Source organism: Helianthus annuus, chromosome 8, assembly GCF_002127325.2.
Source record: "Helianthus annuus cultivar XRQ/B chromosome 8, HanXRQr2.0-SUNRISE, whole genome shotgun sequence".
In the NCBI taxonomy this organism is placed as follows: Eukaryota; Viridiplantae; Streptophyta; class Magnoliopsida; order Asterales; family Asteraceae; genus Helianthus; species Helianthus annuus.
Genome location: NC_035440.2, coordinates 105,818,763 through 105,890,851, shown reverse-complemented (window position 1 = coordinate 105,890,851; position 72,089 = coordinate 105,818,763). Strand labels below are relative to the sequence as shown.

The 72,089-nt window shown below is 39.6% G+C and overlaps 1 protein-coding gene across 3 annotated transcripts; it reads right to left on the bottom strand.

Annotated features, from left to right (window-relative positions):
* Positions 1-45,053: 45,053 nt before the first annotated feature.
* LOC110889388 (chloroplastic import inner membrane translocase subunit TIM22-2) lies at positions 45,054-50,844 on the bottom strand. 3 transcript variants are annotated; one of them, XM_022136899.2, is made up of 6 exons: positions 50,580-50,844; positions 46,616-46,680; positions 46,480-46,552; positions 46,339-46,392; positions 45,918-46,185; positions 45,054-45,152 (listed from the first exon to the last, which is right to left on the bottom strand). In XM_022136899.2, the coding sequence occupies exons 1-5, from the start codon at positions 50,797-50,799 to the stop codon at positions 45,932-45,934; spliced, it is 666 nt and encodes a 221-aa protein (XP_021992591.1). In that variant the 5' UTR covers positions 50,800-50,844; the 3' UTR covers positions 45,054-45,152; positions 45,918-45,931. The 3 variants fall into 3 exon arrangements, with proteins under 3 accessions (XP_021992591.1, XP_021992590.1, XP_021992589.1); XM_022136898.2 differs by lacking the exon at positions 45,054-45,152 and adding an exon at positions 45,545-45,831; XM_022136897.2 differs by lacking the exon at positions 45,054-45,152 and having other exon boundaries at positions 45,572-46,185.
* Between the last annotated feature and the right edge of the window lie 21,245 nt (positions 50,845-72,089).

Below are 72,089 nucleotides of genomic sequence, written 5' to 3'. Positions count from 1 at the left end.
GACAAGGATTGCAATCAAGCATTTCTAACCCTCAAGGAAATGCTAGTCAATGCACCTATCATGATAGCCCCTGATTGGAAATTTCCTTTCGAAATCATGTGTGATGCAAGTGACTTTGTTGTTGGAGCAGTCTTGGGACAAAGAAAAGAAAAAAATTTCCACCCAATTTATTATGCTAGTAAAACACTTAACGATGCACAAGAAAATTACACAACTACTGAAAAAGAGTTACTAGCCGTGGTATTTGCTTTTGATAAATTCCGTTCTTACCTTGTTCTTTCTAAAACTGTAGTCTATACAGATCATGCAGCTATCCGATACCTCTTCAAGAAACAAGACGCAAAACCACGTTTGATCAGATGGGTTCCACTCCTCCAAGAATTTGATATTGAAATCAAAGACAAAAGAGGAGCAGAAAACACTGTTGCAGATCATCTTTCACGCTTAGAAGACCCAGCTTTGGAGGCAACCAGGGACGAACAAATCAACGAAAAATTTCCAACAGAATCCTTGGAAATGGTGGAAAGCAGACAAGAACCATGGTATGCCGACTACGCTAATTACTTAGCTAGCGGTATAGTTACCAAAGGATGGCCACATCATCAAACAAAGAAGTTCTTTACTGATGTAAAGCATTACTTTTGGGAAGACCCTTATCTTTTCAAAATGTGTGCTGACCAACTCATCTGAAGGTGTGTCCATGGTGGCGAAGCACGAAGAATTCTCCGCCATTGTCATGAAGGTCCATATGGAGGACATCATGGTGCCGCTAGTACCGCACGAAAGGTATTTGATTCAGGATTTTATTGGCCAACAATTTACAAAGATGCGCAAGATCTTGTAAAGACATGTGATGCCTGCCAAAGATCAGGTAACATTTCTTCCAAAAACGAAATGCCTCAAAACGGCATTCTCGTTTGTGAAATTTTTGATGTGTGGGGACTCGATTTCATGGGACCCTTCCCACCGTCAAAAGGAAACAAATATATACTTGTGGCGGTTGATTACTTGTCCAAATGGGCCGAGGCCGAAGCTCTCCCAACAAATGATGGAAGAGTAGTGGTAAAATTTCTGAAAAAATTATTCTCTCGTTTTGGAACACCTAAAGCTTTGATAAGTGATAGGGGTACCCATTTTTGCAATCATCAACTCGAAAAAATCTTAACAAGATATGGGGTCTATCACCGGGTCTCAACAGCATATCACCCTCAAACAAATAGACAAGCTGAAGTGACTAACAGAGGTTTAAAACGAATACTTGAAAAAACCGTAGGTTTAAATAAAAAGGAATGGGCTGATAAACTAGATGATGCTTTATGGGCCTTTCGGACTGCTTATAAAACCGCTATAGGCACAACCCCATATAAGCTCATCTATGGAAAAAGTTGTCATTTGCCAGTAGAAATAGCTCACAGAGCCTACTGGGCAATAAAAAATGTAAACCTAGACTTAGAAACTGCAGGTAAAAATCGATTTTGTCAAATAAATGAATTAGACGAACTAAGGAATTTTGCATACTCTAACTCTGAAATTTATAAGCAAAGAATGAAAAATTTACACGACAAATATATTAAACCTAATGAATTTCAAGTAGGAGACCAAGTTCTGTTATTTAATTCACGACTTCGATTATTTCCGGGTAAACTAAAATCTAGGTGGTCAGGACCTTTTTCCATCACCCATATTTTTCCTCACGATGCAGTAGAAATTAAAGCTCGAAATGGGATTCCATTCAAAGTCAATGGCCAACGGCTAAAACTCTATCGAGGATCCATTGAGGATGAGGAAGAAGAGATCTCACTTCAAACGGTCGACGAATAAAAAGCATCCACATCATACCTGGTATGTTACGAACAAGTGAGTATACATCGAAAGCGGTAAGTCTTTTAACCATGCTTATTAGGAAAAACGGGCACTCACACGAGCACACAAAAAAAAAAAATCAAAACTTTGCTCGGCACGGGGCCGTGTCGACGCAACTGTCGGGATAAAACCCCCTTTTCATAACAGTTACATCATTCCACACGCCCCGTTTCCCCGAAAAAGCTCTGGTCCGAGGCGATTTTCTGCAGATTTTCGACGTTACCTCTAGATCTAACAACATCAAGGTATGATTCTATCATCATTAGTAGTTAGATTAGTTACTTGCATGTAGTTAAACATAAAAAATTTGGGGAAAAATCTAGGGTTCTTGAAGTTCATCAGGATCGAACCTCAAATTTTCGAAATAATCTGTTAGTATTAGTTTAGATTAGAGTAATGGGAAGTAAATACACTTACATTGTTGATAGATTTGCCCGATTTCTTACAAAAACCCCAAACCCTTGTTTTTGAACCGAAAAAAAGATAAAACTGAAGGGGTAAACGGGTTGTTTTGGGAAAAACGGCAATTGGGGTTTCATTTTCGGGGAAAACCGCACCTACTTGGCCAAAAATTTTCAGATTTTCGAGACCGGGTCGAAAAATGAAGTTTTTTAGTAACAGACGCCTGGACACGGGGTCGTGCCCGCTGAACACGGGGCCGTGTCCAGCTAATTGTTTGCAGTTTTTCACCAAAAAACTTATCGTTTCACGCTAACTTTTTGTGTATTCCTGCAGATGGCGAAGTTCACAAGATTCAATGCCACAGAGCTCGATGCTAGGGCTAGATATGAAATACTTCAAACAAGGCCCGAGGAATACCCGAGGCAAGCGTGCACGGACCTATTAACCTTGGTGAACCAGCTCGACCGATTCAACAACCTTGTTACCGGACCACTAAGGGTTGCCTTGACCACTCGACTTCGTTCGGTACATCAATGCACTATGGAGTTCTACAGTACTTTCACCTTCACTTCAAGGTGTGACCCGTTTGACAATGAGGGGGTTGCATTTCGATGTGGTGGGACAAGGTACTCGATCTCTATGGCACAGTTTGGGGCAATAGTGGGATTGTATACGGAAGAAGATTCGGGAAATGAGGAAAACACCGGGCGATTGCGAGATCTGGATGAAAACGAGCGTCAAGCCGCATGGGCCCAAATCGGTAAAGGGCACTACAACCCGAGCAGCACAAAGAGTACTAAGCTGAGGGATCCGCTTTATCGCTACATCCATAGGCTCCTCACTTACTCTCTTAGTCAGCAACACGACAGTAGCGGTGTTGTTGGGTTAAAAGATTTGGTAGTCCTTCACTGCATCCACAACCGGAGGGCCCTCGATGTTCCATATCTCCTTCTTCGAAACATGCATATGAACCGTCTTGCTCGTGCACCAACCCCTATCTTCTTTGGGGGATGGGTGTACCGCCTCTTCAAGCACTTCACGTACATTCCTAGGTCCTTTGAAAGGAGCCCATGGTCGGGACGAGTTGATATACACATTTGCCGCGCCATGAACCTAATTTATGAGGCGGAAGACGGGTCAGTAAGCTTTCAAAGGATGCAAGGCTATGCATGGAACCCACAGGAGGCCCTGGTCCTTCACGCTCCACCTCCCCACTACCAGTATCAACCCCGTGGTGATCCGGGGCAATCCTCCTCCCAAGGAGGCGGTTTTCCTAACCTTCAAAGTTTACATGATCTTTGCAGGAAAACCTCATGTGCACCAGGAACACCTACAACCTTGCCAACAATACATATCACCGGGTTGGGGCAATTGAGCGAAGCATCACCGATATACAAGAGGACATCGGGAATATCCGGGAGTATATGGCAGGTCATGGGGACGGAGGTGATGACAGCGATGAGGATATGGACTAGGAGGTTTGTCACACCCCGATTTCCACGTGTATCACCGGTGGGCCCGGTGGGGGATTATCGTGACGTAGTTGGCAACAATATAGTCAAACCACACAATTATATGAATGCACAGCGGAAGCAAAAGATAAATATATTATATTCCGAATAAAAGTAATATCCAAGTATTACAACGGAAAGTAAGGGATCCACATGCAGATCTATAAACATTGTTCTACAGATTTTAGACGCCTAGAACTTGCAAGATTCCTTATTAATGTCCTGAGCAGCTTCCAGCCTATTACGTACTTGTACTTGTCACTAGACTTTTGAAAATACGTCAGTTTTCACTGGTAAATACACTCAACTGACTCATTTGAAAAGAGTTTAGGAAATTGATTTAGATGCACCAGGCACAAATTATTTTGACACTTTGATTAAAATGCACAGAGGCAAAATTAATCTTTTATAACTTGAGACAATCATAATTATGATCTTGTATACAGATTTACATGTTCGTTGTACGTTCAGGGCCCGATGTAGAAACCGAGTCATGATTAATAGACACATCACAAGTATAGGCCCACTGAGCGTGAGATACCGTTTCCCTTATGCAACTGTCAGGTGTATGCCTACACCCCGTGCATAAGACGTGACCATTTTATAATACAATGATGTCAAGGATATCCGGGACATGGTCATTAACCCCTAAAGGCTTTTATTTCAAACAATACAGATCAAACCGGGTTACCTCAATAACTTAATCACAATCCGATTAAATATTCAATACCCGACCAAGCGGTATTATTATACCGTATCCCAAGCCCGTATAGGGAAATAAGTTAAGAGTATTTACCTGAGCTAGCTCCTGTCTTAAAATAGCAAGAATAATAACTCAGCCGTATTCACTCAAGTAAGCGTAGGTACAATTTACCGGAAGGCTCTAGTCTAGAACGATGGTATAAATAACCAATTAGAATGCTAACGGGTCTTTAATTAAGCCTAAGCTTAGACCGGTTAGTCTTAAAGAATTGTTACGGTTTAATCGCGTGAAAGGCGAAAACCGTGAATGGAGTGTGATTTTGACCCAACAAGTTTGAAGACTTGTTTCATATGGGTATAACAATCATACTCTGGATTTTGGGGTTAAAACAATATAGTTTGACCCGTTTCGGCTAAATTATGTAGACCGGTTACATAAGCCGAACCGTGCGCGCAATAGGCGCAACGGGTAACCGTGAGAGTCTTACGCTTATTTCCTAAGTCAATATGCCTTAAAGAGGTTGTGGTATCAGTAGGATACCTTCCGTGATGCCCGTAACGAGTTTAAGTTAATATTATGCCCCGTAGGGGTGTTTCGGTCATTTTAAAGACTTTTAAAAGGGCTTTTCGAGTTCTACAGGAAATCTGAGTTTCCCGACCAGTTTATAAAGTCTAAAATACTTTAATTATTATTTAAAATCAGTGGCAACTGGAATCGGGTCAAAAGACCTTGTAGAACTCATGTTTTGGCCGAAAAGGGCATATTCGGTATTTACCGAACCGTAGCCATAACTGCAGGTTATGAGCAAGGTAAAAATTATTAAAAATCTTTAAAATTCCCAAAATATTAATTTATAACAGTGGGTAAAAGTTTTGGTGACGAAATCTTGGTTTAGATGGGCGTTATGCTAATTGCGCCGTTTATTACAAAAGTTTATTTTAATTGCGCTAATTAGCATAACTCTCATTCTAGACCTCGGATTGACGTGAAACTTTAAGGACATGCTTATAATTTATTAAACTCATCATTCATGCAAATATTCTAAATCAACACAATTTAATCACAAGCATAACATTATTAGTTTCGAGAACATGTAAAACTAGATATTTTGGGGAGTAGCATAAATAAAATAATAAAATAAATCAACACTAAATACTAATGTTGTCTATGTGTGCATGTGCATGGTAATTATGAAAATTTCAATTATGTGTAACATATGAATTAATGTGCATGCGGACGTGTATGTTTGCCGGTATACGTGTAGACATAAGGACTTTCTACGAAACTTGGAAAGTTTCTATAAATAGGGAATTTTCTTTCAAAACATTTGCTTACTGCCTTCTCTCTAGAAATTGCTAACTTTCTTTCTCTCTCTTTAAAAATCTATATTTTTTAATAATAATAAAGCGCTGCCCCGTTTTAAGTGTTGTAACCCCTGGTCATTGCGTCAATACCTTGTCCGATTGATTTAGGACCCACCAACGCATGTCAAGGCTCTGCCCGACTAAGTACTGATGCGTGTCAGTGTGTATATATTTTAGGTATATATTTTAAGCCCTTTTACACTTTTTTAGCCAAGTTTTAAATTTATAAAACACGATACTTACTAACACTAAACACACATATGGGCAAGTGCACCCATCGTGAGCGTAGTATAGTGTTGGTAAGATACCGAGGTCGTCTAAGGACACAAGAGCTTTTAGTACCGGTTTATCCTCAACGTCTAATCAAATAAAAATGTTAGAAAAAGGGTTTTTAAACTAGAAAAAAATAAAAATATACTAAAATGCTGAAAATAAAAATAAAAGTAAAAACAGATAGACAAGATGAATCACTTGGATCTGACTCGTGTGTAGTGTAACCTTTGATTATTTCCGCACTTTTTCACTTGTTTAAGAGATTATCTTAGTTATTGTAGTAGGCCCCTCTTTTGAAGGTGACGTTACTCTCAATCCAGTAGTTTGAGTCAGCAAGGATACAATCCTAAAGGGTCGGATTATTGAAAGATAATTAATTAAGTTATTAATGCATAATGTGGTAGCCCCTCTTTTGAAGGTGACGTTACCCTCGGCTAAGTAGTCTGAGTCAGTAGGGATACAGTCCTAAGTATCCGGGTTAAAGTTTTAATAGTAGTTTAACTTATGAGAGGGTCAAAGAGTTTGGACCCCCGCCATCCAATACCGTTGGGTATTGAAGGAGGTCCTACTAAATTTGACCCAGGTCCTTTGCAGGATCTATACACTGAACAATGGCAAGACTCTTACCAAACCATTCCCTTAACCCCCGACCAGGTAGCCAACATACCTCCATATAGACCGTGGAGATATGAATGGTGAAAATCTTTTATTTTATATTGACAGTAGAATAATGTCAAGACACCACGGACAAACGATAAGGAAGAATCACCTTCAACATAAGAAACTAGTTATTAAAGTCATTAACATATAACCAATTAAAAAGTGCGAAAAGATTAAAAATAAAAAGTATTACACTAAACACTTGTCTTCACCAAGTGATGTAAGAGACTTAGGCAAACATGGCCTTTGATTGTCAAGAACTCTTACGATCAATCTTGGATCCCGAGATGCTCTAAATCGTGCGTCGTATAGTTCCGTTCGTGAACCTTGAGTTGGCGCGAAGCATAAGCAATGACCTTGTCACGCTGCATTAACACACATCCAAGACCCTGAATGGATGCATCACAATAAACCACGAAATCGTCCGTGCCCTCTGGCAATGAGAGGATAGGTGCACTGCAAAGTCTATCCTTCAAGTGCTGAAAAACAGCTTCCTGAGTATTACCCCAACGGTAGGTGACACCCTTCTATGTCAGTAGCGTAAGCGGCTGTGTGATCTTTGAAAAGTCCTTGATAAACCGTCTGTAGTATCCCGCCAAACCCAAGAATTGGCGGATTTCAGTTGGTGTACGCGGTGCAGGCCAGTTTCTGATCGAATCTACCTTGGATAGATCGACATGGATCCCATCCTTGTTTACTACGTGGCCTAGAAAGTGGACTTCACGAAGCAAGAAGTCACATTTCGAAAGCTTAGCGTACAGCTGTTCCTTTCGTAGGAGTTCCAAAATGAGTCGTAGATGCTTCTCGTGCTCCTCCTGACTCTTGGAGTAGATCAGGATGTCGTCAATAAACACTATCACAAATCTGTCTAAGTACGGCTTGCACACCCTGTTCATCAGATCCATAAATACGGCAGGCGCATTTGTTAACCCAAATGGCATAACAAGAAACTCGTAGTGACCGTAGCGAGTTCTGAATGCGGTTTTGGAGACGTCCTCATCCCGGACTCTCAGCTGATGATACCCTGACCTCAAGTCTATCTTGGAGTAGTAACTCGACCCCTGCAACTGGTCGAATAAGTCGTCTATACGCGGAAGAGGATAACGGTTCTTCACCGTCACCTTGTTGAGTTCACGGTAGTCGATGCACATCCTGAAAGTGCCATCCTTCTTTTTCACGAAAAGTACTGGAGCTCCCCAAGGTGATGAGCTTGGACGAATAAAGCCCTTTTCCAAGAGCTCTTGTAGCTGCTTCGACAGTTCTTCCAGTTCGGTTGGAGCTAAACGATACGGTGCACGGGCTATTGGTGCTGCTCGAGGAGCTAACTCAATCTGGAATTCGACTTGGCGGTGAGGCGGTAAACCGGGTAAATCTTCAGGAAACACCTGAGGAAAGTCACGTACAACTGGAATATCCTCCAGCTTCTTTTCCTTTGCTGATGCGTCAGTGACAAGTGCCAGAATTGCAGTGTGCCCCTTTCGTAAACATTTCTGCGCCTTTAAGAAGGAGATGATGCCAACCACAGCACCGCTCTTGTCGCCTTGAACTTCGAGTGGTTCCTGACTAGAGCGAGGAATACGAATGATCTTTTCCTTGCATAAAATCTCTGCGTGATGTTGGGATAACCAATCCATACCGATGACGACGTCGAAACTACCCAAAACTATGGGTATAAGATCAATCGTGAAGGTCTGACCAGCTAAGACGATGCTACAACCCTTGATTACATGTGCGGCTTCTACACTTTTACCATTCGCTAATTCTGCGACATGTTTGGTGTTTAGGGGTGTTGGTGTACGTTTTAACAATTTACTCATTTTCAAGGACATATAACTTGTATCAGCACCCGAATCAAATAAGACAGTAACATAAATATCGTCGACAAGAAACTTACCCATAACCACATTGGGATCATTCATTGCGTCGCCCCGACCTAGCACAAAAGCACGACCCCGAGCTTCGTTGCCATTGTTGTTGTTGTTTCCCCCGTTGTTGTTGTTCCCGTTGCCCAGGTTATTGTTATTGTTGCGATTCTGGTTCTGGTTCAATTGAGGGCAATCACGTTTGAAGTGGCCTTCAGCCCCACACTGGAAACATCCCCGGTTTCCACGCTGTGGCTGCTGCTGCTGGTTCTGTGGAGCTGGCGGTGGGACTTGCTGGTTCTGATTTGCTGGCCGTGAGCTTCTACAATCCTTAGCCTCATGACCCATCTTGAGGCATCTTTGACAACGTTCCCTGCGACACCTTCCACTGTGGTGTTTGTTGCACCTACTACACCATGGGTGAATTCCCCGATATCCACCCTGCCCCTGCCCGCCTGATGATTGCTGATTCGGACTCTGGTAGTCATTTGTCTTGCGCTGCTATGCTTGAGACTGAACAGAAACTGATCCCTTGCTGGAATCCCCCTCCCATTTTATCTTGTTGTCATTGGGAGTAGCAGAAATAGTGACAGCAGTAGTGGTAGCACTGATGCGTTTTGGCAGCTTGTTCTGTTCCACTGCCTGATCGGTGAGTCGATGAGCAAGACGCTGAATGTCTTGGATGTTGTTGAGGTTAGCCGACGTCACGTGGCTCTAAATCTCTGGCGCAAGCCCCTTGAGATACAACTCAATGCGCTTAACTGGAGGGTTCACCATCGTTGGACACAAGATGGCCAGTTCGTTTGACCGTTTAGTATAAGCTTCGATTTCTGACCCCGTCATTTTCAGATGATACAGCTCCACCTCCAACTTGTGGATGTCATCTTGCGTGCAATATTCTCGTTTGATCAGTTCTTTGAAATCTTCCCAGGGTGTGGCGTTAGCAGCTGCCAACCCTAAGATCTGAACTTGGGCGTTCCACCAAGTTAGCGCAATCCCTTCCAACGTGCCAGTGGCGTACTTGACCCTGCGAGCCTCAGGGCATTCGCACATCTCAAATACCGACTCGAGCTTCTCAAACCAATGGAGGAGTCCCACTGCCCCCTCGGTGCCACTGAAAGTGCTTGGACGACAGTCCATGAAGTTCTTGAATGTGCAGACAGGTTGTGGAGCGTTTTGACCTGCTGGTGCAGCTGCAAGTGCCGCAGCTACTCGTTCATTGATAAGTGCCGTCAACTGGGCTTGAGTCATGTTCACACGTCCAGACATGATCTTCATAGTAAAAGTAGTGTAAGTGAGAAAGGTTCGCGAGTAGTGCGATGACAGAAGAGTGTAACCACATAGGTGTTCTCATGTAGTGACGCATAGTAGGCAATGTAATCTAAGCATACTACGAGCAAAGTTCTATATAGTTCTAGCAAGCAGGTAATAAACATAAACCTTATTACCTAGGATGTTGAGTCTTGCACGTGGAGCGAACCGTCGTTGTGGATCGTTGAGAGCACTGTTCTGGTCATAGTCTGGTTTTAATAAAAACGTTTTTCCCATATTAAAACCAAGTTCTCTATAACCAATGGCTCTGATACCAATCTGTCCCACCCCCAAAATCCACACGCGGAGTACCACCGCTTGGAGGCGTGACATGACCAGGATCAAGCCACCAATCATATCGAACATAGCATCTAATATTAAAAGTAGTTAATGTAATTCATCACAACATGATTGATGTTCAACAAAACGTAAATTAAGTAGCGGAAGCATAATATGAAAACCCAAAGTAAAGTTATAAGTTCAATTGTTTATCATAACGTCTACGATCCGTATCCCACAACGACCTGCTCCTCCTTGTGCAAGCTCCATAAGTACCTAAGGTCCTGCAAGGCATGCAGCAGAGAGTCAACAACTAGTTGAGCGAGTTCACAGTTAATAGTTCAGAAATAGTATAGTGTGAGTAGTAGTATGTTCGTTCGTTATGTCATGTATCGTATTAGTTTCCATCGCGGCCTCCCAGGCAGGTATGCGAAGATATTAGGGGATGTTTTCCCAAGTATTCTAGACTAGGTTTATTTGTATCGCGCCCCCCAGGCAGGTGTGCGAAGATTAGTAAATTTAGTTCGCGGCCTTCTAAGGCAGGTGTGCGAAGTCAGTCATAATATCGCGGCCAACCCTTGGCAGGTGTGCGAAGATCAGTTCAATAAGTGTTACTGGTCTAGCCGTATCTTATCGTTAGGTTCTACCATCTGAGTATATACAAATAGTCATCCAATCCCGTTCCCACCCGGGAACCCCATGCCTTGGCTGTGTGAACTCACCTTGGGTTGCTCGGCAGATACACAGTAAAGTTCAATTAAGCTGTTAGCGATCAACCACGTCCTAGCATGGTTATTATACAAGTCAGGTTCTTATTCAAGTATAGCACGTATGTCCTACACGTATTGTACACAAGTATAAACATGGCATGCACAAGTATTCGTAGCAGTTCAATAGCAATCCGTTACGGTCAACTTTTAGGCGAATGACGGGAATGCGCAAAAGACTCGGATAACTCATGAACCGATCACAGAGGTTCATTCCAATATGTGACCTGGTCCTAAGAGAGTCCTAAGGCATATCTATACCTCACTAAGACGGGTCAGAACTGAAGTCAAAACAAAAGTCAAACTTTTGCGACATTCGGCTCCGAACCGGTTCAATATAGCAAATGGTCGATTCAAACGAGCGCAAACAAGTTTATATACTTATTATCATGTTTTATGATTATCAAAACAGGTTTCATATCATTTATATCATAGATTATGCAAGAATCGTTAAAATGGAATTCTGTTGACTTTTTATGCATTCGTTTGACTCGATTTTTGACATAGTTAGAGTGGTGATCGTGGGGAACCCTTTCAGAGGTTTATTACCCACATAATTACCAACACATAACCATTTTTGATTCGACATAAGACTGAGCTATTAAGGATTTATCTTGAAGTCAAACCGTAGTTACGACGGTTTGATTTTTAGCTATATTACTAAGTAAAACTAAACCACAAAGGATTTAAACGACTTACAGAAGCTTGAACACGAAATAGGATGCTAGAATACAGCTTGGAAGCTCCAGAGATGATCAAGAGAAAGTGTTTGAGGTGTGGTGAAACTTATGCACATAACATGCCTATTTATAGCAAAGTTTTCATCACAACTTTTGACACACAGGTCCCCCAACTATCCACAACCTTCCAACATGAGTTCCTAATGCTTAGGGGTTGTTTAGGGACCAATTGGCAGGGTTTAAATGCATCTCATGGCGTTTAGAAGGCTGAACAGCCAATTTGAGCATGTTTCTGCATCTGGGCGCCTGACGCGGCCCGCATGGAAGATCCATGCACTTTGTACGCGGGTCGCCTGAGTTCAACATCAAGCGCGTACAATTTAGGAGGCTCGCGGCCCGCCTCAACTTAACCCAAAATGCAACGCGGCCCGCAAGAGGGTTATTTTTCAAAGATTTTAAATCTTTTGTAATGATGACTAAATCTTTGTAATAAATAACAAAATCTTTAGTAATTATTAATGAAATCTTTAGTAATCATTAACTTGACCTTTCGGGTTTTGAAGGGGTAACAAAATCTTTAGTAATTAATAATGAAATCTTTAGTAATCATTAACTTGACCTTTCGGGTTTTGAAGGGGTAACAAAATCTTTAGTAATTAATAATGAAATCTTTAGTAATCATTAACTTGACCTTTCGGGTTTTGAAGGGGTAACTTTGCGATTTGGCCCTTGATTATTTACAACTAAGCGCCTCGTGTTATTTACTCGCTTAGTTAAGTCCCTGGTTAGTTTATTTAATTATTCTGAAAGCCTTAACTTTCATTATTGACGCTTTTAACCCTTCTCATACGAATTCGATCGTAATTTCTCGTTTTAAAGCGGAACTTCGCAGAATTTATACAATATATTCTAGTGAGTGTATAATACTGTTACAAAGCCTCGGGAGCGTTAAAGGGTCACTCAGAGGTATAATTAAACATGTTGACACGGTTAACCCCTGTAGCTTGTAATCTCTCACTTTCTTCCGCGTTTCGTTTCCGTACGATCCATGATTTATTCGTTTGAAGGTACAAGCACCATTTAGGGTTACTACACAGTATATTTACCCTTGCTTGACATTTATAACCCTCGAATTTATATATTTTCAAGGTTTGTCAAATTTAGTCCTTTATTTAATATTTAATGCCACGTGTAAACTTATGACACGTGTTAACACATTATTGGACCCAAAATTTCGAGGTGTTACATCCTCACCCCCTTAAAATAAATCTCGACCTGAGATTTACTCAAATAAATAGGGGTACTTTTCTTTCATTGTGGCTTCGACTTCCCACGTATATTCGGGACCTCTACGAGCATCCCATTTGACTTTTACAATCGGTACGTGCTTTCTTCGAAGCTTTTTCCACCTGTCGATCTTCAATTGACAAAGGCTTTACTACAAACTTCAAGCTCTCATCTACATGCACATCTGTGTGCGGGACCACCAATGAATCATCGGCGAAGCACTTCTTTAGATTGCAGATGTGGAACATATTGCGAATTCCATTGAGCTCTTCTGGTAAGTTCAACTTGTAGGCAACCGGTCCGACACGTTCGATAACCTTGAAAGGTCCTACGTATCTCGGGCTTAGCTTGTCTTTCTTACCAAAACGCATCACCCCATTCCAGGGTGATACTTTAAGCAACACTTTATCACCTATTTTGAAGTGAAAAGCTTTACGCTTTTGGGTCTACGTAATTCTTCTGCCTATTTCGGGAAACTTTGAGATGGTCACGAATCTGAACAATCTTGTTCATTGTTTCGAACACTATCTCTGGTCCGGATAATTGGACATCTCCGACTTCCGCCCAACAGACAGGCGCTCTACATTTTCTACCGTATAATGCCTCGAAAGGCGCAACCTTAATGCTGGTATGGTAGTTATTGTCGTAGGAGAATTCGATTAGTGGTAGGTTCTTATCCCAACTACCACCCAAATCGATAGCACATGTACGTAGCATGTCTTCTAACGTTGGAATAGTACGCTCTCTCTGACCGTCTGTCTGAGGATGGTAAGCCGTACTAAAATTCAAACATGAGCCTAAAGATTGTTGGAAATTCTTCCAAAATGCGATGTGTATCTTGTTATCTCTGTCAGAGATAATGGACACAAGCATGCCATGCAAGGCTACGATCTTATCAACGTATAACTGGGCTAACATGTCGGAGCTATAAGTCTCCTTGATGGGTAAGAAATGAGCCGACCTAGTCAGTCTGTCGACTATAACCCATATCGTGTCATTTCCTTTCCTCGTTTTGGGTAACTTGGTAATAAAATCCATTGTTACCCATTTCCACTTCCATTCAGGAAGTTTAGGCTATTGTAGCATGCCAGACGGCTTTTGATGCTCAGCTTTGACTTGCGTACAAGTCAAGCATTTGGCTACATAAGCGGCTACAGACTTTTTCAGGCCTATCCACCAACAATTTGCCTTTAGATCCTGGGCATCTTATGGCAATTCTTAGTTGTTGCTTAATTGGGGTTGCGGTAATTACTATATAAGCAATGTGAACCGTCTTTCTTATTTAATAATATAAAACTTTCAGAATATTGAGTGAGGCTATATGAGCCTACATCTTAAACCCTACTTAATCAAGGTTTCGATTGTTCTATAAGCAATATGGAGTTTTCGTAATACTCCAGCCCACAGCGGGATGTTAAAATTAATTCTATCTGCCTTCCAGGAGGTAAGCAGGGAAAACTTATGAGAAGATAATCTAGATACAGGGAGACTACCGAGATTTTTCATATCTCAGGCTCCAGTTCATTCATTATTGTTTGTGCCAAACAAGTGACACATATAAGTCCACGAATTTCCAATTCGGGAACATTTACTTGGGCAATTCCATTCTGGATATCTTCTTTGAATACTACTAGTCGACTTTAGTACAATATGACCATTGGGATATCTCAGGGGTTCCATGTATTAAACCTCCATACTGATCAGGCATGGAAATAATCTATGGGACACATTAGGATACGCCAATCCTCATATGGTACTTTTATCAAACATAGTTTGGCATTCGCAGGCGATAGAAAAACAATGAAAGAAGAAAATAATTAAAATAACATATGTTGTTGTACTCTATGCGAAGAAAGAGTACTTTTAGATTTTTCAGAAGGATTTCTTGCCGATACGAAAAGAATTGGTTACTAAGGTTCCCTTGGTAAATTATACCTTGCGGATAATATAAAAGTTTGCTAAGCTTATGGTTTATGAAGATTTATGATTGCCTGTATTAAATCAGGACACTTAGCGGAAATTATCATTGGAAAAAGGATGATGAACATACTTGATGACATCGTAAACTGCCTTTTGGCGTTCATTAGGTGAGTTCAGGCATTTCTTCCTTTAGCCCTTCCCAGGCTTAGCTGCACCCTCTTGGGCAGCTTTATAGTATCTATCTCTACTACGGTCTTACTTACCACAGCTGTGATAGACTGTATTCCTCAGGTCCCTACATTCCGGGGAAATGATGACTGTTCCTTAGCAGATGTCACACTGCCTGGGTTTTGGTTCTATTCGACACTGCCCCTAATGTCTTTGCTAGCAATTCTTACATACAGGCTCTTACCGAACCTTCGTTGCTTTTTATTAAGCCTGTATTCGCTCTCTTTCTTAGATTTATGGGAGTTATCTTCCTCCTTTGGTTCGTCCTTCATATACGAAGTGTGAACCAAACTCTTTTCATGAGCAATTGGACATGGTCTTGAATGAAATTCAGAGCGAGGAGCATTCGGCCCTTGGATTATTTCATGAGCTTTCCATGGTCCTTCCAACTGCTGCGTAACCACAGCCAGGAGATCAACTCCATTAATTTTGAGGTTTACGTTTGTAATCTTTCGTCGCATTAATAGTATTGCGACTGTCGTCTACCTCATCCGAGTTTTCCATACTCGAAACTTGGTACTAATCACCAAGATTTAACAATTATTAGTCATCATTCTGATGACCTGACTTAGATTAGCCACGACATTCATAAGCCGTATGGGTCATTCTGTTCTGAACATTCTTAGTGAATGCTATCTGGATGTATATCTATTACATTTAGCTTAGGTCACAAAAGGACCATCAATGGCCTTTAAGGTTTGGAGCTAGTCCAATATCTGCTTGACAGGGGACCATAATGTCACAACTGTCTTTGTCACAAGGACGTTTATAAATAGCTCAAAGGCTATCCTTACATGGCCTTGGTTATATATATGTATATACATAAATGGCACAGAAGCCTGTCGCGAGGGACGTAGAAAGATATGGCGATAAGCCTAGTCTTGAAGGATATAAGTAATCATATGGCACGAAGGCCTTGTCGTAATGACATTTAGATGTGGCACAAATGGCCTTGTCTCCAGGACGTCATAGGACCTGGCACTAAGGTCTGTCACCAGTGATGTTAACATTTAATATGTTAACTTGTCACGAACGACGTATTAAAGCACGGAGGCTAGTTATAGGTGACTTGTAAAATAAATTGTGGGTTTGTCACAAGGACATCAATTCATAGGTTGTAATCTTATTAGATCAGGAGTCTTAAGGCTTGAACATAGTCCTTCACCTTTGGACAGGGAGTCATAGACTACAACTGTCATCGTCTTGACAGGCGATTTTATTGACAGGAAGGTAAACCAATTAACATCACTCGTGGATGTCTATCTATAATTATCGTATCTACCGATATTAGTCATGATCACATCGATCGCAGGGACTATTAGGTTTAGGTATAATCACCATTTTGAACATGGGATCATAAAGATCACTACTATCTTTGTCTTACCGACACTACAATAAAGTATAGCCCGTAGGCATTTCATCTCGAGGGATGTTAATATTATGATCATCATATCGATGCTACTAGTCAGGATTGCAATGATAGTATAGACTATAGGGTTTGAGTATAGCTCACCCCCTTGGGCAAAGAATCACAAAAGATTACGACTGCCTTGTCTCAATTGGATAATATAATATGGCCCTTTAGGCAAAACATCATTAAGGATGCTTATAATGGATTCATCATTTTAGATGATATAAGTCAGGATTGCATTAATCATATTGACTATTTGGCTTGAGCATAGCTCACCACCTTTAGACAAGGAATCATAAAGACCACAATGTCAATGTCTCATATGGGCAATTTATTATAGCCCGCAGGCATATCCCTTTTAAGGGATATTTATGGTATGATCATCTTTTCAGATGGTATTAGTTGAGATCGTATGGTCTCTACCAACTATTATGCTTGGACGTACTCCAATTTCTTTAGACAGGGTCAAGGACCACCACTGTCGTTGTCTTATCGGACGACAAATTTAGCTCGTAAGCGCTTCATCACTAGCGGATGTTTATAACATGATCATCTTATAGGATGATATAAGCCGTGATTTCTAAATCATTAGGCTAGATAAGGAATTGGGAAGAATCCAATATAAGGATGACTGTTGTGATTTTCTCTAATCACATTTGTTAAGAGTGCTAACATGTTCTTAAGTGTTAACAAGGATCTGAATCCCTTGAGTAGGTTTTACCATCTTGGCCGCATAGGCTAGGTTTTACCTTTAAGATTCTTTTTAAACTGCATACTGGCAGAGAAGGAAGGATATTTATTTTACTCAGGATTTTTATCATAAATCCTAATTTAAAAGTTAATACTAGCACAAATGGCCTAGTCGCGTAGACAAGTTTAATTTATAAGCCATGATTTCGGAGAATCGAGGCATTAAGGTTTGAATCAAAGTTCATTACCTTTTCTTGACAGGGAGTTGTAGGCTACCACTGTCTTTAGTCTCAGAGGACATTAACTATAGCCCGTAGGTACTTCCCTTACAGGGGATGTTTGTTACGGAATTGCCCCATAGGGACATTTACTAACCATGGTAAGCAGAGACCATATTTGGTTAATTTATTAATCATATTTATTTAGGATTTCTATTATAATTTATCCTAATTATAAAACATTAGCAGTTCTATTAGTGGCACCCATTGGCCTGGTCACAAGGACAATTTTAATTTATAAGCTAGGAATCCAGAGAATCAAAGCCTTGAGGTTTGAACCTAGTTCATTACCTTTTTCTGACAGGGAGTCATAGACTACCACTGCCTTTTGTCTTATATGACAATTAGTATGGCCCGTAGGCACTATATCACTATTGGATGTCTAATAAGTTTGGCCCGTAGGCACTACATCACTAATGGATGTTTAATAAGTTTGGCCCGTAGGCACTACATCACTAATGGATGTTTAATAAGTTTGGCCCGTAGGCACTACATCACTAATGGATGTTTAATAAGTTTGGCCCGTAGGCACTACATCACTAATGGATGTTTAATAAGTTTGGCCCGTAGGCACTACATCACTAATGGATGTTTAATAAGTTTGGCCCGTAGGCACTACATCACTAATGGATGTTTAATAAGTTTGGCCCGTAGGCACTACATCACTAATGGATGTTTAATAAGTTTGGCCCGTAGGCACTACATCACTAATGGATGTTTAATAAGTTTGGCCCGTAGGCACTACATCACTAATGGATGTTTAATAAGTTTGGCCCGTAGGCACTACATCGCTAATGGATGTTTTAAAAATGATCATCTTTATTGACGATTTAACCCATGATTTATAAATCACTAATTTGGGTTTTGGAATCCATAGAAGGATTCTCTTATAGGAATGACGCGTGCGATTTTTAACGAATCACATCTGCCATGGATGTTTACATGATCACAGAGGTTATCTGGAATTCTGAATCTTTTAATCAGGTCTTACCATCTTGGCCGGGTCTAAAAAGACACCTGGCTAGGTCTTGCCCTTTTTAGATTTTGCCATTTTATTATAATGGTAGATTTTGCAATAGGAAATATTATTTTTTCCATTTATTTAATATTCTTGTTTAGAATGAAAGTTTAAATTTAATCATTCCACTATATAAAAATATAAGGTTGCCCTAAGCGGGACTTGAAAATAATAATGTTGTCCTCGAAGGGACTGAAAGGTAAATATGTTCTTATAAAGACTTATTAAGGAAACGATCTTCAGCAAGAGGAGTTTCTTCTTCATTCATTTCCTGAATGCTTTCTCCTTGGTTGCATGTTTCATCCTGGTCGTGGTACGAAGCTCAGCAGTTCAAGACTCCGGATGTGGAGACTTCCTATTACAGCTCCTTCACTTGGCGACGTATAAAAATTTGGAAGCAGAATTTCCAGATCAGAATTTAGAATATTCCTATGTTAAGTCTAGACTCGAACATGTGCAATTGTGTCATTGAGATTAAACACATAAGGATAGTGTTTAATTCACTCAATGTTGGCTCTGATACCAACCTGTCACACCCCGATTTCCACGTGTATCACCGGTGGGCCCGGTGGGGGATTATCGTGACGTAGTTGGCAACAATATAGTCAAACCACACAATTATATGAATGCACAGCGGAAGCAAAAGATAAATATATTATATTCCGAATAAAAGTAATATCCAAGTATTACAAAGGAAAGTAAGGGATCCACAGGCAGATCTATAAACATTGTTCTACAGACTTTAGACGCCTAGAACTTGCAAGATTCCTTATTAATGTCCTGAGCAGCTTCCAGCCTATTACGTACTTGTACCTGTCACTAGACTTTTGAAAATACGTCAGTTTTCACTGGTAAATACACTCAACTGACTCATTTGAAAAGAGTTTAGGAAATTGATTTAGATGCACCAGGCACAAAATATTTTGACACTTTGATTAAAATGCACAGAGGCAAAATTAATCTTTTATAACTTGAGACAATCATAATTATGATCTTGTATACAGATTTACATGTTCGTTGTACGTTCAGGGCCCGATGTAGAAACCGAGTCATGATTAATAGACACATCACAAGTATAGGCCCACTGAGCGTGAGATACCGTTTCCCTTATGCAACTGTCAGGTGTATGCCTACACCCCGTGCATAAGACGTGACCATTTTATAATACAATGATGTCAAGGATATCCGGGACATGGTCATTAACCCCTAAAAGCTTTTATTTCAAACAATACAGATCAAACCGGGTTACCTCAATAACTTAATCACAATCCGATTAAATATTCAATACCCGACCAAGCGGTATTATTATACCGTATCCCAAGCCCGTATAGGGAAATAAGTTAAGAGTATTTACCTGAGCTAGCTCCTGTCTTAAAATAGCAAGAATAATAACTCAGCCGTATTCACTCAAGTAAGCGTAGGTACAATTTACCGGAAGGCTCTAGTCTGGAACGATGGTATAAATAAACAATTAGAATGCTAACGGGTCTTTAATTAAGCCTAAGCTTAGACCGGTTAGTCTTAAAGAATTGTTACGGTTTAATCGCGTGAAAGGCGAAAACCGTGAATGGAGAGTGATTTTGACCCAACAAGTTTGAAGACTTGTTTCATATGGGTATAACAATCATACTCTGGATTTTGGGGTTAAAACAATATAGTTTGACCCGTTTCGGCTAAATTATGTAAACCAGTTACATAAGCCGAACCGTGCGCGCAATAGGCGCAACGGGTAACCGTGAGAGTCTTACGCTTATTTCCTAAGTCAATATGCCTTAAAGAGGTTGTGGTATCAGTAGGATACCTTCCGTGATGCCCGTAACGAGTTTAAGTTAATATTATGCCCCGTAGGGGTGTTTCGGTCATTTTAAAGACTTTTAAAAGGGCTTTTCGAGTTCTACAGGAAATCTGAGTTTCCCGACCAGTTTATAAAGTCTAAAATACTTTAATTATTATTTAAAATCAGTGGCAACTGGAATCGGGTCAAAAGACCTTGTAGAACTCATGTTTTGGCCGAAAAGGGCATATTCGGTATTTACCGAACCGTAGCCATAACCGCAGGCTATGAGCAAGGTAAAAATTATTAAAAATCTTTAAAATTCCCAAAATATTAATTTATAACAGTGGGTAAAAGTTTTGGTGACGAAATCTTGGTTTAGATGGGCGTTATGCTAATTGCGCCGTTTATTACAAAAGTTTATTTTAATTGCGCTAATTAGCATAACTCTCATTCTAGACCTCGGATTGACGTGAAACTTTAAGGACATGCTTATAATTTATTAAGCAAGGTTCTGGTCCGTTCACGTATCCGAAATACTCGTTTTAATTTCAAAAGGCCGTTACGGTCAACTTTTAGGCGAATGACGGGAATGCGCAAAAGACTCGGATAACTCATGAACCGATCACAGAGGTTCATTCCAATATGTGACCTGGTCCTAAGAGAGTCCTAAGGCATATCTATACCTCACTAAAACGGGTCAGAACTAAAGTCAAAACAAAAGTCAAACTTTTGCGACATTCGGCTCCGAACCGGTTCAATATAGCAAATGGTCGATTCAAACGAGCGCAAACAAGTTTATATACTTATTATCATGTTTTATGATTATCAAAACAGGTTTCATATCATTTATATCATAGATTATGCAAGAATCGTTAAAATGGAATTCTGTTGACTTTTTATGCATTCGTTTGACTCGATTTTTGACATAGTTAGAGTGGTGATCGTGGGGAACCCTTTCAGAGGTTTATTACCCACATAATTACCAACACATAACCATTTTTGATTCGACATAAGACTGAGCTATTAAGGATTTATCTTGAAGTCAAACCGTAGTTACGACGGTTTGATTTTTAGCTATATTACTAAGTAAAACTAAACCACAAAGGATTTAAACGACTTACAGAAGCTTGAACACGAAATAGGATGCTAGAATACAACTTGGAAGCTCCAGAGATGATCAAGAGAAAGTGTTTGAGGTGTGGTGAAACTTATGCACATAACATGCCTATTTATAGCAAAGTTTTCATCACAACTTTTGACACACAGGTCCCCCAACTATCCACAACCTTCCAACATGAGTTCCTAATGCTTAGGGGTTGTTTAGGGACCAATTGGCAGGGTTTAAATGCATCTCATGGCGTTTAGAAGGCTGAACAGCCAATTTGAGCATGTTTCTGCATCTGGGCGCCTGACGCGGCCCGCATGGAAGATCCATGCACTTTGTACGCGGGTCGCCTGAGTTCAACATCAGACGCGTACAATTTAGGAGGCTCGCGGCCCGCCTCAACTTAACCCAAAACGCAACGCGGCCCGCAAGAGGGTTATTTTTCAAAGATTTTAAATCTTTTGTAATGATGACTAAATCTTTGTAATAAATAACAAAATCTTTAGTAATTATTAATGAAATCTTTAGTAATCATTAACTTGACCTTTCGGGTTTTGAAGGGGTAACAAAATCTTTAATAATCATTAACTTGACCTTTCGGGTTTTGAAGGGGTAACAAAATCTTTAGTAATTAATAATGAAATCTTTAGTAATCATTAACTTGACCTTTCGGGTTTTGAAGGGGTAACTTTGCGATTTGGCCCTTGATTATTTACAACTAAGGGCCTCGTGTTATTTACTCGCTTAGTTAAGTCCCTGGTTAGTTTATTTAATTATTCTGAAAGCCTTAACTTTCATTATTGACGCTTTTAACCCTTCTCATACGAATTCGATCGTAATTTCTCGTTTTAAAGCGGAACTTCGCAGAATTTATACAATATATTCTAGTGAGTGTATAATACTGTTACAAAGCCTCGGGAGCGTTAAAGGGTCACTCAGAGGTATAATTAAACATGTTGACACGGTTAACCCCTGTAGCTTGTAATCTCTCACTTTCTTCCGCGTTTCGTTTCCGTACGATCCATGATTTATTCGTTTGAAGGTACAAGCACCATTTAGGGTTACTACACAGTATATTTACCCTTGCTTGACATTTATAACCCTCGAATTTATATATTTTCAAGGTTTGTCAACTTTAGTCCTTTATTTAATATTTAATGCCACGTGTAAACTTATGACACGTGTTAACACATTATTGGACCCAAAATTTCGAGGTGTTACAAGGTTGGAGGAGGAGCAGGAGCGGGTTGATGGCGAGCCCACAGGTTAAGGTCCCTTTTTATCTATCAAAACAATTTCCGGCTTGCGTGCCGAGTGTTAGACAATTTACTTTCCTTAACTCCTTTTTACTTTCTGCTTTATTTTTCTTTTACTTTATGGTTTGGATGATTAACTATGGTAATTTAGGACCTTTGGTATTGCTTGGTGTGGTATTTAGTGATAAAACAGGTAAGATTGAGGCTTACAGTGCTAATCATTAGCACTAATAAAGCCAGGACAGGAAAACCGGAAGAAGAACCTGTTTTTTTTCAGCCTTGCAGACAGTCCTCACGGGGACGTGTCCAGCCGACACGCCCCCGTGCCCACCTCCCAGATTTGTTGTTTGTTTATTTTTCTGCAGATTTTTGCCAGACATGGGGCCGTGCCTAGCCAACACGCCCTCGTGTCCATTTTCTGTAAGTTTTCATTACTGACAGTTGAACACGGGGTCGTGTCCAACGAACACGGGGCCGTGTCCAGACTCCAATAACATAAATTTTTGCTTTTAACACCATTTTGCACATTCAATCGACCTAAAAATTTATTTTTGGGACACATTGAGGACAATGTGTAATTTAAGTGGGGGGGGGATGCTAAAACCTTGAATTTTGCAAGTCCTAATAACAAGCCTTACACAAAACTCTATTGGAACCGCTAATCACCCCAAAATTTTTTCAAAAATTTCCATTTTTTTACTTGTCTAAGTTTAAGTTGGGAATTCTAAGACTAACAATGTTATATTTTTATAAGTTTACAACCGATAGCGTCGTGATAAAAAGAACCAACATAAAAAAATTATGAAACAACATGACAAGCTTAGTTAAAATTCGATTATATATACTTGATCACATAAAAACTCATTCCCACAAAAGTGAGTTTTGAGCCTTTATTGAGTATACAAATATATATCTTTACGCTAAATGCTCATTTTTCGTTTCTTGTGTGAATAGCCGCTTGGTTCTAACGACTCTAGAACTTGCCACGACAATTCATTCCCGGTCCTTACCAACTTAAACCCAAGTAAGTAAATGATCGAGGCATTAGGACTAACCTTTTTTCTTTCAACACCATTATTTTTATTTTTCTTTTCACCTACCCAAAACCCCCCCTAGTTAGCCCCTTTGAGCCTAAACCTTTTCATTTCTTAACCCAAAACCCTTTTTACCCACTAAAAACCCTTTTTATTTTTACCCTTTATTTTAGTAACAAGCTCGGTTTTCGTGTGACTAAAAAAATATATATTTACAATGAAGTTAGAAATAAACAAACAAAACTCCTCAAACAAAAGTTTTTTTGAATAAATACTTCATTAAAAATAAAAAGTCACAAAAACAAAATGTTTTACGAAAACCGACGTTTTTTACGCTTTTCGCCCTTTTTCTACTAACCACTAACCCAACCACCTACCTTTAGCCCAAGCCTAACCCTTCACCCGAAAAGTCCTCCTGATATTTACAAAGGTATAAAGTTAAAAAAGGAGGAGGATTGATTGCTTGGCAAGCCTATGATAGGAATAAGTTCCACGCCGCTCTCGAGTGATTCACTAAAAATACACCTTCGGCCGAGTGTGAGTGATTTCTCCCGTGAGGTATGTGAACTTGTGTATAAATGGAATTTTAGAAAGGTATGTTATGCCTTAATAAATAATTTACCTTATGAAAAGTTTTTAATAAATCATGACAAATAGGATTGTAAATAAATAAAAATAAAACCTAAACAATCTTGGAAAATCCCGACACTCTATGACAAGCCCAAAACCTTCTCTTCTACCCATTCCATTTTGGGAGTGTAAGCCACATATTAAAGAGTTTTGCTTGAGGACAAGCAAAAATTCAAGTGTGGGGATATTTGATGTGTGTAAAATGCAACATATAAATTAGATCAAATGAGGCATAAAACTAACCCCTTTTAAGTACTAATGTTGGAAAAAGTGTGTCTTTGTCTTCCTTTTGTATTTTCAGGATTAAATGAGCTCAAATTAACAAAAGAAGCAAAAAGACAGCTAAACCTAACATAAATACAAGAAAAGGATCAAAAGCGGACTGCCCGACCCCTCGGCAACATCCTCCCAAGCAAAACAAGGAAAATAGAAGGCTGAACATGCCCCGTGCTCAGCAAGCACGGGGCTGTGCCCAAGAAGCAGCAGAAAAGACAAACCTGTAGAAGCTTCTATTGCTCACCACGGGGCCGTGCCCAGTGAACACGGGGGCGTGCCCAAAGTACTGCAGGCGCATTAATTGTAATTGCGAATTACAATTAATGAGGAGAGATAGTGTCAGACAGGCACGGGGCCGTGCCCAGCGGACACGGGGCCGTGCCCAGGCCTCTGTTCAGCCTATAAATAGGAGTGCTTGGATTCATTGCAACTCATCCCTTGGCACACCACCTCTCTCACACTTCATCCACCACCCACCACCATCACAACACCATCATCCACCACCATCATCCATTGTCCATCATAGAGTGTGTGAGTCGTCTCGGGATCCAAGATTGATCGTAAGAGTTCTTGACAATCAAGGCCATGTTTGCCTAAGTCTCTTACATCACTTGGTGAAGACAAGTGTTTAGTATAATACTTTTTATTTTTAATCTTTTGCACTTCTTAATTGGTTTTGTATTAATGACTTTAATAACTAGTTGCTTATGTTGAAGGTGATTCTTCCTTATCGTTTGTCCGTAGTGTCTTGGCATTATTTTACTGTCTATATAAAATAAAAGATTTTCATCATTCATATCTCCACGGTCTATATGGAGGTATGTTGGCTACCTGGTCGGGGGTTAAGGGAACGGTTTGGTAAGAGTCTTGCCCTTGTTCAGCGTTTAGAGGTCCTACAAGGGACCTGGGTCAAATTTAGTAGGACCTCCTTCAATACCCAAAGGTATTGGATGGCGGGGGTCCAAAATCTTTGATCCCCTCATAAGTTAACTACTATTAATACTATAACCCGGCTATTTAGGACTGTATCCCTGCTGACTCAGACTACTTAGTCGAGGGTAACGTCACCTCCAAAAGAGGGGCCTACCATAATTTGCATTAATAACTTAATTAATTATCTTTCAATAATCCGACCCTTTAGGATTGTATCCTTGCTGACTCAAACTACTGGGTTGAGGGTAACGTCGCCTTCAAAAGAGGGGCCTACTACAATAACTAACATAATCTCTTAAACAAGTGCAAAAGTGCGAAAATAATCAAAGGTTATACTAACACATGAGTCGGATCCAAGTGATTCATCTTGTCTATCTGTTTTTATTTTTATTTTATTTTTCAGCATTTAGTTAGTTTTATTTTTTTTAGTTTAAAAATCTTGTTCTAACATTTTTTATTTGATTAGACATTGAGGATAAACCGGTACTAAAAGCTCTTGTGTCCTTGGACGACCTCGGTATCTTAGCAACACTATACTACGTCCACGATGGGTGCACTTGCCCATATGTGTGTTTAGTGTTAGTAAATATCGTGTTTTATAAATTTAAAACTTGGCTAAAAAGTGTAAAAATGGCTTAAAATATATACCTAAAATATAACACACTTCACGCACATCAGGACCGATTTGCGAAAGATTATAATGGACGAAGCCCACAAATCCCGATATTCTATTCATCCCGGTGCCGATAAAATGTACCAGGATCTTCGCTACAAGTACTGGTGGCCGGGCATGAAACGGGATATCGCTCTTTATGTTGGAAGTTGCCTGACTTGTGCGAGAGTTAAGGCTGAACATCAACGACCTTCTGGCTTACTCGAACAACCGCCGATCCCTATATGGAAGTGAGAGAGTATAGCTATGGATTTCATAACCAAACTTCCGCCCACGCCATCAGGTCACGACAGCATTTGGGTTATAGTTGATCGTCTGACCAAATCAGCCCACTTTTTGCCAATACGGGAAGACTACAAGGTAGAACGACTAGCCCGAATCTACACCGACGAAATCATTTGTAATCATGGTACGCCTCGTGACATCATTTCAGACCGTGATGCTCGGTTTACTTCGCGATTGTGGGAAACGTTTCAAGCAGCTCTTGGTACGACGCTTAACCTAAGTACCGCATTCCATCCTCAAACCGACGGACAGAGTGAAAGAAGGATCCGTACTCTTGAAGACATGCTTCGCGCGTGTGTCATAGACTTCGGTGGTAGTTGGAACAAATACCTACCGTTAGTCGAATTCTCGTACAACAACAGCTATCATGCCAGCATACAAATGGCACCATTCGAGGCCTTATATGGAAGAAGATGTCGTTCGCCTATTGTGTGGCACGAGATCGGTCACTCGCAATTAACCGGTCCCGAGTTACTACAAGAAACGACTGACAAAATCCTCCAGATCTGAGACAACTTGTCGAAAGCTCGAGATAGACAGAAAAGTTACGCCGATAGAAGACGCAAGCCCCTTGAATTTGACGTTGGCGACTACGTACTCCTAAAGGTATCACCTTGGAAGGGTGTGGTCAGATTCAGCAAGAAAGGGAAACTAGCGCCTCGATATGTTGGACCTTTTAAGATTCTGGAAAGGATCGGAAAAGTCGCCTACAGACTCGAACTACCGGAGGAACTTAGCAACGTCCACCCGACTTTCCATGTGTCAAACCTCCGAAAATGCCTAGCTGATCATGATCTAACTGTACCTCTCGACGATCTTCAAGTCAACGAAACGCTGCATTTCATAGAAAAGCCTGTCGAAATCATGGATCGCCAAACCAAGCAACTCAGACGCTCGCGCATCCCTATCGTGAAAGTCCGATGGGAAGGCAAACGAGGCGCGAAGTTTACTTGGGAACTCGAAAGCGACATGAAGGCTAAGTACCCGCAGTTGTTTAAATGAAGATTTGAAGCGAGAAATTGGTAAGATCATTCACGGTGCTGTGCAGCTTTGAGCCTAATTTCGGGACGAAATTCCCTAAACAAGGGGAGGCTGTAACACCCCGTGTTACCGAATGTCAAAGTCAAAGTCAAAGTCAAGTTTGACTCCTTTGACTGTAACTAGTCTAATTTGTGTGTTATTAGTTGTATTATGTGGAGTAAGTGTTATTAATCAAAGAATCGAAGTAATCGAATGTTAATCGACACGAAACGCTTTACGACTGTGAATAGTAGGAAGTAAAAATGCGATAAAGTTAATCAATCAATAATCAAGCTAATCGAATCATCAATCGAACTCAAGACTCGAACTATGCGAATTTGGTGTTATATTATGTGTGTGTGTGCCTTACGTGTTACCTGTGTGTGTTTACTTTATGTTATGTGTGGTGATCAATCGAATCGAAACTCGAAACTCAATCGAACTCAATCGAAATCGAATTATGATGAATGGTAGCGAAAAGATAGTGTGAAATGTAGATGCTTGTATGTAGATATAGTAGTTGGGATTAAAAGTAATTTGAATAGGAAACTCTATCGTATTCATATCGTCTTCAATCGAAATCGAAATATCAGAAATCGTCGCACCGAACGCTCAACGCAGGCTGTTGATCGATCAGGCTCCTAGCCGATCGAACAGCCCAGCCGATCAGACGGACTGTCCGATCGAGCAGGCTGTCCGATCGAAATACCTGGCCGATCGGCTAGCTCTTTCCCCTTTTGGAAGCCTATAAAGAGGCCTGTCATTGTCATTCTTTCCACTTTTGGAAACCCTCTGACCGACCAGCTCGTGTTCTTCACTATTTCTCTGATTTCTCGCAATCCCGGTAAGATTTCATCCTAAATCTTGTACGTTTTTGATCTATGCACACTCCTACACCTTTCTATCTTTCAAATCTTGATTTCTAACCGTGAAATCATCATAATCTAAGTATTCTAGGATGATGTTGATGCGTGTTAGTGTATATATGTTTTTAGATGTTTAATTAAGCCCTTTTTACACTTTTAGCCAAGTTTTAAATTTATAAAACACGATATTTACTAACACTAAGCACACATATGGGCAAGTGCACCCATCGTGGACGTAGTATAGTGTTGGTAAGATACCGAGGTCGTCCAAGGACACAAGAGCTTTTAATACCGGTTTATCCTCAACGTCTAATCAAATCAAAAAGTTAGAAAAATGTTTTAAACTAAGAAAAATAAAAACTAACTAAGTGCTGAAAAATAAAAATAAAATAAAAACAGATAGACAAGATGAATCACTTGGATCCGACACGTGTATTAGTATAACCTTTGATTATTTTCGCACTTTTGCACTTGTTTAAGAGATTATCTTAGTTATTGTAGTAGGCCCCTTTTTCGAAGGCGACGTTACCCTCAACCCAGTAGTTTGAGTCAGCAAGGATACAATCCTAAAGGGTCGGATTATTGAAAGATAATGAATTAAGTTATTAATGCAAATTATGGTAGGCCCCGTTTTCGGCGGTGACGTTACCCTCGGCTAAGTAGTCTGAGTCAGCAGGGATACAGTCCTAAATAGCCGGATTATAGTATTAATAGTAGTTAGCTTATGAGGGGGTCAAAGAGTTTGGATCCCCGCCATCCAATACCTATGGGCATTGAAGGAGATCCTACTAAATTTGACCCAGGTCCCAAGCAGGACCTCTAAACGCTGAACAAGGGCAAGACCCTTACCAAACCGTTCCCTTAACCCCCGACCAGGTAGCCAACATACCTCCATATAGACCGTGGAGATATGAATGGTGAAAATCTTTTATTTTATATAGACAGTAAAATAATGCCAAGACACCACGGACAAACGATAAGGAAAGATCACCTTCAACATAAGTAACTAGTTATTAAAGTCATTAATACAAAACCAAATAAAAAGTGCAAAAGATTAAAAATAAAAAGTATTATACTAAACACTTGTCTTCACCAAGTGATGTAAGAGACTTAGGCAAACATGGCCTTGATTGTCAAGAACTCTTACGATCAATCTTGGATCCCGAGACGACTCACACACTCTATGATGGACAATGGATGATGGTGGTGGATGATGGTGTTATGGTGGTGATGGGTGGTGGATGAAGTGTGAGAGAGGTGGTGTGCCAAGGGATGGGAGAAAATGAAACCAAGCTCCTCTATTTATAGGCTGAACAGAACGCTGGACACGGCCCCGTGTCCGCTGGACACGGCCCCGTGCCCGTCTGACATTCTCTCTCTTCATTAATTGTAATTGCGAATTACAATTAATGCGCCTGCTGTACTTTCAACACGCCCCCGTGTCCGCTGGGCACGGCCCCGTGGTGAGCAATGGAAGCTTCTACTGGTTTGTCTTTTCTGCTGCTTCCTGGGCACGCCCCCGTGTTCACAGGACACGGGGCGTGTTCAGACTTCTGTTCTCTTCTCTTTGTCTTGGGAGGTGCCGTTGAGGGTCCGGGCAGTTTACTTTTGTCCCTTTTCTTGTATTTATGGTAGAATTAGTGGTCTTTTTGCTTCTTTTATGATTTTGAGCTCATTTCATCCTGAAAATACAAAAGGAAGACAAAAACACTCTTTTTCCAACATTAGTACTTAAAAAGGGTTAGTTTTATGCCTTAATTGATGTGTTTTATATGTTGCATTTTACACACATCAAATACCCCCACACTTGAACTTTTGCTTGTCCTCAAGCAAAACTCTTTTAATGTGGCTTACACTCCCAAATGGAATAGGTAGAAGAGAAGTTTTTAACTTGTCCTAGAGTGTCGGGAATCCAAGGTTTGTATAGGTTCTATTTTTATTTTATTTACAATCTTATTCGTCATGGTTTATTTTGAACTTTTCATAAGATAAACTACTTATTTGGGCATAGCATGCCTTATTAAAATTCCATTTATATATAAGTTCACATACCTCACGGGAGATCACTCAATCACTCGGCCGAAGGTGTATATTTAAGTGAATCGCTCGAGAGCGGCACGGATTTACATTTTCCATATGCTTGCCAAGCGATCAATCCTCCTCCTTTTTAACTTTTTACCTTTGTAAATATCAAGAGGTCTTTTGGGGTGAAGGCTTGGGTTTAAAGGTGGGTGGTTGGTTAGTGGTTAGTAAAAAGGGCGAAAATCGTAACAAGTGTCGGTTTTCGTGAAATACCTTATTTTTGGTGACATTTATTTTTGAAGTATTTCTCCAAACAAGCTTTTTGTAGCTTATGTTTGTTTTTGACTTCATTCATTTTTTTTTTTTTTTTGTCACGTAAAGGTTATGTTTATGAAAAACCGAGTTTGTTACTAAAATAAAGGTGAAAAAATGAAAAAGGTTTTTTGGTGGGTAAAAAAAATTGTTTTGGAGGTAATGAAATGAAAGGTTTAGGCTCAAAGGGGTTTTCTAGGGGGATTTTGGGTAGGTAAAAAAAAAATTGAAAAATAATGGTTTTGAAAGAAAATAGTTAGTCCTAATGCCTCCATCATTTACTTACTTGGGTTTAAGTTGGTAAGGACCGGGAATGTATCGTCGTGGCAAGTTCTAGATTTGTAAAGACCGAGCGGCTATTCACACAAGAAACGAAAAATGAGCATTTAATCTAAATATGTGTATTTTTATGCTCAATAAAGGCTCAAAACTCACTTTTTGTGGGAATGGGTTTTTAATGTGACCAAGCATATATAATCGAATTTTAGCTAGACTTGTTATACCGGTTCATAGTTTTCTTATGTTAGTTCTTTTTATCACGACGCTATCGGTTGTAAGTTTGTAAAAATATAACCCTTTTATAACTTGTTATTCCCAACTTAAACTAAGACAAGTAAATAAAAAAAAATTTTTTTTTTTTTTGAAAAAATTTGGGGTGTTTAGCGGTTCCAATAGAGTTTTGTGTAAGGCTTGTTTTAGGATTTTGCAAAATTCCAAGGTTTTAGCATCCCCCCCACACTTAATTTACACATTGTCCTCAATGTGTCCAAAAATAAAGTTTTTGGTTGATTAGAATATGTAAAAGTGTGTTTAAAAACAAAGATTTGTGTTACTGGCGCTCTGGACACGGCCCCGTGGCCATTGGACACGGCCCCGTGGCGAACTGCCAGTAACGAAAAACTTACAGAGGGTGAACACGGGGGCGTGTTGGGTGAACACGGCCACGTGTCCGACAAAAATCTGCAGGTCAGTAGCCAAACAGCAGAACTGGGAGATGGACACGGGGGCGTGTCGGCTGGACACGTCCCCGTGTGGACAGTCTGTTTGCCAGAAAAAATGGGGTTTTCTCCTGGTTTCTTCCTCCTAGGGCTGCGAGTGCTAATGTTTAGCATTCTAACCCTTGCATTGCACCTGTTCAAGCATTCAATACCATCCAACCAAGCACAAACCATCCTAATCTTACCATAGTCAAATATTATCCAAACATAAAGTAAAAACAAGATAAAGATAAAAAGTAGTTAAGGAAAGTAAATTGTCTTGACAAATGGCACGCAGGCCACGAATTGTTCGATGGATAAGAAGGGTAATCAAACCTGTGGGCTCATCACCAGCTAGCCCTTTGCTCCTCCCAGCCTCCTACTCCATATCTTCATCACTGTCTTCACCTCCGCCTCCCTGCCTCGCCATGTACTCCCGGATGCTACCGATATCATCTTGTATATCGTTGACACTGCGTTCGATAGCTCCTACCCGGAGGTGTGTGTTGTTGGCGAGGTTGTAGGTGTTCCGGGTGCACATGAGGTTTTCCTGCAAAAGATCATGTAAACTTTGGAAATTAGGAAAACCGCCTCCTTGAGAGGAGGATTGACCCTGTTCGCCTTGGGGAGGGTATTGGTACTGTGGAGGTGGTGCATGAAGAACTAGAGCCTCTTGCGGGTTCCATGCGTAGCCTTGCGTCCTCTGAAAGCTCACCGTCCCGTCCTCCGCTTCATAGAGTAAGTTCATGGCCCGGCAGATATGGTAATCAACCCGTCCCGACCATGGACTCCTTTCGAAGGACTTCGGGATGTTTGCGAAGTGCTTGAAAAGACGGTACACCCATCCCCCGAAGAAGATTGGTGTAGGAGCAGAGGCAAGGCGGTTCAAGTGCATGTTCCGCAGTAGGAGGTAAGGAACATCGAGAGGCTTCCGGTTGTGGATGCAGTGAAGGACAACCAAATCTCTAACCCCAACAACGCCACTACTGTCGTGACGTTGGTTCAGTGAGTACGTGAGGAGCCTGTGGATGTAGCGATATAACGGGTCTCTCAGTTTGGTACTCTTTGTGCTGCTGGAGTTGTAGATCCCCTCACCGATTTGAGCCCATGCGGCTTGGCGTTCTGTTGCGTCCAAGTCTCGCAATCCCCCGGTATTCTCTTCATTCCCCGCTTCTTCGTCTTTGTACAGCCCAATGATTGATCCGAACTGCGCCATGGAGGTTCTATAGGTCGTACCCCCACATCGAAACTCGACCGCCTCGTGATCAAACGGGTCGCGTCTCGAGCTGAAGATGAACGTGCTATAGAACTCCAATGTGCATTGATGGACCGACCGAAGTCGGGTAGTCAATGCAACGTGCAGTGGACCCGTCACTATGTTGTTGAAGCGGTCCAGTTGGTTTACCATTGTCAAAAGATCGGTACATGCCCGCCTTGGATACTCTTCGGGCCTTGTTTGTAGGACCTCGTAGCGAGCCCTGGCGTCAAGTTCGCTGGCATTGAACCGTGTGAATTTGGACATCTGAAAAGAATACAGCAAAAGTTAGTGCGAAACATGGAAATTCGGGTTGAAAACTGCAAACAGTGGGCTGGACACGGCCCCGTGTTCGGCGAACACGGCCCCGTGTTCAGGCGTCTGTAACACCTAATTTTCATTTTTTCGTCCCGGTTTCGAAAACCTGAAAATTTTTAGCCTAATAGCAGCGGTTTCCCCCGAAAATGAAACCCTAAGTGTCATTTTTCCAAAATCAAACCATTTACCCTTTCAATTTTGTGTTTTTCGGTTCAAGAACAAGGGTTTTGTGTTTTTAGTTGGAAATCGGACAAATCTATCAACAATACATGTCTATTTACTCCCTACTACTCTATTCTAAACTACTACTAACAATTTTCATCAAAAATTTTGAGTTCGATCCGGATGAACATGAAGAACCCTAGATTTCCCCCAATTTTTGATGTTTTAACTACATGCAAGTAACTAATCTAACTACTAAGAAGGATAGAATCATACCTTGACGTTGTTAGGCTTGGTGGTAACGTTCGAAATCGGCAGAAAATCGCTCTAAACCAGAGAGTTTTCGGCGAAACGGGGCGTGTGGAATGGTGTAACTGATAGAGAAAGAGGGTTTTATCCCGACAGTCGCCTCGACACGGCCCCGTGTCCAGTGGACACGGCCCCGTGCCGGGTGAAATTTTTGAAATTTTTTTTTTTTTTTTTTTTTTTTTTTAACGTGCTCGTGTGCATGCCCCTTATCTCCGAATAGTGGTTAGATGATTTTACTGGTTTCGAATGTATACTTACCTGTAACATGCCGGGTATGAGTTTATTCGTTGACCGTTTGAAGTGCGATTTCCTCTTCTTCATCCTCAATGGATCCTCTGTAGAGTTTCAGCCGTTGGCCATTGACTTTAAATGGTATCCCATTTCGAGTTTTAATTTCTACTGCACCGTGTGGAAAAACATGGGTGACTGAAAAAGGTCCCGACCACCTAGATTTTAACTTACCAGGAAACAATCGAAGTCGCGAATTGAACAATAGAACTTGGTCTCCAACCCGAAATTCATTAGATTTAATATATTTATCATGCAAATTTTTCATTCTTTCTTTATAAATTTCGGAGTTAGAATATGCATAATTCCTAAGTTCTTCTAATTCGTTTATTTGACAAAATCGATTCTTACCGGCAACTTCTAAGTCTAAGTTTACGTTTTTTATTGCCCAGTAGGCTTTGTGAGCGATTTCTACTGGCAAGTGACAACTTTTTCCATAGACTAGTTTATATGGGGTTGTGCCTATAGTGGTTTTATAAGCGGTTCGAAAAGCCCATAAAGCGTCGTCTAGTTTGTCAGCCCATTCTTTTTTATTTATCCCTACGGTTTTCTCAAGTATTCGTTTTAAACCTCGATTCGTCACTTCGGCTTGCCCATTTGTTTGAGGATGATATGCTGTTGAGACCCGGTGATAGACCCCATACCTTGTTAATATTTTTTCGAGTTGATGATTGCAAAAATGGGTACCTCTATCACTTATTAAAGCTTTTGGTGTCCCGAAACGAGAGAACAATTTTTTTAGGAATTTTACCACTACTCTTCCATCATTTGTTGGAAGAGCTTCGGCCTCTGCCCATTTAGACAGGTAATCGACTGCCACAAGTATATATTTGTTTCCTTTTGAAGGTGGGAAAGGTCCCATGAAATCGAGTCCCCACACATCAAAGATTTCACAAACGAGTATGCCATTTTGAGGCATTTCGTTTTTGGAAGAAATATTACCTGACCTTTGGCAAGCATCACATGTCTTTACAAGGTTTTGTGCATCCTTGTAAATGGTTGGCCAGTAGAATCCCGAATCAAATACCTTTCTCGCGGTACTTGCGGCACCATGATGTCCTCCGTATGGACTTTCATGACAATGACGGAGTATTCTTCGTGCTTCATTACCATGGACACACCTTCGGATGAGTTGATCGGCACACATTTTGAAAAGATAGGGGTCTTCCCAAAAGTAATGCTTTACATCAGCAAAGAATTTTTTCCTTTGATGATGTGGCCATCCTTTGGTGACTATACCACTGGCTAAGAAATTAGCGTAGTCGGCATACCATGGTTCTTGTCTGCTTTCCATCATTTCCAGGGACTCCGTGGGAAATTTTTCGTTGATTTGCTCGTCCCTGGTTGTCTCCAAAGCTGGGTCTTCTAAGCGTGAGAGGTGATCTGCAGCAGTGTTTTCTGCTCCTCTTTTGTCCTTGATTTCAATGTCGAATTCTTGGAGGAGTAGAATCCACCTTATCAAACGGGGTTTTGCGTCTTGCTTCTTGAAGAGGTACCTGATGGCTGCATGGTCTGTATAAACTATTGTTTTAGAAAGAACAAGATAAGAACGAAATTTATCAAAAGCAAACACCACCGCTAGTAACTCTTTTTCTGTAGTTGTATAATTTTCTTGTGCATCATTTAGAGTTTTACTAGCATAATAAATTGGGTGGAAATGTTTTTCTTTTCTTTGTCCCAATACTGCTCCAACAGCAAAGTCGCTTGCATCGCACATGATTTCGAAAGGAAATTTCCAATCTGGTGCTATCATGATAGGTGCATTGACTAGCATTTCCTTGAGGGTTAGAAATGCTTGATTGCATTCCTTGTCAAAGATGAAGGGTGCATCTTTTTCAAGCAATTTTGTTAGAGGTCTTGAAATTTTCGAAAAGTCTTTGATAAACCTTCTATAGAATCCGGCATGCCCTAGGAAACTTCTGATTGCTCGCACGGAGGATGGAGGAGGTAATCGAGATATAGTCTCAATTTTTGCTCGATCAACTTCCATTCCTTCGCTTGAGATTTTATGTCCGAGTACTATTCCCTCTGTTACCATGAAATGGCATTTTTCCCAGTTAAGGGCGAGGTTAGTTTCCTCACATCGGGATAGCATTCGTTCAAGATTATCGAGGCATTGATCATATGAGTCTCCAAAGATGGAAAAGTCATCCATGAAGACTTCCATGGTTTTTTCAATCATATCATGGAAAATGGCGACCATACAACGTTGGAATGTTGCAGGCGCATTACATAGACCGAATGGCATGCGTCGATATGCAAAAGTTCCGTAGGGGCATGTGAAAGTTGTTTTCTCTTGGTCTTCTGGTGCTATCGGTATTTGGAAGTAACCTGAAAACCATCTAAAAAACAATAAAATTTATGACCGGATAATCTTTCTAGCATTTGATCAATGAAGGGCAAAGGAAAGTGGTCTTTCCTCGTTGCTTCATTTAATCTCCTATAGTCTATACAGACTCTCCATCCTGTGACGGTTCTTGTGGGTATTAATTCATTTTTCTCGTTAGTTATTACCGTCATACCTCCTTTCTTTGGGACTACTTGGACGGGACTTACCCACGGGCTATCGGAGATAGGGTAGATTAGTCCGGCGTCGAGTAGTTTGATGACTTCATTTTTAACCACTTCTTGAACATTGGGGTTCACTCTTCGTTGTGGTTGAATCACCGTTTTGTAGTCATCATTCATTAAAATTTTGTGCGTGCACATGGAAGGACTTATTCCCTTAATATCTACAAGCTTCCAAGCGATCGCATTTTTGTGTTTTTTAAGTAGGTTAACTAATTTTTCTTTTTCTATGCTAGTTAATTTAGACGAAATAATTACAGGTAAACTACCATCTTTGCCTAGAAAAGCATATTCCAAACCCTGAGGGAGTTCTTTGAGCTCGATGGTTGGGTCTTTAGGAGACACCTTATTTCGTGGCTCATCTAGATCAAGAACTTTAAAAGTTTGTTCTATGGCTACCTCTTTGTCGACAAAGTGGTCTTCCTCGTGGTTTGTATCAGGTGGTTCAGCTTCATCTTCAATTAGGGGGTCATTGTTGCCAAAAGGATATTTCATTGAGCGCTCAAGATCTATGCTCCTTTTGAATGCCCCTAATTGAAGAGTTAGATTGTTGAATTTCCGGTTTTTCAAAGCTTTGTGAGTTTGTACAAAAGGTTTTCCCAAGACTAGGGGGGCATCATCTAAGATGACGAAGTCGGTTGGGATTACCATTTGATTTGTTTGAACCAAAATATCTTCGACTACACCGATTGATTTCATTACTTTTCGGTCGGATAGAAAAATGGGTATTCGAAGTGGAGTAAAATCACTAATACTTAACTTTTCAAAAATGTAGTTGGGAATTATGTTAACACAAAGATCTTTATCAATAGTGACATTACTAATAAATGAATTTTGAAAGAAACATGGAACCGGTGTGATGTTAATTTCAAAAGGATCTTCCTTTATTAGCGAGGTTTGATCATTAGTTAACTTAACACTTACTATTTCTTTGATTTTAGCACTAGTGTTTAACTCTTTTAAAAACTTGGCATGAGGGGTTATTAAACAATGGTTTTCGAAAGTAGGTGACAAGAGAATAATTTCCTCTAAATTAGACTCTTCTTGAATTTTAACATTATCGGACTCACCATTTTCGTTGTTTAACTCATGTGTCTGTTTTTCACTTTCTTGTTCTTCCATTTTTACATTTTCAACTATCTCTACGTTATTATCATTTTTTAGCTCTTCTCTTGCACGGGATTCCTCTTCCCTTGCGCGAGATTCTTTCATGCAACGTTCGATAGTTTTAATGTGTTCTAATATCCTATTAGTTACTTCGGTGAGATTGAAAGAATTTGGATCCTCTAAGCTTGAATCCGGTTGTTCGATCCTTGGTTCCTCATAGTACTCATATGAAGTAGATGGTTCACACCATTGTTCTTCATTATAAGTATATGATGGATAAGGGTCGAAACTTTGTTCTTCATAGTACTCATATGAGGTGGGTTGTTCACGCCATGGTTCCTCATAATAAGTGTATGAAGGTGGTGGCTCATATGTTGAATCCTCAAAGTATGAGTATGAAGGCTCGTACCTTGGTCCATCAAAATATGAGTATGAGGAAGGAGGTTCATACCTTTGGTCTTCATAGGATGTGTATGAAGTTGATGGCTCGTACCTGGGCTCCTCATAATGGTTGTATGAATTGGATGGTTGATATGAGTTATTATATTGAACCGAGCGTGCATTACGACAATTAGTGCAATAATTACCTCTATAATCATCCTCATCATAGGTGTAGTTGTAATCTCTTGAGTATTGATCCATAGGAATCACTCAACAGACTACAACTGAGTCTCGGGACCAGAAAACAAAAATAAGACGGAAACAGAAGCTGGACACGGCCCCGTGTTGGGTGAACACGGCCCCGTGTTCAGGGACTGTATCTGGGCGTTTTAATTAAATTAACTGGTCACGTTGAGCACGGGGGCGTGTTGAGTGAACACGGCCCCGTGGTCAGACTCTGTATCTGGGTATCTACTCTAAAAATATGCAGCACGGGGGCGTGTTCAGCGAGCACGGCCCCGTGTTCAAGCTACTGTAAATGCAAAACTAAACTAAAATGCAGAAAAAAATGCGCGCGTTTTGAAAAGGTTTTGAAAAACTGATTAGGCCGTCGATTTTAAGCTTTCTTAAAATCCTTGTGTCCCCGGCAGCGGCGCCAAAAACTTGATGCGTGTTAGTGTATATATGTTTTTAGATGTTTAATTAAGCCCTTTTTACACTTTTAGCCAAGTTTTAAATTTATAAAACACGATATTTACTAACACTAAGCACACATATGGGCAAGTGCACCCATCGTGGACGTAGTATAGTGTTGGTAAGATACCGAGGTCGTCCAAGGACACAAGAGCTTTTAATACCGGTTTATCCTCAACGTCTAATCAAATCAAAAAGTTAGAAAAATGTTTTAAACTAAGAAAAATAAAAACTAACTAAGTGCTGAAAAATAAAAATAAAATAAAAACAGATAGACAAGATGAATCACTTGGATCCGACACGTGTATTAGTATAACCTTTGATTATTTTCGCACTTTTGCACTTGTTTAAGAGATTATCTTAGTTATTGTAGTAGGCCCCTTTTTCGAAGGCGACGTTACCCTCAACCCAGTAGTTTGAGTCAGCAAGGATACAATCCTAAAGGGTCGGATTATTGAAAGATAATGAATTAAGTTATTAATGCAAATTATGGTAGGCCCCGTTTTCGGCGGTGACGTTACCCTCGGCTAAGTAGTCTGAGTCAGCAGGGATACAGTCCTAAATAGCCGGATTATAGTATTAATAGTAGTTAGCTTATGAGGGGGTCAAAGAGTTTGGATCCCCGCCATCCAATACCTATGGGCATTGAAGGAGATCCTACTAAATTTGACCCAGGTCCCAAGCAGGACCTCTAAACGCTGAACAAGGGCAAGACCTTTACCAAACCGTTCCCTTAACCCCCGACCAGGTAGCCAACATACCTCCATATAGACCGTGGAGATATGAATGGTGAAAATCTTTTATTTTATATAGACAGTAAAATAATGCCAAGACACCACGGACAAACGATAAGGAAAGATCACCTTCAACATAAGTAACTAGTTATTAAAGTCATTAATACAAAACCAAATAAAAAGTGCAAAAGATTAAAAATAAAAAGTATTATACTAAACACTTGTCTTCACCAAGTGATGTAAGAGACTTAGGCAAACATGGCCTTGATTGTCAAGAACTCTTACGATCAATCTTGGATCCCGAGACGACTCACACACTCTATGATGGACAATGGATGATGGTGGTGGATGATGGTGTTATGGTGGTGATGGGTGGTGGATGAAGTGTGAGAGAGGTGGTGTGCCAAGGGATGGGAGAAAATGAAACCAAGCTCCTCTATTTATAGGCTGAACAGAACGCTGGACACGGCCCCGTGTCCGCTGGACACGGCCCCGTGCCCGTCTGACATTCTCTCTCTTCATTAATTGTAATTGCGAATTACAATTAATGCGCCTGCTGTACTTTCAACACGCCCCCGTGTCCGCTGGGCACGGCCCCGTGGTGAGCAATGGAAGCTTCTACTGGTTTGTCTTTTCTGCTGCTTCCTGGGCACGCCCCCGTGTTCACTGGACACGGGGCGTGTTCAGACTTCTGTTCTCTTCTCTTTGTCTTGGGAGGTGCCGTTGAGGGTCCGGGCAGTTTACTTTTGTCCCTTTTCTTGTATTTATGGTAGAATTAGTGGTCTTTTTGCTTCTTTTATGATTTTGAGCTCATTTCATCCTGAAAATACAAAAGGAAGACAAAAACACTCTTTTTCCAACATTAGTACTTAAAAAGGGTTAGTTTTATGCCTTAATTGATGTGTTTTATATGTTGCATTTTACACACATCAATGTCATCATGGTGTTCTTCAAGAACTTCATGTTTTGGCCTCAATCCACCAAGAATCACTTGGATCTAGCCGATTTCCACAGAAACAAACTAAGATCTATCACAGATCTGAACATTTACATGGTGTGAGGGATTGAAAGAAGGATTTCCAACTTTCTTTCAACTCTTTTACACTCAATGCCTTCAAACCAGTAGAAACGGAGCTTGAGCCAACTCACTAATCATTCTAATGGTTGTGTGGTTCAAGATTCGGATTCTATCTACGAGGTTCACCGATTTCGGGTTAAATGTTAAACTACCGTTTCGAAACGTTCACCGGCCGGACTTGGGTGATTCCTGCCCGAGCAGGGGAAACAAGTAAGAACGAAGGTGCCATGGTTCAACTCGTTGTCAAAATACCTCGATATAACGTCAAACAATCAGAATAGCCAAGTGTTAGACGAACAGGCCGACCAGGTCAGAATGCTGACCGATCGAACAGGCTGTTCGAACGAACAGTCAAACCGATCGGACATGTCAGCCGATCGACCAGGCCAGCCGATCGGCTAGCACATGGCCCCACTCTTTAACAATTTCATGAAGTATAGTATTGAACGAAGTGATGTTCGATCGAACTACGGTTTGGATAACATTACTCTTCGAATCATGAGATACTATGCTTCAAACCTTAACCGAGTTGTCAACTCGTTCGACGAATTGGAGCGCCACCCGATCGAACATGCCATCCGATCAGGTGACATCCCACTGAGGACCCATTTCTGAAGTACCTAACCGATCGGTTAAGCCGGCCGATCGAACAGACCGTTCGATCGATCGACCTGAAAGGTAAGGACACTTCAGTGATCTCGAATACTACAATGAAAACTTCAAAAGGACAAGCCATCATACACAAACACATCTTACTCAAAGGAAGAAACAATCCACTCGAACAGTCCAACCAATCGAGCCTACCGGCCGATTGAACAGGCTGTCCGAACGGACTGTCCAACCGAACGAACAACCCGTTCGATCGAACCTACAGTTCGATCGAGCATGTTGTTCGACCCATCATCACTTGTTTCCATTTATCGCGTTACTCATCATTATACTATCGAACTATTCAGGCTAACCCTACTCTCAAGCGCTCCCTTCAATCCATCAATTAATCGCTGTGAGTATACTCGAACCCTTTTTGCTTTAGCACTTTTGGGTGTTACATACGTTACTTATCTAAAATCACAATTGAACACACTACTCAATTATATAAACGCTAACCGTTCTGCATGTATTACGTGACTAAATGAATGCTTGTTGTTATGTTTACACGTGGAATGTTGTCTACCTGCCTTAACGACGTAGTACGATAGTTTGGACTCAGCACCCGTTCACACGGGGGTTGTTAAGGACAATTACTTGCATGGATTACGGTGGTAATCATGTATTGCGAACTGTCTCGGGCAGTCAACCCAAAGTCATTGGTATCGATAGATCCATGTCGATAATTAACATGCTTCGTTTTCCTCTGTGTACGTGCTGGTTATGCGTAAACTATTTCGAACTCTATATGCTATTATCAAACTTGTATGCTCACCTTTACATTTTATGTATTGACTTTATTTTAACGTATGTGGCAGGCAATTAGGATGCTTATCTGCTAGGAAGGCGAGCTTAGAATAAGCGTCTAGAGCATAGTTGTCTGTAGATCTTGCAGATCGAGTCTCTAGAGGCATTTAAACAACTATATTATATTTATATTTGAATCTGAGTTGTCGGAACAGAACACTTGACTAGTTGTTATCTGTAATAATTTGTTTTACTATTTGGGATATGGTATGGGACGTATTAATTAAACTAAATAGTGATGATAGTTGTTGTGAAAACTTCTGGACAATCTGTTTCGCTCAGTGCCATGCCCCGATGATTCCGCCATCGGTTGGGGTGTGATACAATCCATACCGCACAATTTAAAGGGGGGCGGCATCAATGTCTCGCCAGCACGTTAACGGAGGTGAATTGCTTTGATCGAGGGTGATTGGTCAAAATGGGGGTGCTATGGTGTAAAGTGGGTAGTTAAACCACACCTTGCAAGTTAAAGAAAGGGGCTTTAAGGCCCCCCGTGTGACGTGGGGCTGAGGTGGCATGGGCTTTATACCACACCCTCCGGCCTAAAATTTATATTAGTTTTTGTAGAGTATGATGTTTATAATATGTAATTGATTAATGGATAATTATAAAAAAGAAAAATAATGGTGGTAAGATTTTGTTTTTTAAAAAAACCCAACAAATATACCCGATACTCGATCATAATTACTCGATAGATACCTGACGGGTATGGAACACCGTTTTTATAATTTGTATGTGGTTGGGATTACCAAACTCATCCCAAACCCGCTCCGTTGTCATCCCTAGTTTAAACTATACATGTTGTATTAATCAACGAAATTGGATAAAACACAGTTTATGCCAAATAAATGTCTTAAGGGGGTTTAAAGATAGTGATACACCTCAAAACCCGCTGGGTCTCAACTGTTGTATTTACTTTTGGGAATATAGTTCTTAACAACGTTTTAAAAACCGGTAAATACCGGCCGGTTATACCGGTATTACCGTTTCCAGATGTAAATCCGGTACGAAACACCCCGGTAAATAAGTGAAACGGCGTAAGGTTTGTACCGGCGGTAAAATCCGGTATACCGATTTGAAACGTAATACCAGTACCGGCTTAAGGTTATTTTAGTTTGGGTTGTTACTTTTTTTATTATATATGTTACTTATCTTACGTAAATTTTATATATTATGATTATTCGTAATTAAAAGTTCTTATTTAATATTGTATGAAACGAAAATAGTTATCCTCTAGTTACTGAGGATGGCGATAATAGTGAATTTCATCTTTTATGTGATCGTGAACTTGATGTATTCAACACTCAAATGGCTTAAACATATCCTACACTTTCATTTAAAAGAGCTTGTTCGAAAATTGAATGATTTTCGATTATCTTTTGGATAATTTTTTATTATGGATTTACTTTTGGATCATTTTTTAATATGTAATCATACATTTTTGGATTAACTTTTGAGTTGATGTTGTAATTTATGAAATTATAGAGTTAGGTAGTCAACCCGGTTGAACCACGCGGTACAACCTGGTTCAACCGGTTGAACCATTTTTTAGCCTAATCCGGTTTGATTTAAAAACCGGTTTTTAAAACATTGGTTCTTAAACCATAAAATTTTATTAAACATGCAGCAAAATCTTTAACACTTCATCAATGCTAACTCTCAAGCTAAACTTTAACAAGTCAACTACATTGAGTGAGTTCTAGTTTATAAAGGCAACTATGAACTTTAGCAAGCAATAAATAACACACAATATACGTGTAAGGCACATCATTAGATCACATAACTTTACATTACATTACACAATGAAATAAAGTGTAACACTTTGCTATAAACGATAACATGCGCATTATACCATACGTAGTTATAGAACCTCCGGCAAGCCACATAGATACTGTCGATTATCATTGGTCACGACGTTACATTTAAATGCATTTATGACCAAGTGTTACATTAGACGTTTTTTGAGACTTCGGTGTTAACTTTAGACATCAGCGTTAACTTTAGACGCGATAAGCCTACTTTAGTACTTTACCACTTTAATATTAGAAAGCTTTACGCATGTCGGGTATATAATTTAGAGAATGTTAACTTTAGACATGTCTCTTCATCATATTTTCGGCATCTATGAGGCTAGAAGCCATACTATTACTTTATTTATAAAAGATATACTTTATCTTTAGAATACTTTATCGAGTACGGATATCATCCCAAACATTAATGTCAAGAGAGGTCCAAAAAAACACCTGTACGATTTCTCTACACTTGGCTATCATATTATCCTGACCCAAGAATCCCCAAATCAACTCAGACAAATATCACAAAATCAGCTCAATTTTACATTCCCATAACAGAGTGAAAAGTAACTTTTCACTAAACTAAACATAAACTCTTATTTCAAACTTTTCCCTTAAACTTTAATTTGACCAAAACATTTCATCTGTTTAAAATACTTAGTTGACTAAAACGCTTCATTTGTCTAAATACTTGTCCATATTGTGCCTTCTCCATGAATTCCCTTTGACAGGGGCTTTTAAAAAATTAGTTTGTATTTAGATTTAAAAAAATTAGATTTTAAGGGCTTTTTGGTCTACTCATCCCGGACCCTCAAATTCTCAAATTTTCAAGGATTCTTAGAGACCACCCTGTATATAAATAGAGTGCTAAAGAAAGGTTTTTAAAAGATCACCAACAATGGGCAATTGTAGGTCCATCTCTCGCCAAATGCAACTGAGTTTAATGTTGATATTAATAGCACTGTTTTTACATGCAAAAGAGATTTATCATTGTTTTTAGTAAGGTAAGCAACAAATCACTTGTTAAAACCATGACTTTTGGGTATCTGTGCTTCTTTTTCTATGTTTAACTCACCAAACAACTACAATGTGAAAATTACGGGGCTTCCACTCACTCTTCCTCAAAAGTGTGTAGTGGTTTCACTTGTAAATTAAATTAAAAAAAGAATAAAAAAACGATAAAATAAAGTGTGTTGGCATGATTGATTTAGAACTAGTGGACCCCATGTTGGCATCCTCCTCACGGTTGTTACTGAAGTAACTCCTCTTTGGCGCCACCATAACGCCCATGGGGCGATCTTTAGCGCCCCTTATTGCTAATGTGTAGCGACCAGCCCACTCCACATAAATGAACTTTTCAAATAATTACATAACTTACACTACAAAATAACACTTTAATAATCTAGATTTCACATGTTTAAACATTAGCCAAATCGTTTTAAATTTCACTAGGTTTTACACGCATTGGCAAGTTTGACAAGTTCAACACACTTGACTTGTTTGATACATTTGGTTCTCTAGCCCCAGAGGCCGTGAAATTCCTCAACATGATCCAACGGGTCGTGAATAGTAATTTCTGGACTCTTAAGAGTCGCTTTATCTTTAGTAGGATCGGTTTTGCAATTCAAAAGGGGGTTGAGCTCAGCTTGTTACCCGTTTACCTGTCGTTTGTAATTTGTTGTTTTGGTATTTTAACGAAGACTACCATGTGTAATTATTTTAAGCTGAAGTTAATTAAAACATAACTAGCATGATCATATCTTAACCAGCTTCGAATCCTTTTGGATTTATCTACCTTGACACATAATACACATGATTCTTGAGCCCCCAACCTATAGGTTATAACCGAGCCGAGTTGAGTTGATGGGTCATAACATATAACACACTCAAGGGCACGCAACAGGAGCGTGGTTCACCTTAGAGTATACAAAAGAGTGAACTCTAAAGATAGAAGCTTGTAATGACATCCAAAAAATGAGCTTCTGTAATCAACTATGTGATACACCAATAGTAAAATCTACAGAAAACAAAAGCATGTCACCTGAAATTTACAATGAACAGTGCACGCGGAAACTTCTAGAAGGTATGCGACAAAAGATTTACCTCAACTTAGCAAGTTAACGTGGGCCATGACGAAAGTTGACTTTTTTGCTGGTTTGGTCAATGGCTTTGCAGAATGAAGAAAATGAGTCCTTGAGTTCACTGGGAAGAGGAAAGCTCAAAGAAGGAAGTATTCCATAGTCTTGTTGACCTCTTGTGGCCCGTGAAGAAAAGGAACGGGCCATTGCGGGCTGCTGTTTGTTAAGACCTTCGATTATGAAAGAAAAAGCACCGAATGTGACGCAGCTCTGCAAAAGAGCCTGTGGTGCACCTGGAAAGATAATTAAAAAGGTTAAATTGTTTAATGTTGTAAAATTCGGTAAAAAACGGAGATAAACATACACAAATTCTCCCGAAATCATATAAAATGAGTATGTTTTCGGTTATATTAGCTTATATACGTAATTCGTAAGACATCAAGTACCTGGAATACTTAAAGCAAGACCGGTACAACATCCAGCTACACCTGCATTAATGACTGTAAAAAAGAAAGTTAAATTGGTTATTAGTGTGATCAATCTTGTTATATCTCAAGCGTACAGATCTAAAATTCAAGATTTTGTACCGTCATCTTTCCCTCGAAGCATCTTTAAGAAACATACAACCAAACTGTGGACCCCAGACAAAACAGCAAATGTCTGATGAGAAAGAAAGAATAGGGTTAATTCAATGTCTAATTGGAACAAAATAATATTCAATACCTTAGCAGATGACGCTGCCTCTCCAAATGATCCTCTAAACCCTTTCTTTTTAATCAGTCCAGAACCTTAAAATCCAAAAAAATGGCAATGTCAGAACTCAGAATGCAGATTTTCAAAACGTTAAACCCAGGTTACACATAATAAGCAAACCAGAATAAATGGTTTATCTTTATCCTATTTGAAAACAGAACTTGCGATCCCACCTTTAAATAATAATAATAATAATAATAATAATAATAATAATAATAATAATAATAATAATAATAATCATAATAATCATAATAATCATAATAATCATAATAATCATAATCATAATCATAATCATAATCATAATCATAATCATAATCATAACATAATCATAATCATAATCATAATCATAATCATAATCATAATCATAATCATAATCATAATCATAATCATAATCATAATCATAATCATCATCATAATAATCATAATAATCATAATAATCATAATAATCATAATAATCATAATAATCATAATAATCATAATAATCATAATAATAATAATAATAATAATAATAATAATAATAATAATAATAATAATAAATAGCAAACAAAATACAAGAAATTAGAAGGAAAAAATATATCTTAAAGACAAAATACCAATTACCCAACTATATCATCCATTGTCATACTTCTGCAATTCCATCAAAACCAAGTTATTAATGCTCAACAGAGCAGAGAACTTGGGGAATTAGTTTGACAGAGAAGTGTCACGAGCCAAATGTTCGAAGGTCGTTTTGCTATGGGATGTACTTAACGCTTGGGTTTGCTGGCTAGTCCGGGACTTTATCAGGGACGTTCTCAGCGGATAAGAAGGTGTATGTGCCTAGTCGTGTCTATACGATGAACGCACCACTGGTTAAGAGCTGGCGCTGCTCTCCTGATGAGTCCAAGGCAGGACAAAACCAGTGACCCACACAAAGAGCAAGATGGATTGGGTTATCCCGGGAACCCCATGACAGAAAGCTCATTTAAGAGCCAAAAAAAACTTGAAAATAAAAGAACCATTCTTGGCCCTTGGATCGAGAAAAGGAGAACTATTCTTAACATTTGAATACGTTATAATTCACATGCGAATAAACTCATGTAACATATGTTACATCCATTAACATGTGAAAAGATTCAATCTTAACCCTTGATTTTTTATCTTTCGACCATGTGTTCATTTGTTCTCAAGTTTTTTTGAAGTTTCAAATAAACCTGCCCCTTAGGCCCTTAGTTCTGAAAAACTAAATAGTGCCCTCTTCATCTTCTATCAAACAACATACAATCACACTATGATTGTAATTATCATAGTTTAAAAAGGTATCTAGGTGTTTTACCAATCGATATACACATCCCCTGTGCAAGTGTGTAACCCTACCCTACGTACGAATCAATATACAAGCATGTTTCTAGTTTAACTCATTATAACTGCCAACACAAAATATCAAATTCTCATGAAAAACAAAGAAATTTTTGAAAAATCAACACTTAAAAGCCAAACTAAAGCCGTCTAATCACCAAAAAAACAAAAATCAAAGTTAAGTCAAGTTCATATATTAAGTTATTAACAGAGTACACACATCTAGTAGTAGTAACTAGCATCGGCATGATAAAACATCACTTTAACAACAAATGCAACTAACCATAATAGAGGTGGTTAGCTAACTGCCCATTCGCACAACATATAAAATCTCATTTTAACTCAAATAGGTGTAGTTAACAGCCCTGGCATAAAAAGATAAAAAAAAAACTCAAAACACCAAAAGCTTCTAACACAATAATTTAGGTGAGCTTACTGACCATTCACACAACATAGCGGCCATTCAGCCAAGATGTGATTGGCTAATTAGTCACCAAATACGCAATTAGTATGATTTCAACTCTTAGACTGATTAGCTAAATCCACTAAACTTATAGAAAAAAAAAACAGCTACAACATATAAAATATTTGCAACAAAATTGTAGTTAATAGCCCTAGCATAACAAGATATAAACTCAAAACACCAAAAGCTTCTAACACGATAATTTAGGTGAGCTTACTGACCATTCACACAACATTTAAGCCATTCAGCCAGGATGTGATTGGCTAATTAGTCACCAGGTACAAAACTGATATGATTTCAACTCTTAAACTGTTTAGCTAAATCCATTTATAGCAATAAACAGCTACAACATACAAAATATTTGCAACAAAATTGTAGTTAGTTGCCCTAGCATAACAAGATAAAAAACTCGAAACACCAAAGGCTTCTAACACAATAATGTAGGTAAGCTTACTGACCATTCACACAACATAGTGGCCATTCAGCCAAGATGTGATTGGCTAATTAGTCACCAGATACAAAATTAGTATGATTTCAACCTCTATTAACAAGGCTCACCCAGAGGCGCGCCTAGGCCCACTTTTCAGGCCCAGCGCAGCCTTCTCACTTTGCTTTAAAACCACCGCTTTCAGGCCCTCAAGCGCATTTTTCAGGCAAAGTTCTGGTGAAATTCCGGCATAAATCGCCCAAACAGATTTGTACAATTATACCAACCCTAAACAAGCCTGAAATTAACCTAAAACAGCCTAAACTACCCCCAAAAACGCCTAAAACCCCCAATAAAATGTATTTTTACAATATATGCCTCGCCTAAAAAAGCCCTGACTTTTTAAGGACCTTGCATCGAGGCCCAAGGCTCCCCCTTTGTGCCTTGAGTGCACCTTGCGCCTTCGACAACCATGATTTCAAGTTTTCAACTCTTAAACTGATTTGCTAAATAACTTAAACTTTATACCAATAAAAAGCTACAACATAATTCTAGTTAATAGCCCTGGCATAACAAGATAAAGAATCAAAATACCAAATGCCTCTTAACACAATAATTAAGGTAAGCTTGATGACCATTCACACAACATAACAGCCATTCGGCCAAAATATGTGATTGGCTAATTAGTCACCAAATAAACAATTAGTATGAATGTATGATTTCAACTCCTAAACTGATTAACTAAATCCCTTAAATTTTATAGCAATAAACAGCAACAACATATAAAATATGAGCAACAAAATTGTAGTTAATTGCCCTGGCATAACAAGATAAAAACTCAAAACACCAAAGGCTTCTAACACAATAATTTAGGTGAGCTTACTGACCATTCACACAACATAGCGGCCATTCAGCCAAGATGTGATTGGCTAATTAGTCACCAAAAACACAATTAGTACTCAAATCTTAAACTAATTCGCTAAATCCATAAAACCTTATAGCAATGCCCAACACAGCCTTCTCGCTTCACTTTAACCCCCCCCCCCCCCCAAACTTTCAGGCCATTAGACGCATTTTTCAGACCAAGTTCCAACAAAATTCCAACCATAAAGCGTCTGAACAGGTCTGAAACAATTATACCAAGTTACCAACCCTTAACAAGCCTTGATTCAACCTAAAGGCTAAAACATGTCTAAAACCTCCAAAAATTGTATTTTTATACTCTGCGCCTTGCCTACATACATAAAGACAGTGTTGTAAAATCGTTAAATTTCAGCTAGCCGGACCCAAAATCAGTAGGGGCGCTGCACTAGTGATGGAATTCCATCGATCACAACATCCAATCAAGTTCTGCCACGTGTCATTGAGCTTCATTCCATCACCAGTGACGGATTTTACTAGGAGTGTCCATCATTAGTGATGGTTTTTTTTTATTTTAAAATTATAAATTAACAATAATCTATACCCAGTTTACCTTATAAATAACTCAAAAAATACGAAATTTAATTGAAAAAAAAATTAAAAGACCAGTGAAACGAAGCCCTAATTTCCTCTCCGTCAATCAGAAATTAATTACCAGCAACAACAAACCGATTCACAGGTTAGTTTCTTCGAATTTCACCAAACCTTCTAAAAAACCCTAACAAACAATCAATAAACTCAACAATTAAAAACCGGTAATTTTTAACCACGACGATATACATTACCGTAACCAAATACGGATCCCATAAGCCCGCCGGCAGCGGAGTCTCCGGCAAACCGGAAAAGGCAGACTAACGGTGGACTTGCATGACTAACGGCGCCGGTAGTGGTTAGGGCATCGGAAGTGACGGTAGGTGTCGTGACGGTGGTGTTCGTACCGGCGGTTTCTATATCAGAATCAGAATCGTAACCGGTGGGATCGGTGGCCGGAGTTGTTGATGACATTTTTTGGCTTGGTTTATCTCGAGTGTAAACCCTAGCTAGATAAAGGGGTTTGGTTTGTGTATGGGTTATAATACGCTGTCGTATGGTTGTAAACAGACGAACCGAATGTTCGGCGGAGTAGTTCGTAAATTGTTTGGTGAAAAGTTCGTTTATATTCGTTCGTTTAATAAATGAACAAACACGAACAAGAAATTTCGTTCGATAAGTTGAACAAACGAATATGAATACAGGTTGTATTCGTTTGTTTGTGTTCGTGTTCGATGATTTTTTATTTATATTCGCTCATTTATATTCATTTGTGTTTGTTCATTAAATGTTTTTATGTTATATTTATATTTTATTGGCTTTAGTTTTAAAATTTTGAAACATGCCTTAGTTTGTGCTAAAGTTTGAAAACTTATTAAATTTTTTGTGTTGATTATATGTCTATGATGATTATGTCAACTATGTTCGGATAGTTCTATCATGTATTTATTTATTTTTTGTAGATTCTTCGTAATCTTTGTGATAAAAAATGCAGATTGTATTTTTAAACGAATGTATAACATTTGTTTGTGTTCATTTATGTTCGTGCACATTTGTTTGTGTTTGTTTGTTTGCGTTCGTCTACGTTCAGTAAGTGTTCATAAACATGTTCATTTTCTTAATGAATTAACACGAACAAGAAATCTCGTTCGATAAGCGTTCATGAACATGTTCATTTTCTTAATTAACGAACACGAACAAGAAATCTCGTTTGATAAGTGTTCATAAACCGTTCATGAGCATGTTCATTTCTTAATGAACGAACATGGACAAGGCATTGTTCGTGTTCGTTCGATTCGTTTACAACCCTAGCTAGAGGTTATACTCGTTTAGCCAAAGGGTTCAGTTGAAAAAAGAAAGAGTAAAAGGTCAAAATCATCCCTGAGGTTCGGACATTTGCCATTTCTTACCACTTTTATCCAGTTTTTTTTTAGGTTTTTGGGGGGTTTAATTTTTAGCATCTAGCTTGGGGGGTTAGGTTTTATTTACGTTTTTTTAGGTTTTTTGGTGGTGTAGTGGGTTTATTTTGTTGTTTTCATATTGGTTCTCACGGTTCTCGCAATAAAGGTGGTTCTCCTATGAACCCTACCATATATATATATATATATATATATATATATATATATATATATATATATATATATATATAGAGGCCAGTTAACGTACAATACGGCTTAACGTACATCATGTACGGCAGGTAATTACGCACGTTCATTTGAAAATCACGCATGTTCTAAACTAAAAAACCCAAATCACGCATGTTGGAAAACATTAATCACGCATGATGAAAACATTAATCACGCACGTTATACACATAATCACGCATGTTGTCGTACGTGATGTACGTTAAGCCGTATTGTATTTTACACTTTTCATATATATAGGGTCAGGATTTAGGAAAAACGGTGAAAAGTGTGAAAACGGTGAGAACGCTTATGGATCGTCAGATCAAAACAATCTATGGACTAGATTGACGTAGTGGCGTTTTCGTAAATAACATCAATTTTATTACTTGAACATGCTTCATTAAGGTTAAAAAGGTCTTTTTACTGCTCTAATTTAAAAGCTAAATAATAAGCAAGACGCCATTCAAAACTGTAACGCCTCGCTTTTTGAAACTTACCTTAATTAGAAAGATTATTTATGTTCCTATTTTTGGAAACTTATATCCGTATCGTATTCATATTTCACTTCTGGTTTCGTAAATCGCAACTTTGATCGTAATAAAACTTGATCATTTTATGTAAACTATACTTCGATTAATCGTATTTGTTTTACATTCAAATCATATACATACTCGACACGTATTCATCGTTCTCGTAAACTATAACAACCCTCAAAATGCCCTAAAACACTCCGTAATCGAAAAACCGAACTAGCATAACGTTATTCAGCTTGAAAATGAAAAAAAAAATAATTATCTGTCACACCCCAACCGTGTTAAAACAACGAAACCGCGGCGGAAACGTCGGGGGGTGGAGCAATAGAATTATTGTTTCACAACTATGGATTAAAAAAGTTTCGTTTTATTAAATATTAAACATTAACATTGTCTTTGAAACTGAACAAGCAAGTTAAACATCGTCTATCATTTGTTATTTAGTCACTAAGGCCTCGTCTAGTCCTAAGTGAGCATGCATCTACTTGTAATCAACATCATTCGACACCACCTGAAACATATGTAAAAATAAAGTCAGCAAAGAAATACCGGCGAGCACATAGGTTTTGTGTGAGTATTAGATTCATGGCTCGTTTATATGTTGAAATAACTCGTACAACTTTGTTAATCGATATTAGAAAACCTTGTTTTGTAAGATGTTTGTATTGTAAAATGAATAACCAAGTCAAAACATGTTGGTTATAGTTTATAAAACCTCGATGCCATGAATCTTAACTCAAAACATTTGTTTAAGTAAACCAAATCGTGAATCGTTCTCGTAAAATAACTCGTATGGTTTATATCGTTTAGTAAACATCGTTGTGTGTATCGTTTAAAATCGTTCAATCCAAGTGAACTAAATAACGCTACGGGATATAACATGATAAAAACACTTATATATAAGAAGTACCAGCGGCGTATCTACCATGCTTTTATCACATTAAACCCGTCTCGTTATCTAATCACCAACCAAAAACCAATCGTTCGTTCAATTCGTTTAACTTGTTTAAATCGTTCAAATCGTTCAACTCGTTCCAATCGTTCAATCGTTCAAATCGTTCTCGTTTTAGTTGTGAAAACTACTTTTGGTCGTCTCGCTTATAACATTCAAACCTTCGTAATTCGTCCATTGTTCAACTCGTATTAACAAACCACCAAAGGGTAAGTTAATAATCAACAGGTTCAGTTGTTACCCACATAACCCCCACACATAACCATGGGTGCAGTCCGATAACGGGATTTGTCAAATCCTATGGTACCATAACCCAATACTGGTCGGCTCGGCCAAAGCTAATGAATGTCATTCGTTATGTAATTACGTCCAACAAGTTCGTTCACATTATCGAAATCGTTCTTGTTTAATATAAACCATAGTATTCGTTTTTGAAATTATCGTTGAAAGCATCGAAATCGTTTAACACATATGAATCACCCAAAAACAAATGAAAACAGTAAAATAGGGGAACTATGTACTCACATCGAAGTGCAAAGTATCCTCGATCTAATGAACTAGCAAAGCTCGAGTAAACCAAGGAAATCAGATAACACCTAGTAATCGGATCGCTAGTTAATAAATCGACACTTAAATCGGAAGATCGGGTAGAATGAGGTCTTGTAAACCAAATGAGCATTGGAACTCATGTAATATGGTTTAACAAAGCCTACATTCTAAATCGGAACCTATCCTAAGTGCTTACAACCCGTTACGACCCATTAAGGTAGTTTACGCCACTTTAATGCGTCGTTCGCGCAAAAGCGCGTTCGAGACGCCTAACTAGTCCTATGACAAGTATTATATGCCCTAACATGTTTAAATATGTTGCATAATCAGCTTAAGTGACAACAGTTACATATGCTTAAAATCCAATTATGCATGAAAATGGCATTTTGGTCATTTACCTAAGGGATATAAACTACCTATCATACAACTAATTAAACTAAGTGACCATAAGGTATAACCTCGGAAGGTTATTCACTATACAACTATGGTCACTAAATGTGCTTGGTCGGATCCTAATGATCGACCAAACGGGTCGGGTTCGAAAGTCTAATCGGTTGTCAAGACCGCTTGACTCAAGACCCTATACAAGCACTAGACTAAAAGTGACGAGTTAAACATGTTAAAACATGTTTAACTAAGTTAGAAAACAGGTTTTGATATCAAAACAAAGTGTTTTGATATCCAAGGATAGTTTCGTCTCAAAATACGCATAAACATGTACTTTGACCGAAACTTTGACTCGTCACTTCGACTAATTAACGTGGTAATCAGTAGGTATAGTCAGATGGGAATATAACCATCGTGATTACGCTCACGTTGCAAAGTTCAAACGAACTTTGTGTTGACCAAATCGTGGTCAAAGCAGAAAGTCAAACACTGTTTGACTTTCACGCTTGAAAAACATAAACGAGCATGAAAGAAACTGACAAAAGGTCCAAGCAAGGAAGATTTGAACTCAAAAATTCTCAGGTATGAAGCTTCACAAGGAGAGCTTCAACTTAGAGAAGGAAATTGGGATCAAATGTGAGGAAGATGAAGTGAAACAAGTGGGTATTATAGATTTCCAAGAACCGTTAGGATCGTTTCTCGAAAATTGAGCTTCGATCTGGAATGTACATGTAAGGCACACTGATTTGGAATACTAGGGGTGTCAAAAACCATCACACGGTATTGAGAAAGTTACATAAAGGCCCCTGAAAATCAACCCATTTGTCAAAAATGGAGTTTCTGCCCAGCATGAGCCGTCGCGTGCCGCCACAGCACAGCCATTAGGCTGTGGCGCGACGCCACCAGTGCATAGATCCAGAAACTTTTGAAAATTGGCAGGTTTGGTCCTTGCAAACACTTTTAAGCCATTTTCGATGCGTTTAAACCCCTTTAACCCATTTTTCAAGGCTCTACAAAGATGTTAAAGCATAGGGGACATGAAATATGCTCAAAAGCATCTCGGATGTTGGTTCGTTTGGTCGTACGGTTGCGTTATTCGGTTAATTACGACGAAAACTCGAACGGACGCAAAAAGGATCCAAATTAAGCGACGAATGGTATTTTGCATTCTAGTCATTAAAATAAGATATTTTAATGATTACAAAAATTTTTGGATGTCCGGATATTCAGAACGTAAGATATGCGCGAAAATGCAAGCTTATGCACTTTTTGACGCTTTTAGTCCCTGTTTGATCAAAAAGTTTATTTTCGCATACCGAACCCCTCAAAGCCTATTTCTAAGCTATGTAAAGTATATTTAGGGTATGTTTAACTTATGATCAAGTTCCGGAATGTTCGTTATCATATGAATCGGCATAGTTTCGCAGTTTGACACAAATAGTCCCTACGATCGAATAAACTTGTTTTTGACACACTAAACCCTCCAAAACTTATTTCTAAGTTATGTAAAGGTTATTTAAGGTATGTTAAGCCTATTTCACTATTCCGGAGTGTTTGTCGCATTAAACTGATTACGTTTACGCACCAGTTTGCGTATAACCTTCCAGAAAGCGATTTAAAGCTTGAAATCGAACTCGAATCAAATCGTAAAATCATCAAACACAAATACACACATAATAACACCAAAACACATCATTTTATTGATAATTGAAATTGTTTTACATCGTACATCATTCACATAACACAGTTGTCACAATCTCCCCTATTTTAGGAAATTTCGTCCCGAAATTTTAACTAGAGGAAACTTGTGAAAACAATTGTGGATATTTCGCCTTCATTTGGTCCTCACGTTCCCAAGTAAACTCTGGGCCACGTTTGGACTCCCAGCGAACTTTGACTAATCGAATCCGTTTGTTCTTCAACTTTTTGACTGCACGGTCCGTTATCTCCACAGGTTTCTCGACAAAGTGCATCGTTTCATCAACTTGAATTTCGTCGAGTGGAATTTGAAGATCAGTATCGGCTACACACGTTCGTAGATTGGACACGTGGAATGTTGGGTGAATATTCCCAAGTTCAGGAGGTAGCTCAAGTTGATAGGCAACCTTTCCGATTCTTTCAACAATCTTGAATGGTCCAACATATCGTGGTGCAAGTTTTCCTTTCTTTCCAAATCTTACCACTCCCTTCCAAGGGGATACCTTGAGTAGGACATGGTCGCCAACTTGAAATTCCAAGGGCTTGCGTCGCATATCCGCATAACTCTTTTGACGGCTTCTAGCTATCAGGAGGTTATCGCGAATCTTTTTGATTTTATCTGTTGTTTCCAGAATGAGTTTCGGTCCAGTAAGCTGAGTTTCACCGATCTCATTCCAACAGACAGGTGAATGACATTTTCGACCATAGAGAGCTTCGAATGGTTCCATATTGATACTAGCATGATAACTATTGCTGTAAGAGAACTCGATCAATGGTAGATGAGAATCCCAATTACCACCAAAGTCTATCACGCATGCTCTAAGCATATCCTCCAATGTTTGTATCGTCCTCTCAGATTGTCCATCTGTTTGGGGATGATAAGCAGTGCTTAGATTTAGTTGGGTTCCCAAAGCAGATTGCATGGTCATCCAAAAGTGAGATGAAAATCGAGCATCACGATCGAAAATGATATCCAAAGGAACACCATGACGAGATACAATCTCATCAACATAAATCTTGGCAAGTTTATCAGCAGATAGATCCTCGCGAATCGGTATAAAGTGAGCTGACTTCGTTAATCGATCAATAACAACCCAAATAGCATCGTGACCTCTAGATGTACGCGGTAACTTAGTGATAAGATCCATCGCAATGTTCTCCCACTTCCAAACCGGTATCTCTGGTTGTACAAGCAAACCAGATGGTCGTTGATGTTCAGCCTTGACTTTGAGACAAGTTAGACATTTCGATATATATAAGGCAATATCCTTCTTCATACCAGGCCACCAGTACTGAGTACGAAGATCCTTGTACATTTTGTCAGCACCAGGATGGATAGAATATCGGGACTTATGAGATTCGTCCATCACTAAAGTGCGAAGATCGTCTTGTTTCAGAACCCACAAACGATTCTTGAAATAGAGTAACCCATCGTCCTTCGTTTCGAGTTTGAGCTCTAGTTGACGTGGTAATTCCTTACCCATTAGGTTTGTGAAACACAAGATTGTTGAGCTTGAGAAACACGAGTTTAAATATCAGATAGAGTGCGAACAAAATTAAACTTGACTCGTTCCTTTCGACTTAGCGCATTGGCTACGACATTCGCCTTACTAGGATGGTAGCGAATTTCTCAATCGTAATCGTTTAATAACTCCACCCAACATCGTTGTCTCATGTTCAGCTCCTTCTGATTGAGAATGTGTTGGAGACTTTTGTGGTCTGTGAAAACCACACATTTCGTTCCATACAGATAGTGTCTCCAGATTTTAAGTGCGAAAACCATAGCACCCAACTCAAGATCATGAGTGGTGTAGTTCTTCTCATGTATTTTCAGCTGTCTTGACGCATATGCAATGACTTTGCCTCGTTGCATGAGAACACAACCAAGGCCTAGGTTCGATGCGTCACAATAGACAATGAAATCATCGTTTCCATCAGGCAAAGATAGAACAGGAGCATCACATAGTTTTCGTTTAAGCATTTGGAACGCTTCTTCTTGTTTGGGTCCCCACTCAAAAGGCTTATTCTTCTGAGTCAAAGTAGTGAGTGGAATCGCGATCTTTGAGAAGTTCGAAATAAATCGTCGATAATACCCAGCAAGACCAAGAAAAGAACGAACTTCTGTAGGTGTCGTAGGTTTGTTCCAATCTTTAATAGCAGCTATTTTGGAAGGATCCACAAGAATACCCTGCTCGTTAACAATGTGACCCAAAAATTGAACTTCCTTACGCCAGAATTCACACTTGGAGAATTTAGCAAAAAGTTGTTCCTTCTTTAAGAGTTCCAATGTCAGAAGAAGGTGTTGTTCGTGATCGGCTCGAGACTTCGAATAAATGAGAATGTCGTCAATAAACACAATGATGAACTTGTCTAAATAAGGTTAACAAACCCTATTCATTAGGTCCATGAAGATAGCTGGGGCATTCGTCAAACCAAAAGGCATGACAGTGAACTCGTAATGACCATATCTCGTGCGTAATGCAGTTTTGGGAATATCTTCTTCGAGTACACGAAGCTGATGATACCCAGAACGCAGATCGATCTTGGAAAAACATGTAGCACCTTGCAGCTGATCAAAGAGATCATCGATTTGTGGTAGGGGATATCGATTCTTGATGGTAAGCTTATTAAGTTCACGATAATCGATACACATTCGAAAAGATCCATCTTTCTTTTTCACAAACAGGACAGGAGCGCCCCAAGGTGAATAACTTGGTCGGTTGAATCCTTTATCAGATAACTCTTGAAGCTGTTTCGATAACTCTTGCATCTCAGACGGTGCAAGACGATAAGGTGCTTTCGTAATCGGGTTAGCATTGGGTACAAGATCAATATGAAACTCGACTTGACGAACTAGAGGCAAACCAGGCAGTTCATCAGGAAACACTTTGGATAATCTCGTACAATTGGAATATCTTGGATGCACTTGCTCTTGCCTTTCTCCTCTGTGACATGTGCCAGGAAAGCAACATATCCCTTTCGTAAATAACTTTGGGCTTTCGTACACGACATGAGTTTCAATCCACCAGATGGTTTCTCGCCACGAACCACTAAAACTTCACCATATGAAAGAGGAATACGAACAATCTTATCAAAACAAACCACCTCATCATGAAACTTTGTTAACCAATCCATCCCTACAATGATGTCGAAACTTCCAAGTTGCATCGGTGTGAGGTCAATAGGAAAAAGATGGTTATCGAGGTTCAACTGACAATCACGAATAATAGAATCGAGTATGATCGGTTTACCAGTAGCAACTTTGACAGATAAGGGTTTCCTCAGTTTAGTTCTAGGTATCGCAAGCAAAGGCTCAAAAGATAACGAAACAAAACTTCTATCGGCACCAGAGTCGAAAAGAATAGATGCAGGTTGATGGTTAACAAGGAACATACCATTAACAACCTCGTTGTCAGCCCTCGCCTCATTTGCATTCTAGTTGTACGCTCGTCCATGAGCGGGATTCATGTCACGGCCCCCGCCCCAGTTTTACCCGGTCCAGGTGTCGCGGGACAGAAACCCGTGGTATTTAAGTTTACAGCGGAAGTTTAGCAGGATCGTTTAACTTAAAAATGCCCGATTATTTTATTTCATAATTTGGGACAAACCCCGTAATTTACAATAGAGGAATTTCACGAGGAAAATCCCTGGTTTACAAAACATGTTTATTTATTTAACTGAGCTACTACTTCAAGCTTTGTTAGTGCTCCGTAGCACTTTTCCTTGCTTCACAGTAGGTCACCTGAAACATGTTTTAAAAAATATTTTTGTCAGCGGGGAAATTCTGGTGGGGTCACTCAATTTTATAAAACAACACATAGCTATTAATTACAGCATAAGAGCGATTACAATGGCTTCTATCTTATTTTTATTTGGCGCCGTGTCACCTCCTGGTGACGATGGTCATACCACTATTGGGTCCTTTCACCCAAGTAGTGATGATTATCACTGTTAGGATTTATTAGCCTAACCGTGAGAAATTAGTAATGTGCACAATACCCCACTAGCCAGTGATTCAAGATAACCACGACTTAATCCCTGTAATTATAACTTTTGAAAATAATTTGGAGTATTGTAAAACACTGTTGATAAAAAGAGAATGACTCACATTGCAAGTTTAAACGGGCAGAGCTTAGCAGACTGATAAGCCTGATAACCTAATTTAAACAACAATGCACACGAACTAGGTCAGTAACTAATACAGCATTTACGATAACTCACGAGATTAAAACCTTCACAACAAATGACGAAGTGCAAGACTTAAACATCCATCGAATTCACGACGAATGACAAAGTATACCCCTAATGTGGGCAGCACTTAAACATTCATCGGATAGTTTTAATCGATTGGACATTGAATCGTAGCAGCGATCGAGTTAATACCCTGTATCGTAGCAGCGTCTCCCTAATGGAATTTATGATTTTGAGTAGTAGAACTTTGTTTTTTATTGAAATCTCGAGCACAGATGAACTGCTCATGGCCTAGCAATTTATAGCTGAAAAATGGGGTTTACGCGGCCCGCGTAAACCCTTTCTTAAACTTACGCGGCCCGCGAGGGCCTCCTAATCTACGATTAGGGCAAGCGTGTCACAGGTAGGTCCACCACGTGGTTGACACATGGCCTGAACGCTTATCCGGTGAATTGTAACCTGCCGCGATACAACCCTTATGTCTTACGCGGCCCGCGTGAAGACCAAAAATTCAATTTTCTTGATTTTTCATGCACGTTGGGGTTTCAGGGGTCCGGGTTTTCACTTACGGGTCGTTTTAGGACATTTTTGAAGGTCCTTACCTCCTCCCCACCTCATTTAAAATCTCGTCCTCGAGATTTATTGAAATAAGTGAGGATATTTTCGTTTCATCTCCGATTCCAGCTCCCAGTGTATTCAGGTCCTCTTTTTGACTCCCACTTGACTTTGACTAGTATCAATCTTTTGTGTTTGAGGAACTTGACCTTTCTGTCTTCTATTTGAAGTGGTTTTTCCACGAACTTTGACTTTTCATTTACCTCTATGTCTTGAAGAGGTACTACCAAGGATTCGTCAGATAAACATTTCTTGAGGTTGGATACATGAAATACATCATGTACCCCAGCTAACTCCTCTGGTAGTTGCAGGCGATAGGCAACTAGTCCTATTCGCTGTATTACTGGGAAAGGTCCTACATATCTTGGACTTAGCTTTCCTTTCTTACCGAATCGAACTACTCCTTTCCAAGGAGAAACTTTCAATAGTACTCTGTCCCCAACTTGGAATTCTAACGGCTTGTGTCGGTTATCTGCATAACTCTTCTGGCGATCTCGAGCCGTTTTCAGTCTTTCCTTGATTTGAGTGGTCTTGTCAGTGGTTACTTGCACTATTTCAGTACCTGATAATTGGCTTTCTCCTATTTCTGCCCAACAAACTGGAGTTCTGCACTTTCGTCCATTTAGTGCTTCGAATGGGGCGACTTCGATGCTTGAATGATAGCTATTGTTATAGGAGAATTCGATTAAGGGTAGGTGGTCATCCCAACTTCCACCAAAATCTAACACACATGCCCTGAGCATGTCTTCCAAGGTTTGGATCTTCCTTTCCCTTTGTCCGTCTGTTTGGGGATGATAGGTTGTACTTAAATTTAATCGCGTCCGCATAGCTTCTTGGAAACTTGTCCAAAAATGTGAAGTGAAACGACTATCTCTATCCGATACAATGGAGAGTGGAACTCCATGTAAGGATACTACTTCGTCTACATATAATTTTGCTAACCTTTCCATGCTAAAGGTTTCTTTCATGGGTAGAAAATGAGTTGATTTGGTTAATCGATCCACAATTACCCAAATCGCATCATTACCTTTTCTGGTTTTGGGCAACTTGGTAACAAAATCCATGGTTATTAGTTCCCATTTCCAAATAGGCATTTCTAATTGTTGGAGTAACCCTGAAAGTTTCTAGTGTTCTGCCTTAACTTGTGAACAAGTTAGACACTTAGATACATATCTAGCTATGTCCTTTTTCATTCCTACCCACCAGAAATTATTTCTTAAATCTTGGTACATCTTATTGTTTCCTGGGTGCATGGTATACCTAGATTTATGGGCTTCCTCTAAGATCTTATGTCTTAATTCTCCTTGCTTAGGTACCCAAATCCTTTTCTTGTGGAATCTCCAAATTCCATCGGTACCTTGCTCTAGCTCCTTTATTCTTCCTTTCATTTCTTCAGCATCATCCTTGATGGCTGTTTCCTGAACATTCTTCAATTGTTCCATTAAATCTACTTGAAGATTTAATCTAAGAGCACGAACTCGCTTTTGCTTTTTATGATACTTACGACTTAAGGCATCTGCAACTACATTTGCTTTTCCTTCGTGATATTGGATATCACAGTCGTAGTCGCTTAGAATTTCCATCCATCTCCTTTGCCTCATGTTAACTCTTTTTGCCCAAATATGTATCTTAAGCTCTTATGATCCGTATAGACAGTAAACTTACTTCCATACAGATAATGTCTCCAAATCTTAAGGGCAAAAATTATTGCTCCTAATTCTAAGTCATGAGTAGTATAGTTTTCTTCGTGCTTTTTCAATTGCCTTGAGGCATACTGACGTGTGCGCGACTATACATATTTTTACAATGAAATTACACACGATTTGGTTTTAAATTTATAAAAGTGATTATTACTTTTACATCAAAACACACACGAAAGGGCAAGTGTACCCCGTCATATATGTAGTAAAGTATCGGTAAGAACCAAGTATCGATCCACGGAAATGGGCGGAGAAATAATACTAGACCTTTGGCACAAAATTACCGGTAAAAACATAAGTTGTTTTGGTTTTAGTTAAACTAAAGTAAGCATAAATAAATACTTATAAAACATAGTAGATTATATATAAATAGCCTTGCTTAATACACGACCAAAGCATGTCATCTAAGTCAGTTTTGGCACTAGAAGCATTCGGTCAATTTTCCATTTTTCAGACAATTAGTATCCCTTTCGGGAATCCTAACATGAAAATCATTTGGAAAGTTAAAACGATAAACACACTTTAACCACCTAAAATTGTTCTTTAACGTGCAATTGATTAATGTCTATAAAAATCTCCTAAAAATAAGTTAGTTATCCGTTAGGAGTTTTCTAACCTCACTTAATCAAGGAAAGCGACACCGATAAACACAATGCAACCACCGAGACAAGCATAAACTAGATTAAATCACAACCGAGTTCATTTTACAAATCTTGCACATAAATTCACCAAGATAGCAATTTTGGCCGAAACTACTAACTAAGCTAACAAATCATGGCAAGAATTCATAACAACACCATCTAACCCGTTAGAGTCCTTCCGTGAGGGCAAGCTTTCTTGATTAATAATAATTGCATTTTATTAAACTACTAACCATTTCTAGTATCATGGTGCCCACATTTTAACCAAGTTAAACTAGTTAACCAAATTAAAAGTTTACTAATACATGATTAATTAAGCTTCATTTTTCAACTATCTTAACTAACCAAGTACCAATCATCCAACATAATTACTTATAATCAAGAAATCAATATCAATAACAAGGTTGCAAACTAATCATCAAATATAATCATAGAAAATACTTCAAAATGTCATTACAAACAAAGATTAACACACTAATGGTTATAATCACGCAAGGGATTGTTGTGTTTTTGCCCAAAGGCTTACATTAATACATAATAATCAGTCTAAATGCTTGAAACATAACAAAATTATGGAAAGATTTGAGAAACCAAACCATAAACAAGCATAAGAATGAGAATCCGGATAGTAACCGAGCAAAACCGGGCAATATGGCTTGAATCCGGGCTAAAGCTGATGCTTCCGGAGCCTGAAAATCGCCTGTGGAGCTCTCCAAAATTCCAGAGTTACGAACAGAATGGTTCTGTTCGCTTTTTATATTTTTTCGATGTTGCACGGTCGTGCACCGATCGCACGACCGTTCACTTTATGCATTATTGAAGTTACTGTTCATGACATCAGCAGAGTTGACTGGTCTTCGGTCTCGCATGACCGTTCTTCATATGGCACGACCGTGCCATCTCTGGATCTCGTTGCACGGACTGTAGAACAAGTCGTTCATCACCGGGATATAGCCGATCATCGGATCCGCACGGGGTGCAAGAATTGGCACGACCGTGTGTCACCGAGATTCTGTTAAACGCCTTGTTGCACTGGTCGTTCATCACCGGCTGATCTTGGTTTGTCGAAGATGCACGGCCGTTCCTCAGACCGCACGACCGTGCCACTTGCCCAGGTCAGTTTTCTAACAGAATGTCCGCAGCTTTGTCGTTTTGTCCGGAAAGTCCTCGTTTTCACTATCATCTCGTCTGGTATGCTGTTTTAGGCCTGTAAACGAAAGTATACATAATTAAGTATCCGAATGACGGTTTTACGGCCGAAAACGCATAAAATGGGGATAAAATGGGGGATTAAAATCTGTGTAAATTAGCGAATATCAAATCTCCCCACACTTGAACCTTGCTTGTCCTCAAGCAAGCTAAACTAAAATGCAATAAAAGATAGAATCAAACAAGAACGATAATTTACACACTATTTTATTGAAAACGAATATAAACGGTTAGCCGGTTTTTCGAAAGACAACATCAAAAGACTCAAACCCAACAAGCATATGCAATTATATAGCGACAACCAAAAAGCCGTGACTTCACATTTAATTGACTCAACATGTTAATCTTCACACAACTCACAATGTTCACATACACTCGGTTTTATTTATGAAACATACATAAAATGTGTACGTGCAAACACTCAATGCCTCGTCAATGAAATGTGTAATATCATAAGCTTGTTATAAGATCTCGTCTCCACCAACTAACATGCGGAAAAGTGTAAATCAAGAGGTCTTTACGGGTTGTAACGTTAGGCTTGGGCGAAGGGTATGGAAGTGGACATATAAAGTGGCGAAAATGGTTAAAACTCGGTAGTAGCGTTTAACTAGCAACAAAATATACAACTATACATACAAATGCCTTAAAAAGGCGACTATTGCGCAATCGAGCTTATCAACGAAATTTTAACATTTAAGCATTCAAAATTGCTCGATTTTTATCAACTTCACCCTATTTTAGGGTGTTTTATTTTTTTTATTTTTTTACACTAACTAATTATACAATAAACTGAAACAAACGCTAGTTAAACGATTATTTTGTCCGAGTTTCAACACTAAAAAGGTTTAAAACATACAAAGGCTAAATTTGGCTAAGTGGGCGATAATGTGGGTAAACAAAGGTAAACGGGAAGGCTCGACATGGTTAATTCTAAAGGGTAATATAAGGTGAACGGGGAGCACAACACAAAGAACAAGGTTTACAACAAAGGGGTAATCTAAGTGCCTCTATCACTTTTACACAAATCCACAAGTTCATGGTCTTAACAAGCATACTAGTGACAAGTTCTAAATTACACATAACATCCGGCTCACTCCTATATCCGAAATGAACAAATATATAACAATAGGCTCAAATATGCTCACGTAACGGATGGAATGGGTAAAAGTGTGAAAACTATCATGTAAGTCTTTCTTTGTTTGTCACGCTTTCCAGTTTCCTTTTACAAAAATATTTTGCTTGTTGAGTTTTTATCAAGTCCGATGCTTTCTAAAACACAATCAACCGGTTTATTTACTAAAATATATACAAAATACAGGTATTTTTGAATGGTTTTTCTGATTTTCTGATTTTTTTTACAAGTGAGGACAAACAAAGTTAACCCCCTCCCCACACTTGAACTTCGCATTGTCCCCAATGCGAGACCCGAAATATAGAGAAAAGGATAACAATACTCCCCTCAAGATGATGTTGATGCAACGAGACTTCCGAAGCTGTATCTGTCACGTGCTCCGGTCCAAAATCCAATAGCCCAAAACCTGCAAGTATGTCACATGTGCAACAAAATAGAACAGAAACAGAAAAATCACAAATCAACCATAATATACATAAATATAAATACTAGCAATCCCAACAAAGACATAACATAAAAACTAAAGTAAAGAGTCTGAAAAATAAAGCATACTTAACCGGGGTGTTTGAAATAACAGTAAAAAATAAACACCCAAAACAAAGTACTGAAATACTAAAAACAACCACCAACTATCACTCCACCGCTCCTAAGCGTCATCACCATCATCGTCTCTAGTAAAGGCGGACCCGCATCGCCATAACCAGGGGGTTCCACGGTGGGAACTGTGGAGGGTGCTGAAAGTAGTCGGGGTATGCATGATGCATCTCCCCGAAAAGATATGAAAATCCCGCACTCAGCCCTTGGTATAGAGTATCCTGGCTCTGCCGAAGCTGGTCTTGAGTGGCCTGAATCTCGTCCTGGCTCGATCTAATCTGGTCAATGTAAGTACCATGCTGCTCCTGCGTCATTCGCATCTGCTGGAACTGCTGGTAGAACTCTGGCCACTCCTGATGCTGGTGGAATGCATGGTGCTGCGGTGAATGTGGTGGCGTCTGTGGCTGGTGCTGCTGCTCTGGATGCTCCTGATGGTGCATCTCCTCATCCTCATGTTCCTCCACATCTGGAGGCAACGGGTCCCAGACCTCGTTGTTCAACCCTTTCAACCTATCCCCCCTATCTAGCTCTACAATCAACCCCATGGCCTTTAGTGACCTAATGTCGACATGAACTCCCTCGGTTATCAGAGTGAGACCCTGAAGCACCTCCTCAGTCATATAGCGTTCGTTGTACGCTAGTTCGGTCACATACTGACCGCCATGTATCTCACTGTTTGGAGTCCGCCCCGAGCACTTGACGAAGTATTCAACCATTCGTGCGGCTAGGTTGATAGGTGCTTTCTCAACCAACGCATATAGAAAGATCAAATCTGGTGTTGGACAGTTACCAAGACTGTCCATTCGACCGCATATCGTATGGCTAAATACATGGTGCGTCACTCGCACCAAAGGGTCTCTGAGTCGCGAGGTCTTTGACATCCTCGGGTTGTAGGGGCCCCCAACGGCATTTTCAGCCCAAAATGTATCCCGTGATGCATCAGAAGGGAAGGTGAACTGATCTATGAAGACATCGGTATCATCCATGTCGTCCCTAGTATAAATCCCGAGCCTTCTACCCAAACGACCAACAGACCACGTATGCCATCGACCACATAACCTGAAAGCTATCCGCTCCTTGTGGCGGAATTTGGGTCTTCGATGAGCAACCGACTTTTCATAGGCATAAGATGCGAAGAACTCTATGGTCAGCTCCCGGTAAACGGGTCGGTTGCAACCGACCAGATTTGCAAGCGGGCGACTCATCATGTCGTCTAGTCTGTCATACTGATTGAGTTCCCGCATCACTTCCCAATCCAACCATCGGGGGACTCCGAACTGCCCCCGTCGTGCCCATAATGCGTCTCGTTTCGGGATGCACAAAGCCTCTTGCTCATCGTTGGGGTCGAATTGAAGGAAAGGATGGTCCATATGTATGAGAAATAACATTAGAGAGATGGAAACAGGAAAAAATTGAATAAAAAACAGCCGAGCAGCCAATTATGAAGAAGCTGTGAATTCTGATATGGGCATATGGCACGGTCGTGCGACGAGACGCATGGTCGTGCGTCGCCGATGACAAGCACCATCTGCCCAACTATGTCGGAACTGCACGGCGTGCGACCAACGGCACCACCGTGCAACACCGACCAACAAACAAATCATCGTGAATCAACGGCGAGGCACGATCGTTCCATACAAGGAACGTCCGTGCGACTGCGTTATCTGCAAATTCTGACCCAGGCTCTAAGTAGCCCGATTTTTTTCACAAATCATCAAGTTTTTACACAAACTGGGGTCAGAAAATGCATCGGATGTTCACGATATGCAAGATTCAAACAAGGGTTAGGGTTTCGATTTGTTTATGAAGAGAACCCTAAAAATTCCTTGAAGAATCGGAGTAAATCTAACCTAGAAAGCAAAGAAACAGATAATCTACAACTAGGAACGTACCGTGCGAAGTAGGGTGTGAGATCGTGCGAAGAATCGTGCGATTTGAAGTAAAAACGGTCTGGAACGGCCTGGTGCGACTAGGGTTTCGCGAATTGTGAATGGGGGCTGCAGATGAGGGTATTTATAGTACCAAATGACAAAATTGCCCTCAGCCTGACTCACGGTCGTTCGACCCTTCGCACAGTCGTGCGTCACCGACATCGCTCAATCCCAGTCAACTGTTCTCGGAGATGCACCGGGGGTGCGATCCACCGTGCTGGCCCTCGGAAACGCACGGTCGTGCGACCCGAGGAACGACCGTGCAACAGCTGCAGATCAGAATTTTCCGCAGAAGCCATTTCCAGCAACTGTTTTGGCCGTTTTTCGCCATTTTTTCAACACGCCAACTGTTCTAACAATATTGCAACACAGAGCCTTCGCTCAGCACGTACGAAACTAAAACAAACTAACGGAAACTACCTAACTAACCTAAATTACGCTAAAACTACAAAAACATAAAAGCGGACAATTTTACCCTTATAGCGCCAAAGACGCTCTTGCTACATTTTTGGTCCTCGAGTCAGTAGCGTAGACTCATGCTAAATTTTTGTCGGTGAGTCGATAGCAAGACTCATGCTAAATTTTTGTCGGCGAGTCGATAGCAAGACTCATGCTAAATTTTTGTCCGCGAGTCGATAGCAAGACTCATGCTAAATTTTTGTCGGCGAGTCGATAGCAAGACTCATGTCCCCACACTTAAGCTGTATGCGGGGTGTGGAGCTCGATAACCTCCACCGCCGACTCGATCGGCCCTCCAACGTAAACCTTCAACCGATGCCCATTTACCTTGAAAATAACGCCGTCCGCGTTCTCTATTGCAACAGTCCCATAAGGAAATACCTCTTTTACTGTGTATGGTCCTGTCCAACGTGAATGAAGCTTTCCTGGAAATAAGCACAACCGCGAGTTGTAAAGAAGAACAAGATCGCTCGCTTGGAATTGTTTGTGGTCCTTCAAGCGTTTATTGTGCAATCTCTTTGTGCGCTCTTTGTACAACACGGAGCTTTCATAGGCGTGTTGTCTCAGCTCCTCCAATTCATGAATCTAACAAATTCATGAATCTAACAAATCATGAAGCTGAAGAAACCGGGCTTCACCTCCGGTTTTTAAATCCAGATTTGCGGTTTTTAAAGCCCACATTGCCTTATGCTCCAACTCCACCGGTAAATGGCATGCCTTTTTCGTAAACATGCTTCTTGTCTTGTCGTCCACCATGATGATGTGTCCTCCATCGGCTGGGCCCTCGGCCTAAGCGGGTACCACCTGCTCGTCCACAGCTACTACGAGTTGCAGCGCAACCGCACGGGATCTCTCACGAAGACGTCTCCTCAGATGACGCTCGGGTTCGTCTGAAGGCTCAGCAGCGTCGGGAGCGGGGGTTGAGGACAACAACCTGCAAACGAGAAATTGACACACATGCATATAATATTATTATTATTATAAAGTTTTTTTTTGTTTTTTTTTGCTGAAAAGAAACAGAATATTATTTTAAATGGGCTGAAAAATTTATAAAAATCCGAAAATGGGCCGAAATTTTTATAAAAATTAAAGCAATGAAAATAATCGAATCGGCTAGTGTAAAAACGATTTTTAAGAGCCGAAAACTCAAAGAATAAATGAATAAACAAATCCGGATTAGAACAAATAAATAGAATAAAAATTTACAAGTGTGCAAAAGAATCACGAAAATGAATAAATTGAACTAAAAGCACGAAATATTAACAAATAAATCAACAAATAAATAATCACGAAAGTATACACAAATATTAACAAGTATATACACCGATAAAACAATGACTCGGGTCGTTCCTAAAACTCGCCATTTCCCCGGCAACGGCGCCAAAAACTTTGACGTGTGCGCGACTATACATATTTTTACAATGAAATTACACATGATTTGGTTTTAAATTTATAAAAGTGATTATTACTTTTACATCAAAATACACACGAAAGGGCAAGTGTACCCCGTCATATATGTAGTAAAGTATCGGTAAGAACCAAGTATCGATCCAAGAAAATGGGCGGAGAAATAATACTAGACCTTTGGCACTAAATTACCGGTAAAAACATAAGTTGTTTTGGTTTTAATTAAACTAAAGTAAGCATAAATAAATACTTATAAAACATAGTAGATTATATATAAATAGCCTTCCTTAATACACGACCAAAGCATGTCATCTAAGTCAGTTTTGGCACTAGAAGCATTCGGTCAATTTTCCATTTTTCAGACAATTAGTAGCCCTTTCGGGAATCCTAACATGACAATCATTCGGAAAGTTAAAACGATAAACACACTTTAACCACCTAAAATTGTTCTTTAACGTGCAATTGATTAATGTCCATAAAAATCTCCTAAAAATAAGTTAGTCATCCGTTAGGAGTTTTCTAACCTCACTTAATCAAGGAAAGCGACACCGATAAACACAATGCAACCACCGAGACAAGCATAAACTAGATTAAATCACAACCGAGTTCATTTTACAAATCTTGCACATAAATTCACCAAGATAGCAATTTTGGCACTAACTAAGCTAACAAATCATGGCAAGAATTCATAACAACACCATCTAACCCGTTAGAGTCCTTCCGTGAGGGCAAACTTTCTTGATTAACAATAATTGCATTTTATTAAACCACTAACCATTTATAGTATCATGGTGCCCACATTTTAACCAAGTTAAACTAGTTAACCAAATTAAAAGTTTACTAATACATGATTAATTAAGCTTCATTTTTCAACTATCTTAACTAACCAAGTACCAATCATCCAACACAATTACTTATAATCAAGAAATCAATATCAATAACAAGGTTACAAACTAATCATCAAAGATAATCATAGAAAATACTTCAAAATGTCATTACAAACAAAGATTAACACACTAATGGTTATAATCACGCAAGGGATTGTTGTGTTTTTGCCCAAAGGCTTACATTATTACATAATAATCAGTCTAAATGCTTGAAACATAACAAAATTATGGAAAGATTTGAGAAACCAAACCATAAACAAGCATAAGAATGAGAATCCGGATAGTAACCGAGCAAAACCGGGCAATATGGCTTGAATCCGGGCTAAAGCTGATGCTTCCGGAGCCTGAAAATCGCCTGTGGAGCTCTCCTAAATTCCAGAGTTACGAACAGAATGGTTCTGTTTGCTTTTTATATTTTTTCGATGTCGCACGGTCGTGCACCGATCGCATGACCGTTCACTTTATGCATTATGGAAGTTACTGTTCATGACATCAGCAGAGTTGACTGGTCTTCGGTCTCGCACGACCGTTCTTCATATGGCACGACCGTGCCATCTCGGGATCTCGTTGCACGGACTGCAGAACAGGTCGTTCATCACCGGGATATAGCTGATCATCGGATCCGCACGGGGTGCAAGAATTGGCACGACCGTGCGTCACCGAGATTTTGTTGAACGCCTTGTTGCACTGGTCGTTCATCACCTGCTGATCTTGGTTTGTCAAAGATGCACGGTCGTTCCTCAGACCGCACGACCGTGCCACTTGCCCAGGTCAGTTTTCTAACAGAATGTCTGCAGCTTTGTCGTTTTGTCCGGAAAGTCCTCGTTTTCACTATCATCTCGTCTGGTATGCTGTTTTAGGCCTGTAAACGAAAGTATACATAATTAAGTATCTGAATGACGGTTTTACGGCCGAAAACGCATAAAATGGGGATAAAATGGGGGATTAAAATATGTGTAAATTAGCGAATATCACATACGCAATTACCTTTTTGCGTTTCATTAACACACATCCTAATCCTAACTTAGAAGCATCACAGTAAACTTCAAAATCTTTTGTTCCTTCTGGTAAGGCAAGAATTGGGGCATTTGTTAACCTTTGCTTTAAAATCTTAAAAGCCTCTTCTTGCCTAGGTCCCCACTCAAACTTCACAGCTTTACAGGTTAGCTTAGTTAATGGTATAACTATCTTAGAAAAATCCTTAATGAATTGCCTATTGTATCCAGCTAATCCTAGAAAGCTTCTTACTTCCAT

Excerpts from the sequence above, each read along its gene's own strand:
- LOC110889388 (XM_022136899.2), bottom strand. The coding sequence starts at position 50,799 with ATGTCATCAACAACTCCGGCCACCGATCCCACCGGTTACGATTCTGAT. Across the intron at positions 46,681-50,579 it reads GGGATCCGTATTTGGTTACG|GTTCTGGACTGATTAAAAAG; the intron begins GTAATGTATATC and ends TTGGATTTTAAG. Across the intron at positions 46,393-46,479 it reads GCTTCGAGGGAAAGATGACG|TCATTAATGCAGGTGTAGCT; the intron begins GTACAAAATCTT and ends TCTTTTTTACAG.